The sequence below is a fragment of the Nymphaea colorata genome, chromosome 7, assembly GCF_008831285.2.
Source record: "Nymphaea colorata isolate Beijing-Zhang1983 chromosome 7, ASM883128v2, whole genome shotgun sequence".
Taxonomy (NCBI): domain Eukaryota; kingdom Viridiplantae; phylum Streptophyta; class Magnoliopsida; order Nymphaeales; family Nymphaeaceae; genus Nymphaea; species Nymphaea colorata.
The window spans coordinates 8,646,083-8,718,171 of NC_045144.1; the positions used below are offsets into that span (position 1 = coordinate 8,646,083).

Below are 72,089 nucleotides of genomic sequence, written 5' to 3' on the forward strand. Positions count from 1 at the left end.
CCAAGAAGAAGTTCAACAAAAGTTAGCTTCCTGTTAAAAGGTTACCTATTGCTTAACCAAACTATGGTATTTTCCAGCAAATCAAAGATCAAGCAAAACACAAACTGAAGAACAGAGAGGTAATTGAGGCACATGATTAGTTTGGTAGAACATCGTAAAGAACATCAAATGAAGGACCACAATAGACTATGAGCATTAGAGAAAGGACAGTTTCTTCACATCCACAACTGGAAATATATATCATGCAAACCAAAAAAGGAAAAAGAAAAGGAAAACAAATAGTATGCAAATTATATCCTAGGATACGAATACATACAAGTAATATGCAAAGATCTTATAGCTATTCTCTCCCTTTGGAACATCAATTACAAACACATCAAGAAACGGTAACCACAAACTCATGCAGTTCTAGCTAAAGAAATGAAAAGAACTTACCTGACGGTGGGACTTGGAATTGTTCTTCATGCTAGTAAGCAGCAATAGGAATCTGGGGGCCTAAACTGATCAAATGAACGCCGTTTCTCAAAAAAACAAAAAGAGAAGGAATACAGGTGAAATCAGGAATCACCAACTAAAGGCAGATGGAGAGGTAGAGAATAAGCACAAAAAAAAAGTGAAGAAGAGATGAAGAGGAAGGAATGGTGGTGTTACCTTTTTTCATTGGTGTGCTTTCTTGATATAAGGTTCAACTTAGACTATTATGATATATGTAAGTTATTATAAAATATATTAAAAAAATATGATAACTCACACTTCTTATGTGCTTGTATATATCCCTTGCAGCAAGTTCAATAATTCCCCTCATAGTAAAGGTCTTTCTACTGCTAGTCTGGCCATAAGCAAGATAGTATATAGCTACAAGTGAAATTAAGCATTTGAAAAAAAATAAGACTAGTCAACAATAAGTTGTGTACTTCGAAAGCATATAAACTTGTTCAACTATTTATTTTATCACCAAAAGTCCTTGATGTACGTTGGATGCCTAATCTGTACTAGTGGACCTTACACATAAACTAAGAAAAAGATAAAACATGCAGCATATTAATTGCTTCATTGTCCCAACTAATTACAACATCTCCTCACCAAGAGGCTATCTTGGACTAGTATATATTTGTGTTACACCTTTGTTGAATAGAAAAAGTTGATTTTGTATCTCACTCTGAAGATCCAAAAGATGATATGTGCTACAACCCACAGCAACAAATTCAGAATATAGCAGCAGGCAGTGGGTGCTTTTGCAGTTTGTAGAGACAAAAATAGTGCAAGTACATAAAAATCAGTTTTAAGTTGCTGCTCCTAAAACAAACAAAACATGGCATCCTTTTCTGCAGTTTTCAAGCAGGTGAAACAAAAATGTCCCCCTCTTGAGTGAAACACAATTCAAGAGAACAAAATTATGTTGTCACGTTACTACAAATCAATCAAGAAATTGCAAACAAAAAAAGTCTAATATACTCAATAGATTTGAAAAAATAGTATAAAATAGTAAATTATGAGCTATATTTGAGTGAGAGACAATAATTTCAGCAACAAAAGGAAGACAAGAAAGAAACAAAAGCTTAAGTCAAAACAAGGGGGAAATGGATCTAGGAAACAGTAGATTGGGGCAGAAATGAAACAACTAGGCCTATTACTCAAACACATTAGGCAAAGAATAAGATCTTATGCAGTAGATCATTAACTTCATTATTCACAAATTCAAGAATAATGTTATGATAAATTCCAGTTACATTGAAAAGCTGGCACCTGGTAATGAAATTGGCATATTCCTTCCCCTCCCCACCCCCACCCCCCCCCAAAACCCAGACTAGGCTTGTTTGATGCTTCTTGTCATGGATTAAACTTGGGATTAAAAGCCATAATGAAAGTACAATCCACTACATGCCCTGAAAGTTTTTAAAAAGCCATCCAGAAAGACTATAAAAATCAATTCCTCTGACATCAGCTGGTAGGCAACAGGATCTAAAACGAGCAATGAGAATCAAAACTTTCTGTCAAGAATGAGGGCATGCATTGTGTACTAAGAGCAGTTTGCACTTTTAATGACTGTATATTCATTTACGTTTTCAAGAATGTTTTTAAATTATATTGGACAGCTTTAGAATAACATTCTTATGTTTTTAATTCGTGAAATTGAGTTTACTAAGAAGTTCCTCAAAAGACCTAATTTGTCATAAACTTCCGAAAGCTAATTTTTTCATGAATATTCGAAGACAAATAAGTTACGAAATTTCCGTTTTTAAGTTTCAAGAAAAACATGCTGAAATGCTTTTTGTTGGTACATTTGAAAGGACAAGCTATATGTACGATTAATCAATTAGGTAACTTGATAATACCAAACTACAGTCTGACTTGACATATTCATCTCAATGAATCGATGTCACCAAAGATTTATTTCCTATAGGCATCAAATGAAAAAGTTCAAAAATCGGATCAGTTATATTTTATGTGAAAGATTAGGTGAGCTTTTATAGTTCTCTGCAGTAGATGATGAACTTTACAAAGTCAACTCCAAAGTGGGTTTTTTTCTGTTATAAGATAAAGCTCCTCAATTTTTTCTTTAGATAATTAAATTACATTCTTAATAAGTTTTTTCCTGTAAAATTAATACGGGATAGAACTGTTACCAGCAGGTCTCACCAAAACAAGCCTAGTGACAGAACTTTAATTAGATAGTCACACCGCATGAAAAAAAAAATCCAAGAAAAAGATACATATATGGATAACTTTAGAAATTCAGGTCACTCCCTTGATGAGCAACAATGGTTTGGTCACTCTCTTTCTTTCTCTTTCTCTAGAGAGGGGGCTACATTAGACCAATCAACCAAGACTGAGGAAATCATGGGCTTATGATAAGGATATCGAAGCTAGAAATTTTTGACTGTGGGGTACTATTAAATATTAGTACATCAAAAACTTTTAAAAGGCAGTCTATATGTAAATAATGACATAACTATGAGTATCAATTGTATAAATAAAAATAAGCAAGTTTATGTGGGCTGGTGTGAGAAAACTTCCACTGGATATCGATTCCGTTAATCGTGCCAGAAAAAAGAGCATTTCCTTAAATTTTAGGTAGCCGTCAATATCAGCGTCTTCCTTTTCCACAGAGAAAAAAAAAAGGGGAGGGAGGCAGAAGGTGGTGTTGTGCACCAGTTAACCACCTCGGTGCATTAATGATGAGATCAACATTAATTGCAACCCCCAACCTCTTCACTCTCTATCTCCACGGCCAAAGTTTTTCATTGATTTTGCTTTTTCCTTTTCAAAAGTGACGTATGTTTGAGAGTATCACTAAAAATCATCACTAAAACGCGTTGGTATAGGGACCACCACGGATGTGCCAAACACAGATTATTACCGATGTCCAAAGCTTGTCGGTAATAGAGCGTTTTACCGACAGTTCCCTTGACGTCGATGAATCCTTTTTTTTTTTTTTTTTGTAGTGGCTGTTGTTGACATCTTGTTCTGGGTGATCTTAAGAGAGGTCGAGATGATGACCAAAACCACCTCCCCCTCCCTTTAGTGTTCACGACTGCGTGCGTTGAGACTTGTTGTGAAGTTAGGGTGCTCTCCATTTGATACTATGCTTTACAGACTTGGAGCAAAATGTTCATGAGAATTGAATAATGCTCATGGAAATCAACCTAACAATGTGAAGCCTTCACAACCATCAACCCTACCATATTATATTCTCATGCACGGTAAGTAGCCTTGGCACTGAGAGCATTTATAACCACATTTCTCTGCCGGTCATCGTCGTCCAATCTCATCTAGAACAGTGTTGTGCAACATTGCTAACATTAACACTGGGTGCAGTCTACTGTTTTCCTAGATTTATATACAACATGTTGCAGGTTGAAGCCTTTTCTACATAGGGATGTTCAACAAGTCAAGCCAACTTAGACTCGACTCGAGCTCGCTTGGCTAAGCTCAACTCATTTATTAAATGAGTCGAACTCAAGTTAAGAAATGAACTCCTTTAAACAAAGGAGTAGGCAGGCTCAGCTTGTTTGAACACGTTTAAACTCATAATAAGAGATTATGTAAAAGACTTTTCACACTATCGTCAACAAACGAGAAGTTTCATTGAGCTTCCTTGTGATTAGGAAAAGGTAGGTTCAACAGTCCCCAACCATTGTCTCATTCTAATAAAAAAATAATTATTTTTTTAATAGATGTCTTGGCTAAGCTCAAGATAAAAGGGGTTCGAGCAGGGCCCAGCTTGAACAAGTAAACTTGACTTAACTGGCTCAACTTGGCTCAATCCTACCTCCTGAAGACCCCCATTTCTATTGCTTGTATCATTGGTTACTCTAAATTAGTTTGCATACCGGCAAACTAAAAAAAAAATATTTTTAACATTATTTTATTAATTTGAAAAATAGAAGTGGATTTCACTTGTACATCGCTAGTGAAGGGATTATTTTAAGCCCCCTTAGGTTTCATTTTGCTATTGTTGTCGAGTGATGCATATATATATATAATACCATTTTCATTAAATGAATAGAGTGCGTTCAACCACCGAACGTAACCGGAGAAAATTCAAACAACAAAAGGGCAGATCAGATGAAGACGATGCTTCCATGAGATTCGATTCTTATCACCTGTCAACTGCCTGTGGTAATACTGATACCGTCAAGTTAAACAGCCACCGCCTTTGCCTCCACCGTTTCACAGTGTCATATGCCGTTTTGTCTTGACATTAAGCGCAGTAGTAAGTTTGAGACGCAGATGGCAAGCTTTTAAGTGTCGGGCTCTGCTTAATGAATTGACTTTCCCGTGACGTCCACGAGAGATATGTTTAATGCAATGGGTCCAATTCATGGGGCTTTTAATTTCCACACCAACCAATTGGACACCTAATTATTTTTTTAATGTTTACTTAATGACACCATCTTGGGTGCAACCCCATGGCCATACCCAATGGCGGAGCTAGGGCCCCAAACCCACCTCCAAAAAAAATTTGTTTTAAAAAATTAACACATCAATTTAAAAGAAAAATCATATTATCTTACTGAGAAATTTTGAAAATTTATATTTTGACTCATGTCAAAATTTTGAAACTATAATTTGACACCTCTAATGAAAAATGCATAGCTCTCTGCTCCTAGCCATACCTTCATAGTTTCAAGGTTCTACCATGCTTTAGTGTTTGGATAAACATATGCCTTTTAACTCGAGTATCATGCTTTAGTGTTTGGATAAACATATGCCTTTTAACTCGAGTATCACGTTTGCTACCATTTATAAAACGGAGAAGTAATACACCAGAATGTGACAACAGCTTTAAAAATCTAAACATTGACCCATAATTAAATATGAACGACCTTGCTGTCTGGTTGCACTACACCCTTAATTAAATGCCCAAGTTATTGTGTTGCTGATCTAAAAAAACATTTTCAGTAGTTCAGCTTTACCAATTTCATCGGATGTCATGTCTTCCATGAGACAAGATTTGAATTTAAAACTAGACTCATTTTAGATGTAAAATGATTAAGCTGAATTGATGAATTATACCTTCATTAGTTCAAATTCAATCATTTTAAATTTAAAGGTAGTTGATCGGTTGCCTAATGGCATAGCACAACCGGTTGTGCTGGGGTTATGCTAGTGGTATGTTGTCATTTTCATTCTCTTGGGGCTAATTTAGCAAGAGGAATACTTTGTTAGTATTTCATGTATGTGCTCCAAAAATTAAGCAGATTCATACAACACTTGAGAAAGTATTTAATAAATTTATTTGGATTTTTAGGGCAAATATATGGAACAGTAACTAAATAGGACTTTTGGGCACTACTCTCATGCCTTAAATAGGTGGTATGTTTCACATTTGAGAAATTTCACAAACTTTTCCAAGAGAGAATCCATTTGAATCTAAAATTTCATATTTTTGATCTTGACCAATGGTTGGACAAAAGAAATTTTCAAAGTTGATCAATTAGCTCATTTGCCAATCTAAATTAGCTATTTGAAACTCATCTTTAAATTTACCCAATTTTGATCCAAAATCATTAAATAATTTTAAGTTCACGATAGTGAACTATACTCCCAATTTTCAAATACGATTTTCCAGTCCAATTACTAAGTTTCCAAATTTAAATCCCCAATTACCAAATTAAATTTCCATATTTTTTACCAAAATAATGGTCTTCAATTCAAATCTTCAAATTTTGTCCAAAGAATTCACCCGAATTTCTAAAAACAAGTTAAATTTTCAAATGGCTTGTCAAAACAAGTTAATTTTCCAAACAACTTGTTCAAAAATTTAGCTAAAACAAGCTCAAAAGTTGCTTGTTCAAAATCAAGTTCAAAACGAACTTCCAATTTAAAACCTTTATGCACAAGCATATATGATTGCATCAATCAAATCACTTGTACAAAATTTGAGAAATGCTTAGTCACTGGCCAATTACTTCTCTTAAAGGGGACAAGAACTGTCGGACCTCATCGACAGACATATCCCTTTCTCTTAAAATTTTTTAAAACCCCAATTTCAAATTTTGTTGTTTTGTACAACTCCCCATTCGACAGGAAGGATGCAAACAGATATAAGCAAAACATGGGTTCGACGAGAAGTAAAAAGAAAAAAACACATCATATTTATCCAAATTGATAAAAAAAAAGGAGGGTTTAGCTTCATCTTGTTCATGCTTCTGGTGCACTCAAAGGTAGTTCTTAGCTCCAAATATGTCGGAAAAGAGATCACATCGTCACTTCCACCACCCGGCAATAAGGTCTCCAAATGAGGACTCTAACAAGTTGAGGAGAGTCGTTAAGGGCATTCCACATGTTCCCCTTTGCACTCATTGGTGTTGAAAGTTGAAAAGGAGGAAGAACTCCAAGGTTGAAGATGAAGAAGTGATGAAGAGAGAGAGAGAGAGAGAGAGAGAGAGAGAGAGAGAGAGAGAGAGAGGCCAAGAAGGCTAAAATTCTAGTTTGAGAGTTCAAAGGGTTCTCTAAGAGTGAGCACACACTCAAGGGTATTTATATAGAGAAATGAAGACAAAATTCAACTTTTGATTTTTTTTTTTATTTTTTAAGTTTTATTGCCAATTTCTCAACTTTTAAATTTTTAATTTTTTAGGCTTTGACTCATGGGGATTGGCTCTTAGCCTCATCCAAATTCTTTAGAGAATGTTGTAGGGCTAAATGCCCCCACGATAGACCAAACCCGAGCCCAAAGGCCAAGGCTGTGCGCGGCAACGCCAAGCGCTGTCGGTGGCTGTTGCTGAGGCTGGTGTGGGGGCAAAATGCCCCTCTTCATTGAGGTTGGCCTTTGCCCATGACAACCCTAGATGGGTCCCGCATGGGCCTCATCCTAAAAGAAAATTCAAAAACTAATAAATTTTTTCCAAGAGAAAAATGGTCATTTTACAAAATGGGTTCGGCTTTAGTTCTTTAACAATTTTGGGCTTCGGGTCTGAATCAAATTTCCTTGAACGGGGAAGGGTCGAATACGACGGGGTTCAATTCTGAGATTGGGTTTGTGATTAAGTTTGAAATACAAATTTTAGATCCAGTTTTGGGATTTATACAGTAAAATTGAGTCGAAAAGCAAGGGGGAGCTTGTCTGCATGCCCTAGGACCTGAATCCAAATATGATGATGGAAATTGATTCTCGAGCTCTTGGGTACTTAGATATCAAATTTGGGTTTAGGTCCAAATTTTGGTTTTTAGATCTAATTTGGATCTATGGGCCGTTTGCTAGATCTATTTTGTTTTTATTGGATCTGAACCTCAATTTTGGATCTAGTTATGGATTTTGGACAGGGTTTGTGGAACTAAGGTATAACTTTGGATCTAAAGCTTGGATTTGGACCTACGGTTTAATTTTAGGTTTGAACTGGGTGGACTAAGGTGCAGATTCGGATCTAAGGTCTGGTGTTTGATCTCAAGCTAGGATTTGGATCTAGAGCTCGATTTTGGATCAAGATCGTCATTTATGGATTTGTTTGGATCTAGAGTTGGATTTGGGTCTGATCCAAATCTGAGGCTTAGTTTTAGATTTAGACTGAAATTTGGGCTGGCTCTATGTTTAAATTTAGATCAGAAATATGACACAAGTCTAAATCACAACAAAAATGCCTGGTGTTGCAACGGCTGTCTAGCCAATAGCCATAGTTCCGTTGGCAGTAAACCTATTGGCAATGGCTCTTACCCTAGCAGATAGCTAAGGCTGTCCTTGCCCTTTACAGCCATGGAGAAAAGTTTGTTGCCAATAACGTCTTTGGCAACAACTCCTTTAGTTGTTGGCAATGGCAGAAGTCGTTACCAAAAGTCCTTTTAGCAGTGATTTATATTCACCGCTATAGCCTTTTCCCCCTTAAACCGGTGCTCCTTACGTAGCTAGTAAACCTTTATTTTTTGGCATTTTAAATAGGAATTTGAAATAATAATCATGATCTTGTTTGTGCTTTTCAAAGCAAGCATGAGCTTCAATTGTAGATCTTGAATTATCTAGATTTGATACTTTCTTCAATGTTCACCTATGTCACCATGGTACGTGAGGGAGACCCGTGTACCGGTACTGGTATGCCGGTATGCCGACAGGAGCTTGGGCAGCCATTGGCGACGGATGGCGAGTAGGCAACGGCAGGTTTCTTCATTTGGCGGTTTGTAGGGTTGCTGCAACTGTTGGGGTTTTGACAGCTTGGGCAGCTAGCAAGGGATGTCTGGCGAGAGTCCAAGTTTGGTGAAAACGCAGTACCCATACCAGCACATGAACTCGTACCTATGTAACATAGATGTTCACAGTACACACGAGCTTAAAAAATTGACACAATCAGCATAGAATGAAGATGCATTTAACTTCACAAACTAGCAAGACCACATCAACAATGAAAATAAACAGAGAGAATTCACAGTCAACCCCAAGATCGTCAGATTGGAGTTTAGTGAAACATAAACTGGAGGAGTCCTTTGCATATCCTAGAGAGACATCATCTTGTGCTAGCATTTTCTCAATCACTGTTTCTGCTCTATCCATATAGAAGTTCCGAACACACATGCCAACCAAGATGTTACCACGCACTTGCCTTCCTTGTTCGATGGTAGCCAAAGTAGAAGATAGAGGCAAGAACATAGTGGTTTGCTTGCAATTCACCATAATGCAAGCATAGAATAGGGTGTTGCATTGTGCATAAAAATTGACAGCAGCATTAACAACGACAAGATATGAAGTAAGACCGCTATTGACTATGTATGAATGTGCCTGTTCACCTACCACCATGGGTTTCAAGTCAGCACATGCATAATTATATTAAAATGAGAAGGAAATTCACTCCCATACTATTACTGGTAACACACTGGTATCTTCATTGCACCACCCAAATCGTGGTATGGGTTTTCTTGAACATTGACATGAAATTGGAGAAAAAAAAATTCTGCAAATTAATTCTGCAAATCAAACATAATGTTAAAACAAGAACGACTCTTCTTATACCAATTTTCCCTCCCATTACTAACTTAATCAAGTATCTAAATGAGTAGGTGTAGCTGTTGCGCTGATAGGTAGGAATTCCATAAATTTTCATTAACATCTGAGTTCATTCCCTTAGCCTCCAAAAGAAGAACTAGCCACCGGCACAAAAACAATAATCCAGCATCGTTCTATGCTCATTAAAAGAAAATGCTATCATGTGCCTAGATTGGTCAAAACATTATTGAAATGCATGAATCTAGAGTTGTTACCTTTCTTGTCTTTCATTTCTCTTTTTGTTTTTTCATATTTTGATTTTCAAGGAAACCTATATCACCTGAGTGCAGGGTGCCGGTGCGGCCTATCTCATAAAATTTAGGTGCGGCAGTGCGGCGAGAGTATTTTATTATTATTATTATTATTATTATTATTATTATCATCATCATCATCTTTTATGGTTTTACCTTCAAGGTTCAAAATAAAACATTTTAAATATAACAAATTTAAGAATAGATAGTCTGTATAGTTCACTTTCAGTCATAAACGGACAAATGCACATGCACTTGAATAACACAATTATACAAGTACACGTTAATTTACACAACCTGATTTATATACCAAAATCAAAATTAACTCAGTTAGTCTCCACCTAGTAGTTTTGAAAGTTTGAAGACGAAGAAAATAAGCATTCCAATAAAATCAAGCTGATGTTAATAAGTAGTTGAATTAGTTTCATTATTAGGGAAAACTAAAAGAACATACAAGTTTGCCATTTATTTTAGATTGCATAGCAAATGACAGCTAAAAGTAGCGAGAGACAAGGGGTGAGGTCGATGTGGACGGTTGATTTTGTTAAAAATTAAAAAAAAAAAACCTAAAAATTGGACAAAAATAGACCGACTCACATTTGGCCGCACCCGACTCGGGTCAAACACGAGTTGGGTGCGAGTCAAAAAAGGACAATTTTAGTCGGATGCGGTCAGCCGCACCCGACTCTTGTTTGACTACTTTGGGTGCGCACCGGAGGTGCACCCGCACCCGCATCGCGTCGACGCAGGTGCGAGGCCAACAAGGGCGCACCCTGGTGACTTAGATGCTAACCTCCAAAAACACTAGTCTGGTCAAAAAATTATTGAGCTACGTCTGTATCTCAAATTTTCACAGAATTTCCACCAAATAATTCGCATCCCTAATTACAAAGGTTCCATCACCCTTCAACTACACTACTAATGTCCTGTTTTGCTTCACAAGAAAATGCACTCGAGTAACAATTGATGACCAGGACCTTGTCAGTTTAGAAACACAAAAAGAGCTTATAACATTTCCAATCTAAGTTGCAGGTACTTGCAAGTGGAGATATGCTACAATAACATGGTTATCACCCAAAAACAACTGAAAAAGAACATAGGTTGGTGAATTAGATTAAGAATAATGACAAAGATTATCTGCCTCTGAGGCAACGCCCACCTAGAAAACCGTCAAAAGAAGCAAGGAAACAAATTTTGAGAAGTAATGCAACACATTAAAACTAATCAAATTTAATATGTTCTGCAATTGATCTTCAAAAATCTGGATGAAAGCATCTATAGCTTAACATTAAATCTGTTCTGCAATTGATCTTACTATCGATTAATATAACAAATCACTATCTAATTTTCACACTAAACATCTATAGCTTAACATTAAATCACTTAGAAAATTATTATGTTTGCCTATCACTTGCACAATAGGTAGTTGAGTTTGCCTATTGCTTGCAGAGCGAATGGCTGAAGAACAATTTCTTTTGCACGCAGCTTCCTACTTTACACTCAACTGCTATCTACTTTAGATATTATTAACTTGTACACATAAAAATTGCTGCCTTACATTGTAAACCTCTACTACTTAACATTAAATTTTCTTCTAATTTGTGTACTAGAACACTTGGTTGTCTTATCGTATATGGCTTCCTACTTTACTTTGTATATGGCTTCCTATTTTGCACATTCAATTGTTAACTGGTTGCGCAACATTGAGCTTAACAAAGTAAATCTTTGTTTGCCTATTAAATGGTTATCATCGTCAATTCATAGTAAAAGCTATAGCTTAACAAAAAATTGCTATTTAATTTACAAAAGAAATCACTATAGCTAATAATGAATCAGTATCCAATTTACACAGTAAATGACTAATTATATATAAGTAGCACAACAAGTGAATTTTATAACAATGTATTATAGACTCAACATTATATACACGTTCTGACATTATTGTAAATACGGCAACCATTTCCTTTTTTCATAATCTTCTTCTCTTTTTGTTGCCGAACCTATAAAAATTATGAATACTATATTAAACTAAGAATGAATGAAGTATGAAATATTGCCAAACTAAGAGTAACTTAAATTATCTTTTGACACATTTAAGTTCGACCTTCTCTTTTCCTTATCTTCAATTTCTGTCTAACCTATTACAGATGTAACACAAAAAACATAAAGGTTAAAATTGAGCGATTAAGTAGAGCACGGTTTCTCATAGTCGTTATTAAATTATTGCACATAGCTATAGAGTGATTTACTCTACACTGTCTATCCTACAATCTATTACAGTGATGTGTTATATTCTACCAACCAGAAGCAGTTCAACTTACCTTGGATCCTTCTTGTTTTTCATCCCTTTCCTCATCATTTTTCTTATTCTCTTATCTCCCTCTTCAACAATCCTCTCACCCCTTCCTCTCGTTCAATTTTCACGCCTCTCTTCACAGCTTCCTCTTCTTCAATTCTTTCCCTCTCATAACTTCCTTTTCTAATCTCTACTCAACTTCAAACCCCCTTTTCCTATCTCTGCAACTCTCTTTTCTAATCTCGAGCTTCCTCTTATTCAATCCCTTATTGTTCTCTCCCCATAACTCTCTCTTCTAATCTTCACTCAGTTCTTTTAATTCTCAATTCCCTCTTATTCAATCCTCTCATGTGCCCCCTCTTCTTCGATTCTCTCACTTTCCTCTTTGTTAAGCATTTTAACTGCTTATTCTTCTTATCACTCAGTTTCCCCTTCTCTCCTCTCAACTTATTGTCATTTCTTTCAACAATTATTGTTTTCCTATATTTTGTTGGACATATGACATACTAATATTTTCTACTATTAGATCATCATACATGTAAGGTTCTGGTTGCCTTGCACGAGTTGTAGTATTGGCTAATTAAGGCATGCCAAATGTGCACAAGAGACAAATACGAGTAGTGACTTTAGTATAAACATTATACATACTATCAATTCTGCACCCTTCATGCAACTCAGAAACAATGTCCTAGTCGATCAAAAACTTAATAATTTATTAAACTTTACCAAAATAAGAGAGTTAAGCATTGTAAGGGCACCACCCTGAGATATAAAAAGTAGGGTTTTTACCTTGGGAGATGAGGAAATGTTGGGGGCTAATAACTTAATAATTTTTTAAACTTTACCAAAACAAGAGAGTTGAACATAGCAAAAGCACCACCCTAAGACACTGACTGTTTGCCTTGGGAGATAAGGGAAAGGTTCTCAACTAGGGGTGGGCATCCAACCGGGAGCCCCTCGGGCTCTCGGGATGGGCCTGAATAGGCCTGGGCATCGGGCCGGGCCGGCCCGATCTGGCCCCTTTCCCCGCCCTCCCGTCGCGCTCCGATGGAGGGGGAGGAGACGGAGGGGGAGGGGGAGGAGACTGAGGAGGAGGGAGAGGGAGAAGGGGAGACGGAGGAGGAGGGAGACGGAGAATGAGGGAGAAGGAGAGCGGGAGCGGGAGCAGAGAGAGAGGGGGAGCGGGGAGAGGGAGAGGCCCAGCATAGAGGGAGAGGGAGGGGGAGCGGTCCTGAGCGGAGAGGGAGAGCGGGAGTCGGGCCGGGCCGGCCTATCGGGCCCGGGTCCGGCCTGGGCCAGGTTTTTTCTGGCCTGGACCCGATCCAATCGAGCCGGCCCGACGGCGGCCCAGCCCGTTGCCCAGGCTTAGGCCTGAGCCCTTTTATTTTATTATATTTTTATATAATTCCTATGTAAATATATAATATATTTTTTCCTTTTTTAAAAGTAACACAGGGTGAACTGGCCTGGGCTCAGACCCAATTTGGCCGGGCCTTAGGTGGGATGCGATACTTCTCATCCTCACCCACGTGGGGCTTACTAATAATCTAGTGATTTATTGTGTGTTACCTAGTATTGGCCATCTATTTTTAGTGTTACACATGGTAATCATGATTAATTTCTAACATACAGTGGTAGGTATTTACTTATATTTCATTTAAGAAAAGCAGACTAAGGAAGTTCTTGAGCCATTTAGTTAGAGAGATTTACGAGCTCCCACAACAAAACCAAAGAAATATTTATGCATGAAGGGAAAAAAGGAGAAGTAATTCACAAGAACTTGGCCACTAGATGAATTGGAATTGAAAACAGACAAGGAGACACCCGCAAGGGGATAGCCAACAACTGCATGTGACTTACATGACAGAAGATTATACGCCAGTATTTCTTCCAGGTACAAACAGTGGGGAGTTACTCTGACAATTCTTCTAAAACTCCAAGGAAGTGAGAAGAAGGGTCTTGTGAGAGTTTTGCTGAAGTTCTAATAAGAACTGAGAGGGTGAACGATATTAATATGTTTTTCTCGCCTATCCATAACGGCCATTTACGTCTTTCAACCAAATTATCGAATCGGTTGACTGACAGCGATTCAAGTGACAGCGAGTTTCTGTAAGTAGCGCGCAGTGGGACCCAGGATACACGGGACGCTGCTCATTTCTCTGCTTGTTCCTGCAGTCCGCTCAATTCCGAAGTCCAACCGATCGATCCCACAGGAACACAAGACCGACAGATGCAGGTGTGACTTTGGAATCTGTGCCGCCACTGAGGAAAACCGCCGACTTCTTCCCGCCGCTCCTCTGTTCTTCATTTCTGTTTTTCTCCATTCACCACTACTGCTTCCCCTCTGTTTCTGACTTGACAGCGGTAGGGGATTTCTGGACAATTTTTCCGCCGGGGCGTCTTTACCATCGCATGGTACCTCTCTCTCTCTCTCTCTCTCTCTCTCTTTCTCTCTCGCTGTCATATTAAAACTCTTTTCTGTTTGTTGGTAGACCATCGAAGCGTGTTAATGTCTATGATTTTTCGTTTTAGGATCTGTACTAGGAAGGAAGAGGTGGACGAAAGGTGAGTTTTCCATTTGATGCAGTCGACTGATTTGGTCGTCGTTTCATGTCACCGCTAAAGTTAGGTTGCCATCCGAACTCCAGTAGTATTAAATCGGAAATGGTTAGAGCTATTATTAAGTTTTCCAGTATTCCGTTGTGCATTCTTCTTCTCCTTCACTGGAATTGCCGGGGAAGGTTAACTGATCTTTTGATCATCCTATGTCACCAAGATCCTGAATTTATTGTACACATATCCTTAAATTAGTTGGACTAGTACTGGGGTAAGAATTAGCAGGGGAAACATAGGTAGCAAGTTCAGGCATGAAAAACCGCAAATACCTTTTTCCCTTTACGCCCGTTTGATTTGTGAAAATCTTTTCTTCCATTGTATTTTTCATTAAAGGTTTTTCTGTTTTTCTTGCTTTCACAGAAATTGGAAATTTTCCCCTTGTGTTTGATTGTGCAAAATAATGGGAAAATGAGAACTGATTTCTTAATATGTTATGAAGTGAAAAAGCATGACACTTAAACATAAGCTCTCTTTCTCTCTCTGTGGTTACGCTTTTCTGTAAATGGATGATTTCCTACTGGAAGAGCCACAGGGCATTAACTCGAAAATTGAGATGCACAAACTCCAAAAGTACCACAAAAATCTTCAAATTTCTCACTTTAACAACTTGATTAACAGTCAATCTAGGCTTTGATATCACCTGAAAATCAACAGTCGAAAGCTCCCGAGGCTCAATACAGCAACAACAAAGGTTCAAATGAGCCTATACCCACAATGCTTACAGCCTTATACAGTCTGCTCTAAGGCCCCACACGGGCAGAAAATAATAGTTCTCGCTCAATGGGATATGCTTGGAAAAGCATAAGAAACAAGATGGGTTAACCCCTTAATGTAGACAAGGTGGAATGAGACGGCTGGCTGTTGGACTAGTCTCGACAGCTGTCATTTTGTAATGACTGTAACACCCTTAAGAAACAGAAATATACATATGTATTTACTGTACATGAACACCATCATAATTGATACACCCATGGATATATATAATGTATATATGTAGCATGTACATGGACAAACAATAGATGTATTTATTACTAAAATTCTAACGTAGACCACCTCATGTATGAAAATTTGTGCAAATCTCAACCTTTTGAACCTTAGGAACTTTGCTTTCCATACCTCCTTAAAATAATTGACCATGATTTTTTAGTTCAATCTCTTAGCCTTTTGGGTGCTTGTAAATTCAAATTTTCTACTTCTTGGCCACAGATTATAGTTGCTTTGTTCCCTTTTTCCTCCATAACTACCTCTTAATCCTCCCAACAACACACCCCCCCCAACACCTCCTTCTCTCCCCCCTACAAAACCACCCCCTTCCCCCCACTAAAAGAGAGAGGCTCATCTGCCTAAATGTTAGGCACTTCATGATCTGCTGTAGGCCAAGGCATTTGGTTATAGAACAACATCACCTAGCTTATGGTTGATCCTTGATGGGACAAGTTTTAGGCAGTGAAATAGAGGGGAACTTCCTTTCCAACTGGCAAAGCACTTAGAGCTACTCTGAACATGAGACTCCAAGAAACTTACACTGAACTCTTAAAAGAAATAAATCTTCAAGTAGATTGAGTCTGATCTTCTTAAACTAAAATAAGATCCACAAGAAAAACAATTTCCCTACTGGTTCCTTTATAAATAGATCCAAACTAACAATGGTAACAGACCTGTAAATCAGGCCTGATCTTGAGAATACGAATGCTTCAAGAGATACACTCTTGAAGATCCCAACAACTTCAATAGGTAATACACAACCAAACCTCAAACTTGAGGAGAAGATACCAAATCTATTAATCTCAATAGAAGAATACACAAGAGAGGCCTAAAAGCCTTAACCAAACAAGGGACAACAGTCCCATATATATAGTACAATGAAAGGGAGAGAAGAAGGAGGAGTTGGCTGTTGGGCCAGCTCCAACGGCTAGAAATCTAGCCGTTGGAAGCTGGTCCAACAGCTAGTTCCCTTTTACAAAAAGGAAAAGGTAAAAAAAGAAAAAGAAAAGAAATAAAAAGTACATAAAAAAGAAAAGGAAGCAAATAAAATAAAATACATAACACCTATGCATACATAGATATTCATATATACAAATCATATATGAAACATATGTATACTTACATAATGTCTAATATTTAATTTCTAACACCCCCCCTCAAACTTACGGTGTGATCACCGAAAGTTTGCCAAGAAGAAACTGAAAATGTGCTGAAGCAAGTGCCTTGGTGAAGAAATCTCCAAGTTGATATTCGGAAGGGACAAAGGATATATCGATTGTTCGGTTAAGATATTCTTCTCTCACATAGTGACAATCCATTTCAATATGCTTCGTCCTTTCATGAAAAGTATGATTGCTAGCAATGTAGATGGCACTTTTATTGTCGCAGCAGAGCTTGGTTGCTTCATTTAAGTCAATTCCAATGTCCTTCAATAAGCTTTTTAACCACACAATCTCCATGGTGGTGGTGGCCATGGCACGATATTCTGCTTCAGTTGATGATAGAGAGACTTTATTTTGTTTTTTGCACCTCCACGAAATAAGAGAGTCACCTAGAAAAACACAAAAACCGGTGGTGGAATGCCTGTTATTAGGATCTCCACCCCAATCAGCATCAGTATAGGCAATCATATTCAAGTTTGATGAGGAGGATAGAAAAAGTCCTTTAGTGATTGTGTGTTTGACATATCGAACAATCCTCAATGCGGCTCCCATGTGTACAGAAGTGGGTCTTTGTTGAAACTGACTTATGACATGTACCGCATGTGATATGTCAGGCCTTGTGATGGATAAATATGTGAGAGCTCCAACCAATTGACGAAATGGAGTGGGATTTTCTAGAATTTCTCCATCGTCAATCTTCATCTTTACTCCTAAGGCTTCAGGAGTGTCTACCACCTTGTCATCAGTGATACCTGATCTGCTTATAATGTCATTGGCAAACTTCATTTGTGAGAGTAAGTATCCTCTTCTACTATAAGCTACTTCAATACCAAGAAAATAGGTTAGTTTACCCAAATCAGTCATTTCAAATTCATTCTTTAGAAAGTCCTTTACCTGCATAATTCCGTTGGCATCATTACCTGTAATAATCATATCATCTACATACAAAAGTAACACAATTATACCTATAGCAGTATTTTTAACAAACATAGCAGTGTCAGAATAGCATGATTTAAAACCTTGTTTGAACATAACATTGCTAAACATGTCAAACCAAGCTTTTGGAGTTTGTTTCAAGCCATATAATGCCTTTCTAAGATAAAGAACTTTTCCTTGAGGTAAATCAAGCCCAGGGGGTGAATCCATGTATACCTCTTCATTTAAGTACCCATTCAAAAAAGTATTTTTGACATCAAATTGATATATAGACCATTGTTTAATGGAGGCAATGGCAATAAGAGCTCTAACAGAGGTCATACGAGCAACAGGGGCGAAGGTTTCTTCGTAATCAATCCCATATTCTTGGGCATATCCTTTGGCAACAAGTCTAGCTTTATACCTTTCAAGTGATCCATCACTTCTAGTCTTGACTTTGTAAACCCACCTACATCCTATTGTCCTTTTCCCTATAGGAAGAGACACAATGTCCCAAGTTTTATTGTCTTCAAGGGCTCTAAGTTCATTGCTTCAATCCAATGTGGGTTAGTTTTGGCTTCAAGATAGGATGAAGGTTCAACATGAGAGTGAATAGCTAATAAGCAAGCTCTATGTTTTGGGGAAAAAGACTCATAGGAAACAAATTTTTGAGGTGGATGAGAATCTCTTTGAGATCTCCTAAGAGTAGGTTGAGACTCTTGGATGTTTTGTTGAGACCTTCTCTTATAAACTATAACTTCTCTTGGTGATCCATCACTTCTTGGTGAAGATCTATCAAAAAGAGTATTCTCAACCTCATTTTGAGCATCATTATGTGAAGAAGGCAAAACATCATCATCATTATCAACATCATCATCATTTATCCATAAAAAAGAATAGTCATCTTCATGCTTGGGTTTATTTTCATTAAAGCCATTTTCTTCTTCTAAAAATATCACATTTCTTGAAACATACACCTTATCTTTTTCAATATCATAGCATCTATACCCTTTTTGAGTTTCAGAATAGCCAATAAAGACACATTGAATAGCCCTAGATGAAAGTTTATCATTTTTGTCATTTAAAATGAAACATTTGCAACCAAAGACTTTGAATCTTTTATAAGTTGGCTCCAAGTTAAAAAGTTTTTGAAAAGGTGAAATATTTTCTAAAACTTTAGAGGGCATTCTATTAATCAAGTAAATGGATGTTAAAATTGCTTCAGCCCAAAAATTTTTTGGAACATTTTTTGATATAAGAAGAGCTCTTGTTGTTTCAAGAATATGTCTATGTTTTCTTTCGGCGACTCCATTTTGTTGGGGGGTTTTGGGACAAGACTTTTGGTGTATAACTCCCTTTTCTTTTAGGAATTCTTCAAATTCATTGGAAATGAATTCTCCCCCGGAATCACTTCTAAAAATTTTAAGGTTTGCATCAAATTGAGTTTTGATCATGTTGTAAAAGTTTTTAAAATTCATAAAGACTTCCGATTTGCGTTTAAGAAAGTAAACCCAAGCATATTGAGAGTAATCATCCACAAAAATGACATAATAAAGCAAACCACCTTTAGACATAATAGGAGCGGGACCCCATACATCCGAATGCACTAATTCAAAAGGTGCTTTTGCAACAAAATTTCTATTTCCAAAAGGTAAAGCCTTAATTTTGGCTTTAATACAATCATCACAAGAGATCATTTCTTTACATTTCTCTTCCAAAAAAGGGATACAAGACATTTTTCCTAAACTTGAATGCCCAAGTCTTTGATGCCAAACTTGAATGTCACTCTTCTTGACTATATTGCAAGTAGGGTTGGAAAGATCCAAATAGTCAACATAGTAGAGATCATTTTTCCTAGAACCTTCCCCTATCGTCTTCTTGGAAAGATGGTCCTGTATCAAAAATTTATTTTGTGAGAAGACAATATCACATCCATGATTTGTTATTTGAGAAACCGACAAGAGATTTAAGTTAAGTTTGGGAATAAATCTAACTTTTGGTATTTTAAAAACTTTTGAATTAAAATTTTGATCAATATTCCCAACACATTTGATTTCAAGAGGAGTTCCATCGGCGGTTTTAACAAATGGGCACGATTCTTCCTTAGTGCATTCGTTTAGCAAAGAATTACAAGGGGTCATATGAAATGAAGCTCCGGAATCAAGAATCCAAGAGTACTTACTTGATGATGTAGATGTCACGGTTGCTCCGGAGATTGGAGAAGTCCCTCCTCCTTTGAAAAGCGGTTGAAGAGCATCAATAAGCTTTGGTTGGAGGGCACTTACAAGTTTGTCTAGGTCAAATCGATTGCTTTATTCATACATTATCCCTGCCACACTTGTCTTTTTATCAAATCTCCTCAATTTAGGACATCTAAGTTTGGTATGTCCTTCTTCTTGACAATGGAAACATATAATCTTCTTGTTGCCATTATTGCTATGTTCATAGTTTCGATTAAAGTGAGGAGGCCTATAAGTTCTCATATGAGCACCGGGTCTCGAGGTAGCAAGAACACTTTCACTCTTGTCTTTTGAAAAATTGAGTCTATTCTCCTCCATTTGAAGTTCCGCTATGGCTTCGTTCATAGATGGCACTTTATGCCTATGGAGCAAGGAAGTTTTGACTCCATCATATTCCGATCTAAGACCAAGAATGAATTTATAAAATTTCTCCCTTTGGATTTGTTTTTCTCTAACTCCAATGTCTCTTGGATCATACCATTCGGGTTCAAATAGAGCAAGTTCGTCCCATAATTGCTCCATTTCTCCAACGTATTCTTTAATGGACTTGTCTCCTTGTTGGAGACTTGCAATCTTCATTTGAAGATTGCACATGTAGGCCACATCCTTCATAGTGTGGGTTTTCTTGAGGAATTCCCAAGCTTCATGAGCAAAATTATGTTTTGCTATTTGGCCCATGGTTGTAGTATCAACACAAGCAATAATCCAAGTGATAATCTTGTGGTGTCCTATCTTCCACTCTTCCCATTTTCTCTCATATTCATTCATAGCCTTGTCTTTTTCAATTCCATCTAGTTCTTGAGCTTTACCATCTATGGTCTTGGTGAGGACTAATTGAGGTTCACTTTTTGACCCATCAACGAGTCCCCATAGGCCTTTACTTCTAATAAAATGTTCCATAGTTTTTGCCCAAGAAACATAATTTGATGAAGTTAATTTGGAAAGAGGAGTAGGGGAAGTTCTTTCATCCATAATGTGTACCTTGTAAAGGAGACGTTGAGGTAGTGCTAGGATGAAAAACAGCCACACAAAAATGAAGCTTTCGACGCGTCAAAGACTGCCACAATCTTCACCACCAAGGGAGCTTTATCCCGTCACAAATATCACCAAAAGAGGCCAGCAAAATAACAACACCTTCTTGTGTCAAATTTCAGCTCACAATATATCGAACACTTGGAGTGCTTCACAGCTCCAAGGAAAGAGTAATAACTGGATCTTCAAGCTTGAAAGACAGCAACACAAAGAGCCAAAACGAGGCTCTGATACCATGTAAATCAGGCCTGATCTTGAGAATACAAATGCTTCAAGAGATACACTCTTGAAGATCCCAACAACTTCAATAGGTAATACACAACCAAACCTCAAACTTGAGGAGAAGATACCAAATCTATTAATCTCAATAGAAGAATACACAAGAGAGGCCTAAAAGCCTTAACCAAACAAGGGACAACAGTCCCATATATATAGTACAATGAAAGGGAGAGAAGAAGGAGGAGTTGGCTGTTGGGCCAGCTCCAACGGCTAGAAATCTAGCCGTTGGAAGCTGGTCCAACAGCTAGTTCCCTTTTACAAAAAGGAAAAGGTAAAAAAAGAAAAAGAAAAGAAATAAAAAGTACATAAAAAAGAAAAGGAAGCAAATAAAATAAAATACATAACACCTATGCATACATAGATATTCATATATACAAATCATATATGAAACATATGTATACTTACATAATGTCTAATATTTAAATTCTAACAAGACCGTCCTTACATTGTATGAAGGGAATAAATGCATATATGATATACCAGAGAGAGAGAGAGAGAGGGAAAGAGAGAGGAACGTGTGCATAAATCTTCCCTAGCATTTTCTTTATAAATGGGTAGAACGTAAACAGTAGTGGACCATTCCTAATTGTACTGTACAAAAGGAATCAATTGATATGCCCCCCTCCCACACACACACACACACACACACACAGAGAGAGAGAGAGAGAGAGAGAGTAATCACATCTTCAACACCCAAAAGGTGAATGTTAGTTAAACTTCCGTCCTTATTAGCAAAAGGCCTTTTGCAAGTTATAGCCTATGCCATGGATCCAGATATTAACTCGAGATTCAGGGCCTCATTGTATCTCATTACCAAAGAAATTCCACTCCCAGGTGTCATAGCCTGAAATTTTAGTATAATATGTGTGATGCGTCTGCTATCCATGTTGGCTCATGATCTGAAGGTAAGCCTGTAAAATAATATTGATGTACCATGAGCTTTAAGGCTAACACTTAAATGCAATCACATGTTGTAGAAGGATTATACAAATTCCATTAGTCGTACGGTCGTACCAATATACAAAAGCATTTCCATGATATTTTAAAGTATGTAGAGCCAAAGAAAACTAGGTTTGCTGGTTCCACATGAAAAAAATGACTTAGTTTCACTTGTGCAATTGAGAATTGTTCGCGCTTAATATGTCCACACAGATATGTCCTATGAGGGCATGTGTGAAGTTGCACGTGCATGCAAAATTTTACATGCACAAGTACGACTGTTGGTAAAACTCAGAACGTCTTGTAAATGTGAACACATATGCATGTGTTTGCATAATATGATTAATGCATAAATATTTGCTCTGATGGTATTTAACTACTGAAGTAGAAATAGTTTAGCGCTAGGTGCATCAACAATCTAAGCACATAGTTTTTGTCCAGGATACCTTTTTGGTAAGATTGTCTTGGATCATGTTTTTGTGATGTACTAATATGCTTTCTGGGTAATAAAGTCTTGGTAAATTGTGAATTTCTTGGAAACGTCTCTTGTTGAAGGCTAAAACTCTTGAAAAACCAGTGTGCATGTCATCCTCACATGATCAATGTCCACTTTGTACCAGGCAATGTATGTAGGCTAAATTTGTTTGCAGTTATTTTTCTCTTTTCCAGTTATTAATCTTTGGTTAGGCAGAGTCTTAGTAGATTGGAACAAGGGTTGACCATAGAGAATTTGTAAGCAAGGGAACTTTTTAAGAGGCTTATCCATCCAAAACCTATCCACTAGTGATTTGAAAGGCATCTTGGCACAATCTTACAAATTACAATCCTCCATACCCAATGAATAGAACCTGACAGGATCAAAATCCACATAAGTGTCACTTTGGGAGAATAAATTAGAGCATCATGCATGGAATGCTTGATAAATGCTTGTGATTATCCAACTAGCTGATTCCATAATCACATAAACATATGATGAGTTATGGGGTTGAAGAATTTGTATGGTAATAAGATGCGTACTTTGGGAAGTTTGCTGCAATACTAAGAAATATTAACCTCAGACACATATTCTCATCATTCGTGACAGATATTTTGGATGCCCAAGTAGCAATGTGAAAGTATTCATACTTCTTGCTTCTTCCAATCACAACAATTCAGTGGGAAAAATGAGAACAAGGAAAAATAAAATTATTAACATGAGAGAGAGAGAAATTTTCCATGCTCATTTGCGCTCTACATTGACTTTTGAAGGAAAAATTTGATAAACAATGTTTATACTAGTGGTTCTTATCCACTTCAATCTTACTTGAACAGATAGAAGGCATTTATTGAATAACAAATGATTATCATTCTTTTCTGCAGTGAATGGCATCAGCAAGTACAGCGTCAGAAATTGATTTGTTGGATAGACATTTATTGTCGGACTCTATTTCCCTTGACAATGATGGGGACAGTGATGAAGTTGTATTGTTCAGAGCCTCATTTCAAGAGATGGAAGAGAATTTTGTCAAGTATCAAACATTTTTGTGGGTCCTTTATTCTTTGGCTCTTATCCTAGCTTGTGGAATTGGATTGATTATGTTGCTATATCTTCCTGTAAGAAGACGGGTTGTTCGAAGGGACTTTCAGTCCAGAAAGTTGTATGTCACACCGACTGCAATTGTCTATAAGGTAATTATTTTGTGCAGCTAATGTAGCCTTAGAAACTGTTTTGTTTGTGATTTTTTCCCGCTGCTTGGCCTATTTCATTATATCAGCTAATTGATGCTTAGTCAGAATGACCTCTACATAGTGGTGGTTGGAGCTTTTGTTGGTTTTAGTTCCTTTATGTATTGCTATTTTCAATGTTCCTTGTGAATGATTATTGGGCTTAAAAAAGATGGTTCAAGTTGTTGGCAGATTTGAAAGATGAAAATTGCTGCAAATCTTTCTGTTTTGCGACTTCTAGACTATGTCACATGGGTGCGGGGTGCCAGTGCCGGTGCGGGATGCGGCAAGTTTAAAAAAAAAAGTGGGTGCGGCGACAACATATATATATATATATATATATATATATATATATATATATATATATATATATATATATATATATATATATATATATATATGTGTGTGTGTGTGTGTGTGTGTGTGTGTGTGTGTGTGTTAATTGTTATATAAGTAATTTTAACTGTCTATATTTTTAAACTTTGTTTTTATCAAGGTTTACCTTAATCTCATACAAAATTCAAAGTTTTATTCTAAGTCACATGGGTACTTCAGTAAGGTCCACGTACCCGTACCCAAAATGGGTACTTTGACACTTGGGTACCTATAGATCCAAACTGTTTAATTTTATTTTGATTTAATTTTTTCCACCTTACTTTTTATTCTATTCTTTGGATGTGAAAATTCGATTGATGTTCATATTTAACTAGGGGGCTGCTTGGTTGTCCATATGTTTAAAGTTTTTCATAGGTTTCTTAAACACACTGTTGTAAGAGCCGTTGATATATATTTTCTATGTTATTTATTTGTTTATGTTGATGTATATTTTTTATTTTGATACATATTTTCTAAGTATTTCTTATTGTTTATATATATATACGGCCGTACCCCCGCACCCAAGTTTTTTTAAAATGGTCAGTACTCGTACCCACACCGGTACCCGCACTGGCACCCGTACCTGTACCTATGTGACATAGGTTTTATTAAATAAAATAAAGGGGGAGAGAGGGAAGAGGGAAAAAATAAGAAGGAAAGATAGGAGAAGGAAAAAAAATGAAAAAGAACAAGAGAAAAGAAGAATGGGTGCAGTCAACAGCACCCGATTTGGTTTGACAGAGTCGGGTGTCATGTCGGGCCGCACCCACACCTGCATCGGTGCGGGTGCTCCACCATAGTTGGCGCACCTGTGTGACTTAGCTTATAGACTGTTCTTTTTTTGTAATTTTTTCTGTTAGTATTGATTTTGTATTCTAAAAAATAATAAATTCGGTTTCCTCCCCCTTAGTGGTCTTTTTGTGATGTTTACATAGAACCAAGGCTTTTTTTCTGGCTTCAAGAAATGTTTCCGATTCACTTTTATAATGTATACATCGAACAATTTTTGCCCTCAAGAGAATGTTGTAAGTCCTTTTTCACTGACACACAGGTATGTTATGGACTTCCCTTTTGCCCACTCTTCCTTATATGGTTGCTGGAAAGATGGAAATTGTTGGCTGCAGATGATCTTGCTAAAGAAGTAAACTTAAATTGAATCTGATTATTTCGTTAAGGCACATTTGATGAGGCCGGAATTGTGGAATTCTACAATTAAAATTCTCATTTTTTTATGAAATGGGAACTAAGTTATCAAACAATGAACTTTGATTCCAGAATTATAGGCTTATTCTTGAATCAAAATTCCAGATTTATGATTCTATCCTGGGGGTGGAATTATGATTCTAGAATTTTAGAAATTTGGAATTTCTCTTTTAGGACACATCTGATGAGGGTTTTAATTCATCAATTCTATAATTTTCATTCATATTTTATCAAAAACGTAATTATCAATGCTGGAATCAAAATATGAACTTTTTTTTGGTAGGGTTGGACTATCAAACACAAAGGGAAACTAGAACAGGAATTTTCGTTCCAATTACAGTTTGAGGTAGAATTTTGTTTCCAGATTTTTTAATTGTAGAATCAAAATGCAAGGCCATCAAACACCCTCTTAAGGAATCCTACCTGGAGAAACATCTGAAAAGGCTCTTCAAAATGTAAATGTAACTTGAGTGAATTTGCTTTTTATTTTATTTCCTGGCAGCGGGTTGTTCTCTCTAATAAAAGGAAAAGTGAAATTTGCGTTAATGTGGCATTCATAAGAAACATGGAAAAACATGTTTACAAACTGGTGCTTTTTCCTTTCCTTGGACTTTGTTTTGATTGAACATTTTATGCTGTCATTTATTAATGATGAACTGCTTATGTTGTGTAGGTTACAAAACCGATGTTTTTTCCTTTTCTTGGTGCTTTGAAGAGAGAGAAACATATCCTCCTGCCATCAGTTGCAAATGTTGTAGTTGAACAAGGTAAATTGTGCATCACAAATATGCTAGATTGCAGGCATGGGGTTGCAAGGAAAATGGACTTCTCTCTTTGGGTCTATTATGGAAGGATGGTAGTTTTGTTGGTTAAATTTTTTTAACTGTGCTCACTTGATGCCTGGCAGAAAGTCATGCTAATGGATGATTTTCTGTATTCCTTTTTTCCCCTCCATTCTTTGGGTTGACTTTTTCACTTTTTCCTCTAACAAGGATTCTACATGTGGATTCAACTACCCATTCAACTTCTTGGTACAAAACTGAATATTACTCAGATACAAACTTTATGAGGCCGCTCAAAACTGACTTTGAGTATTGGATCTGGCGGATCTTAGCCTGCCTGGTAGCCAGCTTGGATTTTGACCTCAGAAATGTATTGTGAACCAGGGCAAAAAGTAGTAAGAAGTTGAAGACATATATAGTCATCAAAGTTTCACAAAAGTCATAGATATGAGACTGTTTTCAAGTTACTCCCTTGCTGTTGATGTTACAGGTACAAGGGCACAAAGTAATAGGAATTTAAGAGGCATATGGTCTCAAGAGCCATAGATATGAGACTGTTCTCAAGTTACTCCTATGCTTGCGATGTCACAAACTTACAACATTGGTTTCTTCTCTTTTGTGCTTTGGTAATCTTGATCAAGTAATTGAATAACTGGTTCTCACAGTGGTTTGGTAATTGAATAACTGGTTTTCACTGTGGGTTGGTACTGACAGGGATGTGACTTTTATGTTGTCTTGGGTGATTCCCATCATCATTTATTTCTCATTCTATATAGGAATCAAAACACATGTTTTTATGTTTTGCAGGATATTTGCAGTCCTTTTTTGGTATCTATTACATCAGAATTGAGAATTTAGGTGTCAGAAGGCCTGCCAGTGATGATGTTCATATCCAAGGAATCATGAACCCAAAAGGTTTCAAAAAGGTAAAACTGCATAGCCACAAATATCATTCTCGGGTATTTATCGGCAAAGTTGTTTTCCCGGAAAAATCTCAGATTTTTTTTTAAAAATAGAAAATCAAAATGTTAGGTAAAAATACAAGAAATGAAAAACTAATAAGTATTCTATTACGTTTAGGAGGTTACGTTGAATACCCAAAATAAGAGGAAATAAAAGAATGAAGCAAAATTAAAAAATAAAAATAAAAAACAAAAAATGAAACAAAAATTAAATGAAAAATCGAGATAAAATCGCAAAAAATCGCATTAAAATCCTGATGAATTCATTTTAATGATTTTTCAATATATCGCTATATTTTTCCGTTTTTATCAATTTCCTTGTTTTTTTGTTAATATTGCGATATTTGTGGCTATTGGTAGAAGTACCCTTGTCTTTGTTTGCTTAAGGAAGCACTATAATTATTGAAGTGATACTTTTCAGGGAATTATGACGCTGCTTTCAAGTATTAGAGATGAGAGCTTCCGTAGACAACTCTCTGTCAATGATGACTGCCCGGGTTCTATGCCAGGTTATTCTCCACGAGCTTCAATTGCCCGGAGATTAACTTTTCAGCCTGTAAGTTTCACTTATTTGATGGGGTCAGGTGCTATTTCTTCTGCTTCTTTGTTTGTTGTATGATTGTTCTCATAAATACAATTGCACACCCTAAAATTAATGTTTGCCCAAGTCTCATCTTTACAGATGAAAACTAGTCACAAACTTTTGGGTACTGATACGGGGAACGCAGTTGGCATTAGAAAAAATGGGTGCCAGTGTGTTTCTGTATATGTACATTTTCTTACTTACTAAAATGAGGTTAAAACAAGTTTAATAGTGAAAAAGGGAACACAGAATCTTTGTCACTGACTACCCAATATACAAGCCTTTGATCATTTCTCAACATTTGAGACCATGCTTCTCATTGTCAATCTGTCTAATGGATAAAGGGTGCCTTAGGGTCCTTTTGTCTTCCAGCAGTATTAGAAGTTCTTCTCTATCAAGGAAGATTTGGTAGTTTCTGTTTTTTCTTCTTATTCTCTTCTCTTGAGCAAAATTGAGGGAGGGGCGTTCTTTGGGTTTCACTACTGCTCCTTTGTCAACAAGGCTATTTGCCTTGGCTGGAGATATTCTAGATCTTTTGGGATGATGGTTACTAGTATTGTTTTCTACAATTTCTCAAAAAGGTTTTTCTTGGAAATTTATTCTTCTGAAATTCTTTTTTTCTCAATAAAATCTTTCAAATCCAAAAAAATTAAATATATTGGTTATGAATCTGTTACAGATTTTCTTACGAAAATATTTGCATGCATAAACTGTTATTTGTCAAAGAAGCAGAGGTTGGAAATATATACCAAAATACAAGTGAAAAATCTTTTCTTGAAAACTAGAAATTGTCATGATACCTTTTGTGCTAACATCACAATTTTGGATTATTTGTTTTATTTCAGAGATATCACAATATTTTTTGTATATTATCTTTTAAAGAAAATTTTGGAAATAAAATCTTGATATTTTCAAACGTTGTTGCTAATATTGGTTACTATAGTTGGATTAGACATGCATTGCTCCTGGAAGGCATTCCTTGGGCAGTAACCATCTTTTTAATTTAATGCTACGTGCTCCTGGAAATGGCTAGATATGATATGGACAGGAATCAGCTAGAAGTTCATGTAATGTGTCCATGTATTCCATCTTTGAATTTTAATACTGAAGAGATGTTATATGGATCTGGGGTCCAGATCCCATATGTTAATGTACAGGGGTGTGCAGCTTTAGGACTGGATGGTGGCATACTTGTAAAATTTGCTTATGCATTGTTGTATGCTTATCATGTAAAAGTCTGTTAAAGGGCTAATAGAGATTAGGGCAAACCTAATCAGTTTCCAGTCTGCCATATTTCTGCTGGAAGATCTTCTCTCTCACAACTCTGATCTCGAACCTCATGTTGAATGATTCTAGCCATTATTCACTCTAACAAATATACATGTTAAATCCATCTTCCAGCCTGATCAGTCTTGTGAACGGCTGGTGGATGCTTGCACCATTTCAATTGATGTCTTGCAGGTTTGTGCAAAAAATTCTGAGATGAATTTGACCTTTATTCTCTCGGAAGGCCTTCCACTCTTTTTTCTTTATCAACTAACAGTTGTTTGGTCTGAAGGATAGGACTTGGGAGGAAAGGAAACAGCACTATATGTTGTGTGAAGGGAATCTCACCTAAAGTGAAAGGGCCCTTACTGGAGAAGAGTGGAGTTGTAAGATCTGATTGATCATCCTCTATCTCATGGATATAGTTGACAAACCCATGAATCTGACTCAGATCAGCTGATTATTGGGTCAAGGGTCAGTGACTGGACTCCATGGGTTGTCTAGATCAGGTCATAAATTCTTATAGTGCACTTTTACTGCAAAATGATGAAGAACTTGAGCTATAAAATAACAAGTAACTCATCAAGTAAATACAATCAAATGACTATAGTTTCTGAATGCAACTACAAAATAATAACAATGAATAAACAACATGCATCAGATTAATTTATTTCTAATAAGTGACTATGGTTTGTTTCTTAGTGGCATTTGGTAATAGTTAGCATTAGTGCCTAACGAAATAGTCCATAATCAGGTTATCCTGAGCCAATTCAGATCCTAATTGCATTTGGGTCAATAGAACTTGTGACCTAGTCTGTCAGCGATCCAGGTTGAATCAGGCGATTCCCCAGTCAATTCACTGGGTTGGCCAACTATGGTTGTGGGAATGTACTAGGCCATTAGGATAGCTCTTAAAAGATAATTAAGTAGGCTACTAAAATGTGGTAGCCACTATCCCTGGGTCAATTTGGTGAATGGGAGTGGTTTTTTGGAACTCTGCTACCAAAATTTGATATACTGTGCGAAAGTGCCAAGCTTCTTCTGTCAGAATAGGTGAGCCATGGTCCATACAGGCGTGCGCGCACACACACACATACATACATATATATATGAGAGAGAGAGAGAGAGAAGTGGATTAGATTTTTTTTCCAAACGTAAAATAAGGGAAAAAGTTATCCATAAATTAAGTTTTGAAAACATTTCAAAAGAGTAAGGCAATAACTAAAACTTAAAGTAACCAAATGCAAGGTCGATGACCAAAGTACTGACTGGCCGCTGAACAACTTGCTTAAGCTGACTGAGTCCCTAACCTAAGCGTTGGTGATTGGGAGGCCAGGGTTTAGTCGGCGAAGAGTAGCAGGAGGTAATTAGCAACTAGACAGACTAGTAGCTAGTTTAACAATAGAGAGTGAAGATGGCACCTGGTCGATGAAATTTTTTTGTAACACTGGTGCAAAAACTCAAAATAAGTAGGGGTAATTGACTAAGCACTCCACTTGGAGAGCTAGTAATGTTCAATAAGAACTACTATCCTAAGAATGGTGGAAGAAAGAAAATATGTGAGGAACATTCTTGTGCCAATGAAGTTGGTAACCTTGGTATTTCTGGTACAAAATGTTAGTAATATACATGGTTAATGAATGAGTCATTTATTAGTAGATGCTCTGTTTTCAGGAAAGGTCTACTTAACTGGGTCCTTTCATCTCTTGCATACTGGGTGCAAAGTGATGTGCTGGAGCCAGTATACCTCCTTAGAGTGTCCAGCTATCAAATTTGTGATGTTATGACCTCTGTTGGATGAGGGAAACTAGACACATTTTATGCTCCTTTCATGTGAAATGTGTATATTTCAAGTGAAGATGGCAACCTTTGGTTGTGGGACATCTTCTTTTTCTATTTATGTGGAAACCATCTTTTCATGGTTCATTTGACAGTTTAATGACTTGAAGGGTCCATTCTTGCATTCATGAGCATGAAAGTTCCTGTCCTAAGTTAGTGCATCTACAATGTCTTGTCATCTTAATTTAAGAAGGAAGAAGGAGAAAAAGAAGGCATGAAAGAAAATGTTATCCTCTAATCCCCGCTTCAGCATTTAAGGCTTTTCATTATCCAGTTCCATGTTTCAAGTATAATGACAGAAGATTGTTGGATTATATTGAAAGCTATAATTGACCTTTTGTTACCTGTCCATGTAACAAAAGTGAAGATGTATGTCGACGTAGTTTTTCTCCAAATATAAAAGCTTTAAACACCAACAGCCACTACAGCTGGTAAATGTAAGGAAGTGGAACAGACAAAAATATCACGAATAGAATTGTTGTGTCTATAAACTTGAGTTGAAAAGTGTTCTTGTTTTTTGTTGTTTCTGTTCTTTTCTGAAGTTTGGTTCTTGTATTGATCCAAATAACTGAAATTAATGAAAGGTAAGAACTATTATCTTTAATAGATTGGTAAATTACTACTCTGCAAACACTTGCAATGTGTCGCATTAGTTAAAATATGTTGGCTGACTGTGTGGCTGTGTCTATTTTACTGCATTCCTGGATGTTGCTATTTTCTTTGTGGCCCTAAACCATGATAACTAGTCCACTTGGCAGGTGAGGCAGTAAAATCTACTTGCACCTCATTTTGTTGCTGTAATCAACGATAATGGCATCAACCTCATTTTTTTCTTGATTTTTGCATTTAAATCTGCAAGATCTAACTCGTATTCACTGATAATTTCAGGTATCACCTTCAAGGTCTCTATTTCATAAGTCTCATAGACCATATGGGGAGCAATTGCTTCATAAACTTGACGAAATTGGCAGTAGTGTAAAGGTGTGAGGAAAGATGACAGTTTGTACTCTCCTTGTAGGTTTCTTTTAGATGTGGGGCATTGATATCTGTTGTCTTGTCGTGCAGAAAGTTCAAAGTCTAGTTGAGGAGCGGTTTCAGGAGATAGAAGTACAGACCTGATATACATGGTGAAATTTGGTTAAGATGCTTGAGGTATATGATCCACCTTCAATCACGAGTTCTTTTTCAAGTCATCTTCCTAAGGGTATCCAGAGCTCTAGATCATTCTGGACATACTATAGTTTGAGCTTTTACCCTCACTCTTAAAGTAGCTTTTGTTTGCTATGGTACTTAAACAATTGGAAGCTTTTTCTGAAAATATTTTTTGTCAAACATGTTTCTCTCAATGGTTTCACCTGAGTTAGTTCATTTTAACAGGCTATGGTACTTTTCCTGCCTACAGTCAGTCATAGTTTTAAGTCACAGTTTTAAGTCATTTGTTGATATTAGCTCCCAACATGCATATTGTTTCGACAGCTTGTAACATCAAAGGTTTACCAATTGGTGATCCTCCCATGATTAAATGTAACAATGTTACTCTTTTTTTAGTGCAGATATGTCTTGAATTTGACATTCAAATTTCCGTCACTCCTGCCTCCCAGTTGTGGTGCAGACGTCAGCTTTTGGCACATTATGCTATTTTTTCCCTATCAAGACCATTGTCACAAATTCTCCGTACTGTGGGAATTTTACAATCTGATTGCCAAAAAGGTGAAGAATGATATTATTGGGAAAATGTCACGTTGTTTTCAATAATACTGTAATATTTTCCTCTTGTATCAAGTAATATTCCTTTGTTATATGTACTTTAGTATTTTGATTCCTCCTAATCTGAGGATTTTTGTTGTATTGTTATCCTGATCTTGGTTTCCCTATGGAATGCTATTTTTGATATTCGAAGTATTTTTTTGTCATGCTGACTCAGTACTTCATGTTGCACTTTGCTTTCGTGAATATGGTTCAAATACCATGTATTGTGGAAGTCCACTTTAATCATCAATTCCTATGCCTACACGAGTCACACCTTGCATAAATGAACTCCCAACACTGAAGATACAATTTCATACAATGCGCACAAAGGCACCAATAAATGGTAAAAATTAAGCTTGTATATTACTGAAAATGCTTAGTAAAGCCGTGAACTTACAAGGGAGTCATCTCCTCAATATACACAGCCAGGGGAGTCTGAGCCAGACAATCACTAGCTCAATTCCAGTCTAAGACTATTTTTGACTAAGCGGAGCTGGATAGAAGACAAAAGGTTACAACAAACAAGGATGATAAAATGCGTAAATAAAAAACAATACATCCATTGCGCACATACATGAAAGAAACTATGTTAATACGCATAAGTCACACCCTCCCCTTCCCTTCCATATTTTAACGCCCCTATTCCTCAAAATTTATGGTCCCATGATAAGTACGTCAAAGAAAAGGTGAAGTATAGGTGGACTCACTTCTTTGGTAAATAAGTTTGCCAGTTAATGCCGTGGAAAATCAATTACTTCTCTCAACGGAGTCTTTTTGACGTCATGACAGCCTAGTTTTATGTATTTCATGTGTTCATAAAACTTGTGATTGTAACAATATAGATGGCATCTCATTGTAGCAGCACAACTTGGTAGCTTCCTTTAGATGTATTTTCATTACCTTAGTTAAACTATCTCCATCTAGTTGCTGGCATGCTGCCATTATTCTGTTTAGCTTTAATAGATGAAAGTGATATCTTTTTGTTGCTTATTGTACTTTACAAGTAGATTTTTAGAAACACAGAAAAATAATAGAGTGATGATTATTTGGGTCACTTTTCAAATCGGAAATAGTATATGTAATTAAATTTGAACACAAATGGGAAGAAACAAATATTCTTATATTAATTGATCCTTTGGTGTATGATGATTCAAAAGGCTACCGTCATGAGCACCCAAGAAGTTGGCATTAAAATTAACTTGCTACGTGTACTGAATGAGCAATATCTAGTAAAGAAATACTCAAGTACATCAATAATTCACCAAGTCATTTGTGGAGAGTGAGATCGTTAAGAACTACTCTATCTATTTTAAACTTGGCTTTTACAAGTTTCATGGGTCTCTGACACATTATCATATATTATCTTAGTCTTGCTGACGATCTCTACAGCATATTTAGTTTGAGACAAGAAATATTCTTGATGAAAACAGATAACTTCTGTACCCCAAAATATTTTAGAAAACAAGGTTTATTTAAACTTACTTTCTGAAGGTGTATTTTATACTCTTAATTTCTTTTATCATCACGTTTGGTAATTAACATATCGTTGATATGTAAAATAAGATAACAGTAGTTGCATTTGAATTCTTAACAAATAAGACTATGTTAGCAAAACAAGATTTACAATCATATTCTATCATGGCATGTTGAATTTAAACTTTTTAGTGGTTGTTTCAGGTCACAGAAAGCCTTACACAAGTGAAACATTTGACCTTGGAAATATTCATACAAGAAGGAACATTTATGGAAATATTCATACAAGAAGGAACATTTATATAAACTTTTTCCGTTAAGTATCATTGATGCAACACTTTAAACATCCTCAAAATATTCCGTTCAATTCTAGCTACAATTTCAACTATTTCATCATAATTAATGCTATATCTGTGAGCTTTTGACCTTTTGCAATTAATTAGGCATATATATATTTCAAGAGAATTATGACTTTTTTCATTTTGAATTTGTTCAATCACTAATATCCAATGGCTTTCTTTCTGGTAAGTAGTCTGATAATTTTCATATTTTAGTCCTATTGAAGATTTCAAGTTCTTCTCCGCAATTTCTCTCTGTTAAATGATACTTTTGGCTTAGTTCTTAGCTCAAAATAAGAGTATGACACTTAGGCAAGTTACATAAATAGATGAAAATAATTCATACAAGACAAACCTGCCAAGTGCCAAGGGTCTTCCTAAGTCTTACTGAACTTTGAAAATTAAATTGTCAATAATTTGAAAATTTTGGCTTGGTTCAATTTTTTGGAACACCTAAGATCCTATGAGTGTTGGTAATAGGTTCTTTCTTTGGTAGGTGGCTATGTTTTATATAAGGGAAATGTGGAAGGGAAGTGAAATGCTTGGTATGTGGAAGAGAAGGGAAATGCTTGGTAATGGAAGGGAAGGGAAATGCTTGGTATATGAAATGATGGGGATGAAGCCAAAAGGGAAGTAAATGGGTGCTGCTACAGTGGCGATCGGTGTTACAGTACGTTACGAAGAGCTACTTTGGATTCATAGGGATGAGGGACTGTGGTTGCACAATTCTATTGAAGGCTTGCCACTGGATAATAAAACGCGATGCTTTCAAAGGCAAATTAGACTCAGACTTCGCATCGCTCTTCGCTCAAAGCAAAGGAAGGGTTGAGAAGTTTTTGGCACAAGACACAAGGTTGATGGCAAAAGACCAATGCCTTGTAATGGGCTCGGCAACATCTATTTATGCCGAGTTGCTAAAATATGGTGTCAATACAATAATTGAGTGAATATATTCACATGTCAAAAGTAAAACTGACTGACACATGTCCAATACAAACAAAAGCATAAAGTGACCTTGTTCGCATCGAACAATACTTTACAAGATTTACAAGATTCGCAGGATTTACAAGAGAACAAATGACTCATACATGTGGACAAATGACTTGTCATTCCACTTATGGTGTCAAATATATTCTTGTTAGAGTTTTTGATTTATTCTTTTGTCTCACTACTTTCTGCTTCAGATTCCAATATTTTTCATACAACAAATTCATGGTGGGACATAAGCCTTTTGTTTGGATTTGACATTCTGACACTTGCAAATTTCTTTAGTGGTTTACTCCAATTATGTGCAACTTTCTTCAAATTCTTGTGTACTTGAAATATTTTTGTAGATAAAATGTTCATCTTGAAAAATTGTTACTTCCGGTAGTTGACGAAGTTGATCATCTTAAATTTCCGGCATAGTGTTTATTCTCATCTGGGTCCTGCAATAAAATTAAAAAAAAAAAAATCTCTAAAAACAGGGTTAGCATACAATTGATGTCGATGGAGTATTAGGTTGTATGGAGTATTAAGTTGTCCAAAATGTTTTTCTCAATGACCCATGATAATATCTCAACTTCAAATAAAGTCCACTTGAGATTGTTTACAATGCAAATAATTCTTCCTATTGTGGTGTAGTAGAAATCCAGATTTGGGTATCTGCCTTCTACTACATCTGCAAATTCCGGATATAGCTTTCTAATTTTTTTGGCAAGTCTTCCATCTTTGTTCAAGCGTATGTACACGTCAATTTTCCGATTGCCGCCATGTTAATCACATCCTTTTGCATTCTCTGGTGAGTGCATCTAGTAAGGAATGATTCCTTTGACTAGAGCAATGGTGAAATCATAGTGAGATAACAAAAATTGTCATCCTGCGAATCTTTGCAGTTTTGGACAGTTAGTGATTTTTCTTTTAAAAATGACTAATAGATTTTATGAATATGTTCTCAAAATAAACTTTTCTCCGATCAGATGAGGATGAAAATTCCAATCCTCTTATTGCCGCAAGGATTTTTTTTTCGACAGGCCAGTCGGTGATTTCATTGGACTTGAACTGTCTGCTTGTATAAAAGCACACATTTTTTTATTGTCTTCTTTTTTTAAGAGAACAACCACCCATGTATCATTAAATGCATTTGTTGACAAGGCTAAGGGCCCGAAGAATGTTGTCTCTAATTCTGGCAGTTTTTGACATTCTTCTTTCAAAGAGATTATTGCTCATGTGGCTGCATTATTTCATTCATACGGCTCATGGTTCATCACTTTTCGTATTGCCTGTGTTTTTTGTGAGAGATTTTGAATACAATTTCCAACATAATTTGGACACCCGATAAACATCTTATCTTCCAGCGGATTCGGGAATTGTTCAACATTCTTTAAAATGTGATCCCGCATGGTAATTTTTCATTCTTTGAGTTTGATGCCGAGAAATTTTATTTCTTGTTTTGTAGTTCAGAATTTATCTTTTGATTTTGATAGTCTAATGTCATGTTTGATACATATCTCAGTGAAGATCTTATGATATTGCAGATGTTCTTCCACTGTTTGTGAGACTATTAGAAAATCATCAATATAATTTATTATGAAATCATAGCTTCTAAAACTTTCATTCATTCTCCGTTGAAATTGTGATGGTGCATTCTTAAGATTGAATGGCACGACCAACCATTCATACAAATCAAGTGGAGTGTAGAATGTTGTTTTATGTATGCCTTGGTCTACAATCTTAATTTGCAACCAAACTTTGAAAATATTTTTCCTTGGCCAGTCCTTTGTATTAATACTTTTTTATTGGGCGAAGGTCACTTTATATCAACTGTCACGCTATTTAGAGGAATGTAGTTGATTATATTATCGTCTTTCTTCTTTTTATCTCTGCTTGATTTCTTACCATGAAACTTATGTTTGCATAGTTTGATTCTGATTTTCTGATCAGGCTTTTATCCTTTAATTTCTTGATCTGAAAAGTAATTCTTTTGTTGTCTAGTTCAGAGCCTACAATTGGTTTGCTACTGTACAAAAATGTTGTGCAGAATAAGTATGTGTGTTGTTGGTGAATCTTTATCCCAAAACTATAATGGATGTTCTACACAACATGATTTCAGTAAATCCACTATCTCGGTGAATTCTGAAAGACAATCTATTTTTTATCATGGTAGTATATTTATAGCTTTAGTAGCCTTGATTTTCTCTACTTCCTCTTTCAAATTCTAGTTCATGTTTCATGGTTTAAAGTAGAGACATTTCATATGTCTTTCCTATTTTCACCGATGCATTTGAGGCAAAATTGTGTAGCCTTCTTTCTCCATTCATTGTTTCTACTTTGGTACCTTCAAGATAATATGGCTAGTCACTAATTATCTTCTTTTGCAAAAATTTATGTTCCTCTATCAATGAAGGCTTGTCCTTTTTTTCATTTTTCCTTTTATTCGCAGCAATTTGGGTTGGGATAATAACGAAAATGTTGGATGAGAACATCTTTTTTATTTGTCTTATCTCTGAATTTTTAATATTATTTCTTAGTGTGAAATTTCAAAAGGTAATAGGTTGCTTCTACTATGAATGATTTCGTGCGTGTTAGTTGAAGTGAAATTATTGCAAAATTCACTTATACACATATTCGTCTGGTTCATACTCTAATTCTGTTTGAATTGTTGTCTTCTTCTTTCTCTTTTGACACCATGCAGATTTGCCCTATTTTTTGAAATGCTAAAGATACTCTTTCATCGTCTTCTTCAATTTCTAGTTGGAACAGATTTTTGTCTAAAGAGATCATGCAAGAAGACCTAGCAGTATTGAGAAACCAGATAATTTTGGAGTTTCTGTCGAACCTACTAGCACACCAGTCATCAATCTGGCTTCTGTTCACAAAAAGAAAGTTGAAGGATCTGAGCCAGTTTGAACAGTACACCGAAGATTATCTCAATGAAGCATAACGCCTAAGAGCACATGTACTACCAACAATTAGTATGTCATTTCTTGCTTTTTTACCAGAATCACTCAGCAATATAGTACTGGATGAATTATCCCATAAAAATGTACTGGTAGAAAGTTTAACTCTCGTAAATCTGCAACAAATAGTCCGATCGAAAATAAAAAATTATGTTATAAAATTTAGACAAAAAATGAAGTCGGAAAAAATATTTGTAACATATCGATGGCACGAAAGAACATAATCTGCCAAGAAGATTCCAGCCAAGGTTCAGAAGAACCAAAACGAAAAGCAGTTCAAGCCCTATAAATTCTTCATGAGACGAAGAAACAATGACAAAAAAAGGGTGACAGGTGTTGCCAAAAGAACGGCCATTATGCCAACAAATGCCTTAGTAGAGCTCCTAGACAAATCAAGATGATGATTGAAGTCCCAAAGATTGAACAAGATTGGGATTTTAATAGAAAATGATGAAGAATTCGAAAAATGTCCCTCAAACAAAAATGTGTTCCAACTAGAAATTGAAAAAGACGATGAACATTGAGTATCCTCAGCATTTCATAAATATCTTCGGTAGCAGCAGGGCGAATCTGCATGGTGTCAAAAAAGAAGACATAACGGTTCAAACAAAATCAAATTCTGAATCAGACGAGTCTGTGTGTAAAAGTGAATTTTGCAATAATTTCACTTCAACTATCACGTACAAAATTATTTATAGTAGAAGCAGCGAAAAGGCCACATACTCAAAAGAATCACAATCAGATGAATCAGATTTTGAAATAAAGAAAATTTATTCAGATAATGAAGGCATGATAGCTCCAAAACACCAAGAAAAGTGGGCAGCCTTAGAGAAAGTAGCAAAGGCTATACAAACATGAATGTCCCTATCCAACATTTCTATAATTATTACCTTTTGAAATTTCACACCAAAAAATAGTTTTAAAAATTCAAATAAAAAAGATATCCCTATCCATTTCTGTAATTATCTCAATCCAAATTGTTACGGATAAAAGGAGCAAATAGAAAAAAAGGACAAGCCTTCATTGATACAGGTGTAAACATGAATTTTTACAAAAATGAGATAATTAACAACTAACTATATTATCTTGAAGGCACCAAAATGAAAACAATGAATGGATAATGAAGGCTACACAATTTTGCATTAAAGGTACTGATAAAAATAGGAGAAAAAATGATCAGTGCAAACTTTGTATAGATCGATGATGTCGGACATGACATCGGGTTTGGATTAGTTATATTAGATGAAATTGCTTTATATACTATCTGTAGATACTGTCTTCAAAATAGAAAAAGAACAACGTGTAGTTCCACATCTATCTGCCTCTTTTAAAAGTATGCAAAACAAAAGAAGCAAAAAGAGGTCAAGACAAAGAAAATGACTCTACTTCAAATCATGAAATAGGAAGAATTTGAAGAGGAAGTAGAGAGAATCAAGGCTATTAAAATCTACTGTCAAGACAGACAATAAATTGTCTTTCAGAATTCACCCATGTAGTGGATTTGCTGAAATCATGTTGTGTAGAACATCCATTACAGTTTTGGACAAAGATTAACTAACAATGCTCATAACTATTGTGCACAATATTCTTCTACAGGAACTATATAGAAAAGTAATTACTTCTTAGATCTAGGAATTATAGAATAAATGCATGATCAAAAAATCATAATCACACTATGCAAGCACAAGTTTTATAATAAAAAGACACACTGGGATAAAAAGCGGAAAGACAAGAATGGTAATCAATTACATTCCTATAAATAGCGTGACAGTTGACATAAAGTGGTTTTTGCTCAACAAAGATATATTAATACAAAGGGCTGCCTAAGGGAAAATATTTTTTAAGTTTCATTGCAAATTTGGATATCACCAGATTAAGATTGTAGGCCAAGATAGACATAAATTGTAGGTCAAGATAGACATAAATCAACATTCTACACTCCACTTGGTTTGTATGAATGACTAGTCATGTCATTCGGTCTTAAGAATGTGCCATCACAATTTCAATGAACAATGGATAAAATTTTTAGAGGCTATGATTTCATAATAAATTATATTGATGATTTTCTAATAGTCTCACAAATAGTTGAAAAACATTTGTAGCATCTTAAGATGTTCGTTGAGATATGTGTCAAACATGGCATTGGACTGTCAAAATCGGAAGATAAATTCCAAACTGCAAAACGAGAAATAAAATTTCTCAGCATCAAACTCAAAGAAGGAAAAATTACCATGCAGGATCACGTTTTAAAGAAGATTGAATAATTCTCATATCAGCTGGAAGATAAGTTACAGTGCCAGAGGTTCATTGGGTGCCTAAATTATGTTGAAAGTTATATTCAAAATTTCTCGCAGAAAACACAAGCAATAGGAAAAGTGATGAACTATGAGTCGTATAAATGGAATAAAGTAACCACAAGGGCAGTAATATCTTTGAAAGAAGAATGCAAGAAACTGCCAGAATTAGAAACGGCATTCTCTGAGCCCTTTGTCCTGTCAACAGATGCATCCAATGATACATGGGCAACTGTTCTCCTCAAAATGAAGGCAATAAAGAAAATGTGTGTTTTATACAGGTGGACAGTTCAAGTCCAATGAAATCACCCTATGTCCTGTCGTTAAGAAATCCTTGCGGCAATCAGAGGATTAAAAAAAATCTATCCTTGTCTTATCGAGAAAAAGTATATTTTAAGAACAGATTCACAAAATTTGTCAGTCCTTCTTAAAAGAAAAGTCACTAGCAGTCCAAAACTGCAAAGATTTTCATGATGACAATTTTTGTTATCTCAGTATGATTTCACGATTGATCTGGTCAAAGGTATACATCATTCCTTACCAGACGCACTCACCAGAGCATGCAAAATGATGAGATCAACTGGGCAGCAATGAGAATTTTGGCAAATGAGAATTTTGGCAAGTAGATACTCCTGAACGAAGGTGGAAGGCTTGCCAAAAAATTAAAAATCTAAATGATAGATACCCAACTCTGAATTTCTACACAAGAATTACCTACATCGTAAACAATCTCAAGTGGACATTATTCGAAGTTGAGATATTATCATAGGCCATTGAGAAAAACATTCTAGACAACTTAAGGATGTCAATTGTATGCTAACTTTGTTTCTAAAGATTTTTTTTTTAATTTTATTGTAGGACCCAAATGGAAAGAAGCACTATGCCGAAAATTTTGGAAGATCAATTTCGTTGACTGTCCGAAAGTAACAATTTTTCAAGATGAATATCTCATGTACAGAAATATTCCAAGGACAAAAGAATTTGAAGAAAGTTGCACGTCATTGGAGCAAATCACTAAAGAAATTCTCAAGTGTTGGAATTGTCAAATCCTAACAAAAGGTTTCTGCCCTCACCATGAAATGGTTGTATGATTGGAATCCGAGGCAAAAAGCAATGAGACAAAAGAATAAATTCAAAACTCCGACAAGAATATATTCGACACCATAAGTGGAATGACGAGTCATTTGTCCACATGTATGAGTCATTTCTCCTCTTTTAAATCTTGTGAATCTTGTAAATCTTGTAAAGTAGTGTTCACTACGAACAAGGTCACTTGATGTTTTTGTCAGTCAGTGTGCGCCAGTCAGTTTTGCTTTTGACAGACGAATGTTTTTGCTCAATTATTGTATTGACACCATATGTTAGCAACTCGATATAAATAAATGTTGTCGAGTGCATTACAAGACATCGCTCTTTTGCCATCAACCTTGTGTCTTGTGCCAAAAATTTCTCAACTCTTCCTTTGCTTTGAGCAAAGAGAGAGATGAAGAGTGTGATTTGCCTTCCTGAACATTGGGTTTTATTATCTATAGTGGCAAGCCTTCAGTAGTATTGTGGTCCCTCATCCCAGTGAATCCAAAATAGCCCTTTGTAACGTACTGTAGCACCGGCCGTTATTGTAGCGTTATATATATATATATATATATATATATATATATATATATATATATATATATATATATAAAGAGAGGGAGAGAGAGATTTACAATCTTTAAAATCCAAAGGTTACAATCCTAGAAATATGGGGTTTTTATCATTGATGTCGCAACATCTAAACTCTTTTTGACTTTCAAATAACCGATTAGATTCACAGAACAATATTGACATGGCACAAATGAAAAAAAAATTCATATACATCAACAGTTGTTAGTATGCTCTATGCACAAACTTATATGCAATCTGATATTTTCTATAGTGACAGAATGCTTGTAAGCTTCATTCTTATATTGTCCCAATGTTTGACAAGTTTTGATCTAATCTAGGCATATGACAAACTGGAAAGCTATGAAGGATCATGTGATACAAGAGACGAAAGATTACACATTAACATATTAGCGGAGGGGATCACCTTAAGATAGATTTCATATGCTGATTTAGGAGGATGTCTTAATATTAAAAACTCTGCGACATAGATTTTTTTCCACTAGTAGGCACCAAAATGTCATTGAGGGGTTGATAGCCCACGACAATGGGCGTAAATTTAATAATTTATTGCATTATATGAGAATGCATCACGTCATTTATTCGAAAACTACATATCACAATTGGACATGGTCAGCTTTAGGTAGCCTCTCAAAAAATATTGTAATAATGAAGCTGCAGTATTCTCTAGCAATAACAGGAGCATACTTCATGTTGACATATGAAATCAAAGTATCTTGTTAAGAGAGGACTGAAAATCATCTCATGTAAATTGACGATATTGGGCCAAGAGAAATGGTTGCAGAGCATCTTCTAAAGCATTGGCACCAAGATTATATTCCAAATATATAATGGTTGATGGATTTGGTTGAACATTCTTGGTTGAATCCACTGTTTATGTGATTGTGTCCGATTCTCATCATTTCCATTGTGAATTTTGCGCAAAGCTTCTCTTTTTGAGAGAGAATGTAGTGAAATGTCAAATTGTTGGACCAATATGATAGATTTAGATGCCAATCTACCCATATTTAGTTTCACGTAGGTACATAAATTTCCATAAGCGCATATCATTAGGCCAAGTGAGAGAGCCATGAGATGGCCCTAGTGAAATGCATTAATGACTAAGAGGAGATTAATCAATTGATTCATCTACTGCATTTGTCAAGGGCATTTACACCCTACATGAAACTCAAAAAAATTATCCTATTTAGACCTTGTGTGACGATGAAAACGATATAGGAACACATCGTAAATGCAGATTAGTGAAAGGAACCAGTCCCTACTCAATTTCTCTGTGCTCATCTTGGGCGGTGACCAGAGAAGAACATCCGGTGATTTCAACCTCAGCTACCATGGTTGCCTCAGGTAAGCATCTCCTTTTTATTTTATTTTTTATTTTTTATTTTTCTTTTAGGGTTGGGGGGTAGGGTGCCCCCAACAAGCAGGTCACTGCCTGACTATCCATTCTTGATCTGCTAAAGATAAGAGCATAAAGCTGGCCAACAGACGTCTTTTGTGTGACGGAAGAAACGATGGTTCAGCATATTTTGTTTGAGTACTCAACCTTGGCTAGTGTTTGGCAAAGCATTAATAACTGATTTGCTAAAGCAAAAAGGGAATCACCTACCACAAAGGTTTGCCACATCGCCATTCAAAGAAAATCAGATGGCCACTAGAATTTCAGATGCAAATGGAAATCACTTTTGCATGGGACCAGTCTAAAAGAGGCTGGATTCCTACCTAAACGGCATATATATAGCTGGTAAGGCAGGAAGTGCATTGTCATTCCAATTTCTATGGATGCTACTCCATTGGGGCCATAAATGGTAGGATTGCAACACTCTTTGAAAGGATATCCCACTTAGGTCCCTAATACAGTTCAAGACCTCAATGGTAAGAGGAACGAGGCCACCTTCAAGCCTCTTTTCTGGAAAGTGGGTTGTTAACATCCTACTGAAAAAAAAGGTCGGATTCCTAACTCGTCCACCCCACAATTTCTTGTTGAGAGCCTCAATATATTTGGCATAGATATTCAATTTTTTGCAAGGACAAGGTAGGGCCAGCATCCAGCAGGATTTCATTGGAAATTAACGTCAAAACTAACAAAATCATGCTACACCATAGCCGAATTTCCGGGTTGTAATACAACACTAACAGCCACGGCCAGAGTTGAGACCGAACACTCCTTTAGTACGATCGACATATTTACTTTCCTATTTATACTGGCTAATGAACTGATTGCTTTGTTCTCAAGCCCAAACTCGAATAACGGAGGGAACAAAGGATGGCAGCAGCACTAACAGCATTTTGTAATTGAGTTCATTATTCAGTGGAAAAAAAAAAAACAGAAAAACAACTCGAAGAAGGTGACGAATCCGCAATGGGGTTGACTTGGAGATGACATCAAGGATGGGAGCCAGATCGAATCTCATGAATATGCACACGGTGTGGTTGTATTTTTTTATTGTCTGAATAAATAAAGATACATACATCAAACTGGAATCTAAGCATAGCAAATGACCCACAAGAAGGGATTGAATGGTGGAGAGAACGACATGTTGAACCTTTTAAAAGAATGGATAAAACAATAATACATAAGCAATAATCCCACTTGCCTTGGGGAAAGGATACAGGACGGATAAACCCCAGACTAAATATTTCCTGGAAGATTTGGGTCCCAATTAAGAAAAGCAATTACAGTCATGCATATCTAGTGCTTCAAACATCATCAAACTTCTTTGGTTGGCGCCACTGTGCAAAATTTCTAGCCAGCGAGTTTAGGAATGACGCACTGGCAACCCTTCTACTATACAGATGCTTTCCACTTAAATCAGAGCACAGCATCCTGGGGTCTCTCATCCGATCAATCTGAGTTCCAACAGCATAAGTTCGAGTAAGAGTGGTATGAAACAAGTTTATAAGCACATGTATGTGTGTATAATTGTATTAGGAGAGCCATAACAAACGTAATTAACAATTTCATGTTTCACCAAAACTGTTAGGGGTGCTTGAATGGTGAAAAACGTCGAAGACAGTTCTGCCTTCATCGTGAGACGGCTATTAAAGTTCTCCACCAAACCATGTTAGAAAGCCCCTTTTATCAAAATTTCTAAGACGTGGGTGTGAGAAATTACAGAAGAAAGCCCTCTCAAACGTTCTGTCTGAGACATTCTCTCTCATGCTCTCAAACACACCCTTAATGTATCTGATAGAAACAAAAGAAACATTTGCAAGTAGTTCACACACCTTATCAACCTTTCCATTTTTCAGGTGGTATCGAACACCTGACCAGTTTATGGACTGTGAAAAGTGAGACCGGAAAGCAGAAACTGGATACAGGAAATTATCAACCAGCATAGCAATAAAGACCTGCACCAAGGACGCAAACAAATTAAGAAAAAAAGAACAAGCTTTTTTACAGTAACCAGTAAATACATGCACACAAATCAGTATAGTAATGAGATGCTTACAAGTCCCCAATTGTAGGAACCTAAAGACACTGATGGCTCTTCTGGTGACAACATATTGCACAACTGTATCTCAACTTTAGTGAGGTTCCACATTGAAAGTAGCTCTATAATCGTTGATACAGCCAAGCAGCCAACAAGCAGTAACCCTGAACAAAATTATGTTCCTCGGTTATCACATAACTTCTTCCATAAACACATAACGGGTAACAAAATAGCATATTCTGAACCTCAGAGAGAGAGGCATGCTTCCTGCTCTTTTAGACTATGTTTGTTGCATGCTTGTCAAGAGAAAATTTGTGGTTCTTTATCCAATTTGTGAATGGTATCCCTTAAGTTATTTTAATGATGTTCCAAAAGTGGAAGAAAACAGCTGACAAAAAGTTTACTCTATGGTGGAAACGAATGGAAAAGCATCACTTTGTCTCTTCTTTAGAAAAATGGAAAGACCCACCAAGTTCATGAAATTTGTTGGCATGACACTCCAGGTTCCCTTTACCCACTAGAAATACATCTGGATTGGTGCTCATTCCAGGTGACAAGCACCCGTGGGCTTTCTCAGGGCCCTGTCAACTTGGCAACAAATCCCAAGTTGTGCCCATCAGATGAAGAGGTAACATACCAGCCCTACTGTATCAAACAGGTTGAACTTCCATAAAAAACTAGGTGTCCATTTTGGGAACAGTAGTCAAATGCATACAATTTACCATTATTCCTTGAAGAGAATTTCAACAAAAGATGGATCTTTACACATGCAATAGAAAATAGATAATATGAAGTACTTTTCAAATATTTAAATTGCTTCAAAATTAGAGTTTAATGAAAAAAACATCACCTTTATTTTCAGTTGATCTGCATACTTAATGTAAAAGAAGTTCTAGCCAGCAACACAAATACAGTCCTCATTCCTCAAGATTTTATTGGTAGAGACTAAAGAAAGTCCTTCACTACAAGTTCTACAGTAAAATCATGCACTCGAAAAAAGAAGAGGAAAAAATTGTTAAACTCTGAGTGTTCTATATTACCGCATTTTGGGAATTTACCATAAGCACGATCATGCTAGATCTATAAACTGCTAAAACTTGTGTCACAGTGGTGAAAGTAGTAGAGCAGACTCCAGCTGTTCTAATGCAAATTAGTAGTAGTGTCAAGTTACAACTGCCTCCAGAGTCCTTTGGCAAGTTGGCAGACACAATGACAGGATAAATGTGTTCTTTTCTCAAATTGTGATCTTCAACTAAACAAAAAGATTAAGCAACATACTTACCACAGTTGCCATGAGCTTCCTTTCCTGCGTAAGGTCCAGATCTTAGAGCTGCCACTATGTGAAACAAGGCCATAAAATATGGCATAACAAACCCCAGGACAGGTAACAGTGTGAAGTAAACAGAGCTTTGTTCATCAACCAATTCATCCCTGTTACATATGACTCTAGGACAAACGTTTGCTTCCTCAAATAGTTCCAGTACCTGCACAGGAAATAAAAGTGTGAAATGCATGTAACCACATAACACATTTGACAATTTGCTGTCTTACAACATGAAGCTGATCCTTTTGTACCTCGAAAAATTTAGATCACTTGCAAGTGGGTGTGGAAAAATGGCCACTGGAGGAGAAGTAATCAGCCTCTTATGTGCACCTATGATAACAGAGAACAAGGAACTCTTAGAAAAATTGCAACTATTTGTTCCAGGAGTTAGAAAATTGATGACATTTTTCTTCACTTGAGTACTCCACATGACGAAAAGCTTCACACAAATGACAAATATATATTAAATTGTTGGAACTATAATAATTGTGAAATTGACACCCTTCATAAAAAACCAGCCATCAAAAAGAGCCAAAAGAAAAACACTGCAGTACACAACCTGCATTTCCAACAAATATGTCAAAAAAAGGACTGCTCTCACCACTAGGACATTTGTTAAAAAACCCATTATCAAATACAGCACCAGTTCGAAGAAGCATATTATCACAAACAGAAACATATGAAGAAAAATCCCTAAATTTTCCCCTCAAAATGAAGCACTTTGTTGCTATCATTCTTCCAGCATATCTAGTGTGAGTGCTATGTCATCTTTAAAATATCAAGCATGAGAATGCTTGCAAAACTAGTGGAGTTGTTCATCAATTATTTACAGATCTAAGAGGTACTGGCTTGCAGCCAAAACATTAAAAGTTCCCAGATTTGTGATGCATAGTTTATAAGATACACCTCATAGGTTTCTTCCTTATATAGCACATCAGCAGCACCTAATCGAGCAACATTAACCGCATATCCTAACAGGGACAGCATCACCTAATTAATGCAATGTTCAATACGGTAATACAGCCTAAAAGAGAAGTAAGTACTCCAACTTCCATCCAAAAGTGAAACCAAGGAACAGGTCACTAACTCACTAGCAAGTGAACTTTCCTCATAATATGATAGTTTATCCCTTCTAAAAGCTCGATAACTTAACTGGTAAACCAACTAGTAGGGATACAGTGCTGCAAGGACAACGTAAGTTCAGAACATGTATACATTCAGTTGAGCAATATTTTGTGTAACCTTTTAAGTTAATGGAAAAGAGTCAAAAGACAATGGTTCCAACATTAACCCTATTCTATTGTACACAGAAATGGCCAGCTGTTTAGCTACTACTTGTCCAACCAAACTGGGACTAAGTGTTCTGCTTTTTCCCCTTTTCTTTTCAGGAACAGCCTTTAAGGCTTCAGAGCTGAAACTTCTTGGTCCAGGTATTGAAAATTTACAATCCACATAACAACTAACTCAATGCTGCCATCAGAATTTTTTCTAACATAATGTGCAATGATGCCACTGCAAATACTAATTCCATGCTCGATAAGTTATTGATCTACAGTATAAAGTATAAACCAACTAACAAAAACTGGACTGCAATAAGAAAATAAAACAATGAATAGAAATGCAGACAGAACAAATCCTCCAACAATCTACTAAACAGCAGAACCCAGAAACACAAAACTACCTGCTACAGCAGCAAGGGTCATGTCGTCAGAGTATCCACCATCTCGAAGAGAAGTAACCAAGCCATGTCGGTCATTCCTGAAATCATCTGCATGCATCTGAGCAGGGTATGTTCCAGTTAAATTTGGCGCTCATTGAAATGTATCATCAGCCTTCCTATTTCCTATAGCATCAGAAAGCAGTAATAAAAATTACCATCATGCACCCTCCCCATAAGAAGAATGTTTTTCCACCAGTAGCAAATCCCATTGAACAAGGCTGCAAGAGTCATATTTCAATATTAACCATGACTGTTATTTACGGCGTTTGTGGAAATAAGCACACGAGTCCAAGAACTTTCATTTGAAGATGCTCCACTGAACCCAAATTTAAGCACTATTAGTTATATGGGAATAGTCATATGCACCCACAAAATAATTTATTTAAAATGTTATAATTATAAATAAGTTTGTGCAATGTGAGAGTCACCCAAGAGTGAAATGACAGAGCCTAAGATGAAGAAAATGGGATCGAACATGTGTCACCCACAGACAATTGAAGATCATGGCCTGAAGGCTTGGAACTTGAACTGATCCTACAATTAAGAGCCATTGCAACTCCCACCATCAGTCTTCAGCAAAAATATCTAGAGTTTTTCACTTCATCCCATTGCCTATTACACAGAAGAAGGGATGTGGAAGGGCATCTAAGAGTTTCGACTTTCGAGTGTTGGCCAGATGGAGGGTTCCGTATGACAAGCAGGGAAAGTGAGAGATTCTTGCTAAAAGCAAGCAACGTTATTTTAGCAGATTGAGTACAAACAACAACTGTGCTTCTATGGGACAGGGAATATCCATTCTTAAGAGGAAAGGAATATTAAGGAACATATGCACAAAACCAATATAAGTATATCTGATTTCTGGGATGCACATTGTAATACAAGGTTCCCTCATATGCATACAACATATATTTGTATGCACACAGAAAAATGTCATTTCTTCATCCATCAATATTGAAGGTCTGACCATAAATCTGTTGTCAAAGTGTAATGAGGGCCAAGATAATTTGTTTCATATTAGTCCTTCTCTGGTAGGAAATTGAAGATGTGTGTGTCTATAAATTTTTTACTCAAAAAAGCAACAAATTTCCTTCCATTACAAATAACTACTAAATAAGGATAATAATTTTACAGAATAGAAAACCAGAACCATGTGACATCAAATTTACAGGACATTAAAGGAACTGATGAAATACATACCATATGATACTCATAAATACAGTAACTTCCTAGGCTCCCTGAAGGCAAATCCAGAGGATATCCAGTTTGAATAAATATCTGCAATAAAAGTATTTGTGACGAAACCTTGTACCCAGGAAACTCTTTGGCATACTTACAACATAAAATTATGACAAACCTTGGGGTTCTTCTCCATTTCTGCAGTAAGGGCACCAATAGTCCCAGGATGCAGCCTAACATCATCATCTAGGAACAGGACATACTTGCTGTCTTTGTGCATCCTCTCCACACCAATCTGCATAACAAATCGAACGATGTAATGTCACTTTGACATACTCCAAGAATGCCAAGTATGAACCTACTGGATAGAAAAAAGCAGCTTCAACGAAGGTAGCCATTGAGAAGATGGGGAAAAAAGAGAAAGAAAAATACGAACTGGGGTACCAAAAAAACCAGAAAATTGGTAAAATGTACTTTTAATGGCAAGGAAATATGTTCTAGGTTTTTAACTGTTAAGTGCATTTTACTAATTCTACAAAGCTGTACATCCCCAAAAACCAGAAAATTGACCAAAAAAATATTTTTTAATAGCAAGGAAATATGTGTTAACTGCTAATCCATTTTACTAAATCTACCAAGCTGCATGTCAGTGTTGAAGAAAGAAATTTGAGTAAATTAGCAACATTAAAACACTGGGAAACCAGAAAAAAGCAAGCCTGGATCTCAAGCATATGAAACATTTAGCAGAAGACAGGACATGATGATGATAGAGGATTGAAAATTTGAATCCAAGAAAATGAAGCCAGACAAGCATCAATATGTGCCAGTTCTCTTAAATGTACAGAAACAAGCATGTCAGCAGCGTGAATTGTAGAGGGGGAGCTTTTGACACAGAAACAAAAGCATAGTCACATATACTATGTTTTTGTTGCCAAAACAACATAAATTGTCTTTAAGGTGAAATTTTCTAAACCCTAAAACTAAAAGTGAACTAACATAAAGTCATAAACACATAAGTTTGAAATGAAGAGAAGAAAGAACGAAATGAAAAGTGAAGAAGCAGATGAAACAACTCAAATTAGTCATCTTACAAAAGCGGAAGAACCATTTTGGATTTCTAAATGAATAATCAGAAATTTTACAATTATTTTGTGATTAGATTAAGCATTTTAATAAAAGATTACAGGTAAAGACTTTTGAAGTAGAAAGTGTATCTTTCCAACTTCAGAACAGAATCTCAAGGGAATCAATATATAGTTGTTCATTATCATGTTAATCGTCATCTATTAATGGTAACAAAAAACTGTACCCTTATATGAAAATAGTGACATTTTAGTATCTTACAGTGTAGAATTACCAACTCACAAATGCTACACTTATCATACAAAAAAGGGCCACCAAGAACAACAAAAAGAAACCGAAAGGAAAACTGTGTTTTTCAATCATTGGCTAGCACAAGATGTGAAATCAAAGCCTATATGATCATTCGTAGACTCTCCTTCAGCAGGATAAAAAGTACATGTAATCTAAAAGATTAGGAATATTTTCGAAGTTATTGCAAGAAACAAGACTTTCTGAATAATACGTGTTCAAATTAAGTTATTATATATATATATATATATATATATATATATATATATATATATAGAGAGAGAGAGAGAGAGAGAGAGGAAGCACGGAGAATGTGGCCTTTCACACACATCCCCCATGCATTGCTCAGGGGACGTGTTTGATCACGCCTGCCTGATGCAACGCATCAGGCGGACATGTTCAGATGGAATACTCATTGTCCATAGCAACTGGGATTCAGTCCCTCTATATATATGTATGTGTGTGTGAGAAACCCTTCAATTTTCAGCCTGGTAGATGATATGTCAATCATGACCAAAAAGAGATAAAAAAAAATGGTAAATAACAACAAAGCCTTGGGGGCAGATTTATGCAATGTTTTCAAAAATAGAGTCCAAAAATAGCAAAAGGAGAACTTTTTTAACATTCATACTAGCATTTGAAGGACCAAACTGAGGAATAGTAGAACACTGACCAATTGTTGACTAGATGCTCAACTCAAAGTGGGTATAACGACTTAAAGGACTAGGACGAGTCGCCTGACTAGCACCTAGCCCATTTGGACAATCAGTCAGATTTACTAGTGCCTATTTCGACAACTAAGTATTCAAATGATCAAAACAAACCATTAACAGAAAAAATGAGTCCACAATCCACATACCAACTGATTATGAATCTTCTGACTGCAGGTTGTAGATAATCCAGCAACAACAATCTTTGCATCAATAGAATCCTGGCAAAGAATATAAAAAGAAGTAAGAAAGTGGCTAGAAGCACATAGAGATAATATAACATTAGTTCTCATAGAAGTTGCAACAGATTATTTTGAGAATGGAGGAACATATGTTAGATTTCTAAGACTGTTAACAGATTTGATAGAAGTGTCTAATTGACAAGATTCTTTTCCATATTTAAACTCTTATGCCTGTGTCTACATGGGAAGAAAGGAAAAGGCAGGAGGGAAAACAAAAGGTATCTTACATGGCTATTAATACTGGCCTCAGCAGAACTATCATAAGCAATGAAACACGACCATCTGACTAACAACTACCCATTAAACAGCACAAATGCCTCTCCAGCCCATCATATTATTTGTCTTCCATTATCTGCATTACATGGTCTGTGGTTGTAACTTATAGGATTGCCATGAGGATTCAGGACTACAAGTACATCACTCTAACACAAAGCCCAGCTGGTACAAAAGCAACAGCTGAGCAAATTGCAAATAATCATCTTAATGTCATCAACCACTTCTTCTGGGTTACAAATTTAATTTCCATTTTATCCATGTTTTGTTGGAAGGTATGATTGGTTCTGCCACATGAAAATCATTCAGTTGACCTTGTTTATAGAGGACGAGGGAAGAGGGAACAAAAGGTCAGGTATTGCCCTTGATGTTCATTTCCCTGACAAAAGAACATGATACTTTCTTAACAAAGAAAATGAATTGGTTTTGTATCTTGTATGTGTGAGTGTGAATTAAATTAAGAAAGGCAGTTGATTTGATCCGATAACTGGCTTTAGAGAGCTGTAAATTTTTATCGCCAAGAAAGGAATATAGTTCAGAGCAGACATAGAAAAAGCACAAAATTCATTGCTAAAGTTCCACAACTTGTGATGAACATAAAAGCTACTAAGGCTTTTTTTTTACCAATTTGATATGAAGCTAGCTCATGAAGCATTTAATTGAGATATTAGGATTAATCTCTTTGCATTCTACTGGCATAATCACCTCAAACAATAAACAAACACTACACAAAATTTCTCATACTACACATTGCACCATTAAAATTAAATGGTTCAGATTTTTTAGAGATGTTTACCATCATCCTCATTCTAGCAGCTTGAAACTATATTGAGGTAGGATTTAATCTTTGCAACATACTGGCATAATCACTTTGAACAATGAACTATCAGAATAACACTTCTCACACTATATATTGTGACATATACGACATCCAATATTCACCTTAAATTCTGAAATCAATAATGACACAGCATGATAAGCTGGATCCTCAATACTCTCGACCACAAACAGAAATTCCACGGGGCCACCATAGAGAGAAGTCATCTGTATTCCAATATTTAATCCAACAATATTAGTCATCAAAGCTAACAGAAACAAAAGAAAGAACAAAGTCAACACTAGGTCCTAAACATGAAAAACCATGTAAAATAACTCATCTTAGTGAATTGGAGAAAGGAAGACAGCCCCTCTGCTAAAGACGTTCTAAAAACTAAAGTAAACCCAACACAAACAATGACAATAAAAGAGCAAAAAAGAACTGCACTTAAACCTTGGCCAATTTAGGGTTCAAGGTCACCAGCTGCAAAAAATTGCTTTTGCAACTGGAGTCCAAGAACTTTTCTGGGGTACATCAAGATAAGAAATTACGTGTTAGTTGTTACTATTAATTCCTGTCAGGCCAAGTCACACAGGTGCAGGGCGTAGATGTGGGACTTTAAAGAAACACCGGTGTGAATATATATATATATATATATATATATATATATAAAATAAATAAATTATCGGTTGCTGCACTGGAGCCACCCCCACACCTGCACCCACATTTGGTGAGAGCAAGTGACTTACCAATTAGATATATGATGCAGCACTACATTGAACAGAATACAGCTAGGTAATGGAAATCCAACCTGACTTCTCCAGTTTTGCAGATTGTGCTCTCCAAAACCTTTTAAAGGCATGACAACTGATACTCTTGGCAAGTTTATCTGGTTGTAGTGATCAAGATCATTTACATCATCACATAGAAATGCGAAGCTGTTTCCTCTCTTAATCTGAACCTTCATTTTTCTAATCTCTCTATTCCTGTAAAAGGATAAACATCAAGCACTGGAAAAGGTCATCTTTTTATTGTACTCGAGGCAATAAAAAATTAGTGTTTGAGCAATGGACCATAATACCATGGCAATATGTATGAATTATTGTCAGAAATGTCCTTATCACTTATCAGGATTTGACCAGGTAAGTTTACTCCTGGTATTAGACCGAAAGTTTGCTTTTCACGGAAAAACCTCAGGAATTCAAAAATCAAACATATAAAAAATAACAGAAAAAAAATATGAAAAATTGAGTTTTCCACTAATTTTCTTAAAAAACATTCATCAATGCCCAAATAGTTATTAATTTATTAAAATAAACATCAAAAGACTAAAACACCACAAAAATAAAAAGCATGAAAACAAGATATTTTCATTTTTCTGAATTTTTTCATAATATCACAAATTTTCCTTTCTTCTTTGTTTTTTTTTTAACTTTCCCATATTTTTGAGCTTTTCTTGAAAATCCAGCCATGTTTATGACAATGACATGAGATATTATGCACTAAAAGTTTCCAAAGAATTTGATTGTATTTATAATTTTGAAAAGATAATAAAACAAAGACTCTCTAGTTTAAAATGACAAGAGATCTTCAATAAGCAACTAGCCACAAAAAGCACTCAAAAAAGAAGAAACATAGATGTGGACCAATGGATTTATTTATGTACCATATTTTAATAGTCAAATCATCATAAAAGTGCTTATTAATGTTATCATAATCTCCCTAGACAGAAAATAACTCATCCATGTGCCCAGTCCAGAGAATTACAAGCATTGAATGGCAAAAGTCATGATAAAAGGTGAAAAGGTGTATATCAAGGTGACCCAATGTATATCATGGACATGACTAAGTCTGGAATCAGGTATGATTCTGCTCCTACATGGCACACAACTCAGTAATTCTATAAGAAAATGCACCTTATGTCAAATAAAATCCCAAATTGTGCAGAAAATCATACTCCAAGTACTCAATTAGAACTGTTTCTCAGGCCCAACCAATCCCCTTGAAAAATATAAAAGAAGGATTGACAGTGCAATATGACATTTCATTATAGACGTACTAAGGAAAGAACCATGCAAAAGGTCCTAATATTCTGCATTTTTCATGTGAAATCACAGATGCTAAATTCCTAATCTTCTGCATTGATCACGAAGTCACAGCCACAAAGACCCGAACCTGCATTTCTATGTACCATGATGTCCCAAGCACCTTAGAAGCTAATAAATGGCCCCTACAACAATATCTACCACATATGCTTATGTAAGAATAATTCTGTCCTCATTATTCAAAATAATAAGAAAGTCCCTCGAGTTCTTATGATAGGAAACTGTAAGCCATTAAACAAAAAAAAAAAATCTCTCCTTTGCATAGTATTTGCCCATTTGGAAGGGAAAAAGAACAGCAACAAGAAGATCAACAAAGAGTATCATAGGAACCGTTTATCTTTTCAGAGATTAACAAGATGATGTAAACAAAATGATACCCCAAACAATATATGTCACGTTTTCATGAAAACAATAGAGATGTCAATGCATGTAACCATAACCACAAATATGGTTCTCGGTTTCATATCGGCAAGGTTTTTCTAGGATATTAATTGAGCAAAGTTGTTTTTTTAGGGAAAAAACTTGGAGTTTTTTTGAAAAATAAAAAAATCAAAATGTTAGGTAAAAATACAAGAAATGAAAAACTAATAAGTATTTGTATATTGAATTTAGGAGGTCATCTTAAATACCTAAAACAAGAGGAAATAAAACAATGAAACAAAAGTTGAAAGAATAAAAACAGAAAATGAAATAAAAAAAATGAAAAAATCGATAAAATCACGTTAAAATCATGATAAATTCATTTTAGCATTTTTAATATATCGTGATATTTTCCCATCTTTATTTTCCTCTTTTTTTAACATTTTCTTTATTTTTTGTTAACATACTCAACAGCTAAAATACCTGACATGAGCAGCAAAGGCCCAGCCTAGAGCAAGCGTTAGGCAAATTATACACCCCTGCAGACACAAAGACATCATAAGAAAAACTATCGAAAGAGAAAACAAAGAAAGAAAAGGCAAGCAGAAAAATGTAATAATGTATACGCACTTTGAAGGGACAAAGCAGACAGCGCGGTCTTATGAAAATATGGCAGTGGCCATGCTCTAAATGAATAGGAATTGACACTATTGAATAGAAGGTGAAAGGAAATTTGGCTGTTACCGATGGATGCATATAACATGAGATGAAACTCTTGCTGTTATAGCATATCCAGAACTCAATAAACACCAACACAGGGAATGAAATGGATCATAATGCCTCATTAGAGTTCAACTTTGACATGATCAATGATGCTCAGCAATTAAAATGATGAAAAGATGATAATAAGCAAGTAAACAAGTTAAACAGACCATAATGCAATGTCATCACAGAAGCTAATCTGTTAGTATTCTTGAACAACCTTGTCCAACTGCCAAACCATGAAGAGACACAAGAAACCACTGGTTTGATCTCCAAATAAAATGACGTGATATTCAACAGAACCACTAGCAATTGAATCTAAAACCCATTCTATGATGCATAAGTCTCTTCAAGAGAGTCTAGTAAAATAATGCCTGCTCCAAGGTACAAGGGATCAAACGTAGACTTCAGGTGAATGGCAAGCAGTAGGTCGAACACTGCATAATCACAAGGAACTGTATATTGGATTGATCCAAGGACGTCTACTTCCCATCAGAATAATCTCTTTCAGCTCACAATGTGCCATGTGGCTGTGTAGAACCCGATCTTCAACATGAGCATGAAAAACCAGACCGGATATTGCAGTATCATGTGTCTCACCTGCTGTTTGAGGCTCATAACATTGGAAACTCTTATCACATCCAGTGAACCACACAGAGTTCAGTTTCTCTCCTGTACGGGGTCCTCCAACAACAGATCTTGAAATTTTTTCCCTCAGTGGCATTTCTTTGTGTAAGAAAATATAATGTTTTTTTTCTGTTTACCAATGACCACGTATTTGAATTCCGATTCCATGACATCACTATTACGGCCATTAGCAATGCCATTCATTTTATCAATTTTCCTAGCATCATCCTCACCAGCTGAGCAGGTACCAAATGGACATTGTCAGGAGCGATACTGGTCGCTCAATACCATTTTCATTCACAAGAATAAAGGTATAACTTAATCCTATACTGCTCCCTGGTTTATGAACGCTTTCAGATAAAATAGGACTTTTGTTATTCAAGAAAGTAATATCGTTTTCAACCAAGCACATTGCTGGGTCAAACCGGTGAACTTGTTGCAATCAGCACCTCTCGTCTATACCACGAGGAACAAAAATGGTCCGGCAAGCTTTCTCACAAAGACAGACTTCACTTCCGCTGTCATCGACCTCAGAGAAGTGGTCAACAAGGTCCATAGCCTCCTCTATTTTCTCAACGTTGAGAGTGACGTTTGAGGAAATCAATCTATCAAAGGCGTAGAGAAAAATCTCAACATAGGCGACTTTCAGACGAAAAAAACGAAATACCAATGAAATAATTCGACAAGTTCGAAATGAATTTAGACCCGAGCTTTTGAAAATTTCAACAACAAAGAGAACGCAAAAACAAAAGAACGGTATACGAAGAAGGCAAGCGAGTTCCTTTTCTGCACCCTGCGACAAAATTCAGTAACCAATCACACCAGACAACCAATACGAAGCATCCGAACCGAAATCGACAGTGAGGCAGGAGTGAAAATAGGAAACAAGAAATGCCCAACCTGAATCTGCACGAAGACCGCGAGAGGGCTGCACAGTGCATTGCTGGCCGCGATGAGGAACAAGTCGACCCGCCCCATCGTGACCATCCTGAAGCCCCGGCCGGAGATCCAAAACGGTAAGTACAAGAACTAGGCAGCGACTGCACAGGAACCAGGACAGCTCGAGACCTGGGCAGCACCTGTCACATCTCCATCCCTCACAACATGAGCAGAAGAGCCGGAAGACGAAATGCTAGATCTCGAGAAAGCACCCTAGTCAGCAAGATGACGACCCAGATAGCGAGAGCGCTGAACTGGAGTAAATCTAGGGACTCCAGAAAGAAGAAGAAAAAGAAGGGAAGAAGAGGAGAGAAAGGGGAGTTTTATTGGGTCCAGGCGGGGATTAGGGAAAGCAGAGCTGGAACAGGCTTGCAGCCACAAGCTGGGGGGGCCTGCAATGGGAGGGGCTTTCTCTGCTGAAAAATGCCAAAACAGGAAGGAGGAAAGTGAAGGAGAAGCAGGCGGAGGCGAGAGAGCGCAGTTGCTTGTCGTCCAACTGCTGGTCGTACGAAATTACGGTTCTGTCCCTTTCTGGATTTCGACTCTTTCGGATCTCCACGGGTCCGATACTGAACAGGAAGCACCTACGAAGATGTCTTTCTCCCAATGAGATTGGATACAACTGGCTTGAGTCTCCAACCAACTGGACAAGATGAGCAAGATTCATCACTCGGACGAGGTTTCAAGCCTTTTATTCTTTTTGCTTTTGAGGTCCTGAATTACATTAGAGTAGAACACAGCCGTTTACACGACCCCTGCCCCAGATATGGGAATTTCTATTCACATATACAATTGTGTATTTTCAAACTTGAGATAAAAATATATTACAAGAACAATTCTAATGATCTGATTTCAAACTTTAAACTGAAGATTAATTCAGCATTACTCAAAATCTGCATTTACTGAAAAATAAATGAGCAGAGTCCGCCGCTGGGAAAAGAAGAGATCAAAAAAATTGCTATTTAAGTAAACTAAATCTAACAAGACACACTGGATTACCATCTCCCGGGGTGATCTGGGAAGGATTTGGGACTCAGAAATATGGATTAGTGTTTTGTACTCGTACTGATAAAACTGAAAAGAAATGGCATGGACTTTTCTTTTTAAGGCAAGACTGGTTGTCAAGATTTTTATCTGTTTAAGGAGGAAGAATCCAAAAAAAAAAAAAAAATGGAGAGTCCATGAAGTGAATCCAATAAAGAAGGAAATCTAGGAAATTGGGAGAGAGACAGAGAAAGTTAGTTCCTTTGCAGAATGCTCGTTTCTTCTGCATCAATGCTGCAGACGATGGCTGCTCATCCAGTGCATATCTCCCCCTTTCGATGGTTACTGAAACTGATTGATTGGGCAGGATGGCATGCTACACCCATGTCTCAGTTTGATTTTTGAATGCTGCTTTCTTGATGGTATTGAATGGTGCTTTCTTTCTTTCTTGATGGTATTGAAAAGTATTGATTTTAGGCCCAGTGGTTCAAATTTTGAATGGTGCTTGGTGAGTGCCGCAGTTCTTTAGTCCTCTCTCTCTCTCTCTCTCTCTCTCTCTCTCTCTCTCTCTCCCTCTCTCTCTCCACATATAATATATATATATATATATATATATATAACATGGTCTCTCTTCGGTGCTGATGTGACTCCTTTTCTTTGCCATGCCTTTTTCTAATGAACATCTCTATTTTGCTTATCTCACTCTAGTTTAATCCCAAACAGCTCCTCATCGGGCCATCAATTCATGTGAAAAAGAACATAACTTGGTTACATATTCATAGCATTGAAAAAATAATATCTTAAATACAATCCCATTTGACATTTCACGTTATAAGTTTCTGATGATCATTTTGTAAAGAGAGCCGCCATTATCTCATGGGCAGACGCACATTTTCAAAAATAGTTTCCTTTTACTAACATATGTATACATTTAGTACTAATGCATTTGGATTTATCATGAAAGTTAGGATTCTTATGTAACCAAAAATGAATATAAAGCCAACGCTATGGCATGAGACTATAAATATCATATATAGTTTGCCAGTTGTTTGTTTGATATAACAATGTTCACATATGAACATTTCAATTTTCACAAAAGATCTCCAAAAATTCTTGGCAGTGAGTTTTTTTTTTTTTTCAGCCAATACATCTTAATCAACATGCCAGTTACTCACAACCACTTTCATACTATCAGCAAGAATAAGAAGAGAGCTGCAATCATTATCAAAGTTGATAGAGTCAACATTTAGAACAAATTGAGAAAGCATTCATTGAAAAACTCAAATTACAGATTAGAAACTTTATCATAAAAGATGTTCATGCATGTCTATAACTAATGTCACAAGTCTGGTGGTGACTTTTTTATGGAAATTCTAGGTTTCAACCTCCTAATGTGCCCTCAACATTTAAAACTACCATTAAGAGTAGTTAAATGCTCCCTTTACACTCCCTCTCTCTCTCTCTCTCTCTATAGGGTAGGCTACTCAATCCTTATAAATGGGGCACATGTTGTATCCTCCCATCATGTGCAACGCCAACTCCATAATTTGACATTTTCCCAATTTTGTCATTAATCATTTGTTGTTAATGGAGAAAGCGATTTCCATTTGACTGATTCTCTATTCATGTTAGGCATCTACACCTTTAAAATGAACCTTTTCATTTTATTCTTTCAACACTGCTGGTCAACTTAGAATAGATACATTGTCAACAAAAAAGTTGTTATGCTATGCTATGTCAGAGAGTCATTTCTTTTATGTTATATTATTTAAGTGAGTTATCTCTTTCCAAAGTGAATGTCATCTTCATCATATCAAAAAATGAAAATTGTCAACAAAATCTACCTCTAATTTGAAACTCTAATAGGTGAACTGTGGCTTACCTAGTGAAGAAGAGATACAGCTTGCTTGCTATCAACCACCATAGAATAAGAAAAATGCACGTATTTGACAGCCATATTATTATGGTGCAAAGGGAATGCAGGTGGGGGCGGCATGTGGGCAATTGCCCACATGGATCCCCAAAAATTGCTTACTTTTATATTAATATTTATTAGTATTTTTTTATTTACACATTGATATTCCTTAAAAATTTTAAATTTTATGCGTAGTGCCCTTAGCTTGAATTTTCTAGCTCTTCCCCTACTATGGTGAGAATCGTAACGGATGATTTTGGTAACCTTTCACACTACCAAGTTGAAGCGTAGGGGTTCAAATCTCTATTATTTTTTGAGAGAGTGAATGTTCAGTTTTCATTCTTATAATGCTAGAAACAAGTATGCATCATTTAACAAAAATATTGCATGCCAAAAAATCTATGTATGTCTATGTATCATGAAGTGGAACAAATAACTCATTTACAATGGCTAGCAAAATTTTTGGAATGCCCAACCCATTGGAGTTGAGACTTGACGTCATGCACCTAATATTTGTCTAAGCATGGCAGCATAGGTCTCATATGCCACATGAGGTTTGTACACAATCAAACATATATAGAATTCGGTCTTTGTTCCTCTGTCTTCCCTTTCACCTTTCTCCTTTTCCCCAACTTATATCTCTCTTATTCTCCTTCTTAATATCATAATTGGCAATCCCCGTGATTCGAACTCAGATCAACCAAAAGTTGGGTTATTGGTTAGCAAGTTGACTCAATTACTCAACTTGGGGGTTGAGGAAGATAAATTTTATAGTGCATTTTTGTTTCAGATAGATGAAGAAAGTAAGTCTGTCAAGACTTTATGATGTAAAGTGATTCTATGTTTATATATTTAGTAAAATTGATGGTTAGATGTCCAAACAAGACAATGACTTATTGCTTTCTTTTCATTAGCAAGCTGTACAGAGTGAATACGAATATAAGTTTACAACATGACAAAAAAACAGTTTAAAGCCATTACTTATTGGTATATCTTTTTGTTCACAAAATAATAAACTTTGCTTTTGTACCAACTCAAGACAAAAAAAAAGAACCTAATATGTGCGTGTGTGGCAGCTAGAGTTTCATGTCAGGGCTAGCATTCATATGTAAAATCAATCTAATAGGAGGCAAAAAAAAAACCATTTACATTGCATATATACCAAGGTTTTGCCAAGTTTGACATCCTTAACTCATATGTCACTCTACCACTAGCGTGAGTGATGTTCTAGTGCACAAGCATTGAAAATCCTCATCATGGTATAGGAAAAGTAGGACCTTGATGGTGATTTAAGAGTTTTTTTTCATTTTCTAATAATCGAAAAATGATTATGTGTGTGTGTGTGTTATTTTTTATTTTTACAACTTTAGTAGAAGATTAGTTGTTTGTAAAGTATCACAAAAAAGTAGATGATCCTTTATCTTCTGTAAGGTCCTTGAATAGTGGAACAAGGTACATTTGTATGATGATCTTTTACATTTTTATAGTTAGTATGCTTATAAAAATGAAGATTTTTTATCTTTATATGACACATGCTAAATAATTCCTTATATATATAATATATAAACAATATTGTCATGTGTTGGATAGTTGCTAGATGGCTTCGTTAAAAAGGACCATGGGTCATCATTGAAGCTACCATAGCTATTACCAATTTAATAATTATTTTTTAGCAACAATTTTTTAAATTTTAACCATCTGACAACATCCACACATGGCAACATTGAACTTATATATGTAGTTAAATTATAGTTGTTTGAAAATAAATCTATGATGTGCCTCCCATTGGAACTAATTATGTCCAATTAAACAATACGAGACCGAAGTGAAGTGTCATATATATAGTTAAGTTAAGAGTTGTTTGAAAATGAACCTCTGATGCATCTCCAAATTATAACTAATTATGTCATAATTAAACAATACTCATGGTAGGGCAGGGAAACTTTAATATTGTATTACACATGGGTATGCATTAATAACAAGATGTGTTTCAGAAAGAAATGAATATCATTCATTTACATCTGAGGTTAATGGCCAACTACATATAATGTTGAACATACTTATCTTGAATAATTCACAAAACGATTGTTGTATGTATATACAGACATTGTCCTTATGTGAATGCATGTTCCGTGAATGTGATTATCATTGTTATAACCTGATATGTTTTGTAAATGTTTGGGAATGATACTTGTTATTCAACCATATGTATTTTTATTTAATCTCCCACAAATCATTGAGTGTAATGTGACTTCTGTGGGCTTCAATAATATTTCTATTGGAGTCATATGAAGAATTTAAGGTATGCAGTGTCTATGCTATGAACTTATCATTCATATTTTGGCCAATTGTATTACTTTCACGGGAAAAACCATAACACTGACTTTGAGACTGCAACATTGGTAGAATTTTGGATAGGGCTGCACAACGAGTGGAGCAACTCGAGTTCAACTTGTTAAAGCTCGGCTCGAGCTCGAGTTTGAGTTTGAGATCAAGTTTGCTTTTTTTTTTTTTTGTTAGATGAGCCAAGCTTGAGTTGATGGTTCAGCTCGACTATTTCCTTTAGTCGAGTTCAAGTTCCTCTAAGTTTGGCTGGTTTAACTCACCTCAACTTGATAAAAAAAGAATGGGTGTTTACGATTGACTGGCAACAAGATACCAATCTTCTCTCTCTCACTCAAGGGTTTCACGAGCTAGTAAAGTTTGCATGCATTGTTATCGAGCATATAACCATTTCTTTGTCATTAACCATATTGGCACATGAAATTTTGTGCACCAATATAGCGCATATAACCAGCTTTACTCAGGAGTAGCTTTACTCAGGAGTGAGGGTCTCTCCCTTGCCTGTAAGCGAGGGTTTTCAAACCCTCATTTTAACCCTTGCTTGTAATCCTTGCTCGAGGGTTTAAGAAAGGGTTCTAATTCTTCTGGAACCCTCACTCCTTCACCCAAGGTTTCAATTCTCTATCCGTTATTGTTTTTTAGATTTTAGAAAAACAGATTGATTCATCTGCAACATGTGCCTTGCACTGCCTGCCTCCGCTGAAATTTCCTTTATAGAAATGTGGCCGCTACTACTTCGGCTGCCATTGACCCAAAGGAGTCAAGTTCGAGCTTCATCACTGTCGATCAAGTCAAGCTCATATGTGGCTCAAGCTTAGTAAAACAAGAGTTGAGTCGGGCCGAACTTGAGCTGGACTCGGCTCATGTACAGCCCTAGTTTTGGAGATGCTGAAGCCATGTAAGGCCAACGTAGTGCTAAGTCCAATAGTGGTGATTAAGAAAATTCTGGAGGCTGGTGATTAATCTATGAACTTGTAAATTTGCACATTTTTTTTATGTGAAACCTAAATGTGATGTACATTTGAGCTGTTTGTTATACTGTGAAAGATGAAATGACAAGACGAAAGCATCATTCACATTTCAGAGAAACGCCATCTTGACCAATATCAAGAGTTTCATGGCTTTCATTTAAATTCAGTGTCCTTTACATAATTGCTTTATTTGTTTATACAACTATATTTAGTTTTCGAATGAAATTGGCGCACAGAGAGTTTGAGAGAATCAGCTGCATCGAATCAGTAATGAAATAATCGGTAAATTATATCAATAGTATTAATGGTTCTTGAATGAAATCGTATAACATAAAGATTGAGAGAAGTTGAATCAGAATTTGAAACCATTTATAAAATCATATCAGAATTGAAAATATGCATATTTTATATAAAAAATATGGGGAGCAAAAGAAACCAAAAAATTTTAAAAATATGAAAAATAATCTTAATGTTTCAAAATTATGCCAAGTGTCATTTTGGACTCAATTAGCTGTTGTATTAAATCGAAAAGGGCCTGCTTGATTTTGAATTGGCCGCTTTTAACGATGTCACTGTTCAAACGCTCAACGTCATTCCACTCTCCCGAGTAATCCAACTAACAAAAGAATCCAATGTAAAATTTTTCAAAATCAAATATGAGAGTCGATAAATAGGAATATCAATATATGCGATTTGAATCTGGCTAAAATGTTTTGAAAAAAACAATTATAAAAAAAAAAATTAACATTCGACTAAGGAATCAAATCGGATTTGAATCTAAGAAATAACATCTGGTCAGATTTGGTATGTATAAATATTTGATTGGCTTCGGAGCCAGATCAAATTTAGTTTAATACTTTTACATTTTGAGAATCAGGCAGAATCAGTTAAAAATTCAAATTCAAATTCAAATCCAAATATGTATGTAAAAATCAGATTTGGATTTGCATATAACTTTTACTTATTGATATTCAAATCCGAATATATGAATATTAAAAAAAAAGATTAAGAGTATATTTAATTTTAATCCGATTTTTTAACATTTCTATTGATAAAATCTAAAACTCCCACGGATTTGCTTGAACTTAAAGCTTCAAGTATAAACTAGACCGAGGCGAGTATCAGACATTTTGCACGCCTTGCTGCTTTTCGAATCCACCCTTTAAATGGAATTCGTCGTTCACGTTTTCATGGTGAACTTTGTTCTTAATTTGTTCCACTCCATGGTAAAAAATTGAAAGAATTTTTGGGTCAATAAAATGGAATATATTTTGCTATAAATTCAATATTCTTGGAAATTTTCAAAAATTAAAGTAAAATTAAATATTTCTGATTTACTTTCGAATTCATATCCACGTTGAACTAACTAAAATTAGTATCGACTCAGGTTGCACATGGACCAGTGTCGTCAGATCCATGGACTTGCGCCGTTGTGGATTTGGATCCGAAAGAGGTGGAGGGGCGATTTCGACCTTTCGTTAGAAACAACGGTCGTCGAAAGGGTAATTACGTCTTTCTGGAGATGTATCCTAACGGGAGCACGCCTGTCGCCAACTGGCCATTTCGCCTGCACATGTCTGATGTTGAGAGATTCGAATATTCTTTAATGGCCGCTCTGCCTTCTAATAATTCACGAACGAGGCTTCGGCCTTCCTTTAAAAAAAATGAAAGAACGATGGAGGAAGAAAGAGCGAGAGGGGTAGGAAAGGACTGTTAGTTGGTATGATCTGAACTACCATCATACATTAGAATAAGAAAAACATGATATCTTAGCAAGTTTTATCATTATTTGAGTCGGATAGATTGAACTGTTTTGAGAAAATTAGATGTGTATCCGACTAAGAAATTGGATTGGGACCAGATTTAATCAAAATTTAGATTCCGTCATAAATGCTTTATAGGTTGAAAATCGGCTGGATTGGGTTTAAAATTTGGATTTGAATTCATACATAAGTGTAAAAATCGGATTTTAATAGTGAAATTGGATTTTGGATACAAATTCATATATGATTTTTTTTTATTTGTATTCCAACCTGAACATGTGAATATCCGAAAACTTGATATGATTAACAATATATCTAATTTGAATTTTGATCTACTAGCATCTTGAAAAATAGATACAGAATATGTGAAAATATAAAATTAAAAAAAAAATCTTCAAAATTTGATGTCTAAATTGAATTTCATAAGCCAAGAAAGTTACAACTGTTAACGTTTAAAAACCTTGTAAAGTCTAATTTACATATCGAATTCGCATGATCCAATATTTTTTAGTCTTACAAGTTTTTATATTCTGCATCCATTTATATAGCTGGATTTACAAAATATAGCACTCATAGTGGCAAGATCATACATGTATCGATACCTTTCAAACTTAGTATGTAACTACCAAAAGTTTGTTAAAGACAGAGAGAGATCAAGAGTTGTTGGCAAGGATTTGATAGAGAAACATGCTTATCTTATACTTTGATGCAACAAACTAAAGTGCGGATTATTTGGCTGTGCAAGTAGCTTTCTCGTTTCCTTGGACCAAAAAATATGAACCTTCACGTTTTCATGTAGATTCTTTGATGTAGTAGTTGGAGATACTTTGAAGAGGCCGAAGCCTTTCATCCTTTCTTTTACTTTCAAGGTATAAAGTTGTTTCAGAACCTAGGTGAAAAACATGACACTGATCAATTAAAGTGTCATGCATTCACTGTTTTGGGTGCTTTTTGGGGTGCTATCTCCATTGTGCTTTACTTTGCACATCAGTGGCCCCCATTTTGCAGAGAGTTCTGTTCCGAAAATTCAAAACGAAGAACTGATTGTTTAATTGTTCTCACCTCATCCATTGATTGAGGACAAGAAAACAATGAGTCGCGGGGGACACAAAAATGGTAGTCATTCCTCTAACCAAAGTTAGTAAATTATATCAAAACAAGTCTACAAAATAATATCAAAGATGTAAGAACCACATGGTTCGTTGGTTAGAGTACTTGAAGATATCCAATGATTTCCATTACTGCAGTATGCATGTGCAGAGTCGTAGGAGCTTAATTGTTGGAACTGATTTATTGAATGAAACTGTATGAGAAATGTTAAGCCATGTGACAGTCAAACATGTCTAATTAATGCAATTTGCTGACATAAAGGGAGATGTACTAAAGATTCTCTTTCATATGCTATATTCACATTCATTTGCGTCCTTTTCATTGAAAAACATCTTCTCAATGTATCTCTCTAAGGAAGATTGTTCTATTTCATCTTTCAACTTCTCTAGCCTTTCCTTTGGATATTTTTTCCCACTTTGCACTAGTTATCCACTATATCAGCATTTTGTTTTCATGGTCACGTTTTATCAATCCGGAACTTAATAGCCCAGGGACCGAACCAAGGGGGCGGTAGGGGCCTTGGGCCCCCATCCAAAAATTTTAAAATAAAAATAAAAATTTACGTGCAAATTTTTTAAATTTCATTTATCATATATAAGAATTTTGAAAAGTTATATTCAGCTCCTGTTAAAATTTTGTTGTTATTATTTGGTCTTCCTCATGAAAAAATCACAGGTATTCCTTAATGGTGGAAAGTGATGTCCCTCCAAAAAAGCTTTAGATGGTGACGAGGCGGGGTAAAAATAGTACTCATGAAGAAGGGGAAGGCAAAAGGAGAAGGAGATCAACCAAGAAGGCCTAAAAAAGGAGAAAAAATAAAAGACAGAATGAAAAAGTTAAAATAAAAAGAGAAAAATATTTAAAAGGTTTTATTTACTTTGTCTTGCCTGGGTAGCCCAACATAATTGCAAAGATGAATGCCTATAACCCAAGAATGCTTGAGGAGAAATATTTATATTTCCATGACCTGGGTACTCCTTTGTATCACTTAGAGGGCGTTTATTAGATAGTTTTAATTATTAAAAGAACTATTTAGTTTTAATTATCAAAAGAGCTATTAGGAGATCCAAGGTTCTAACAAATAGTGGATTTGAGATATAATACGTAAGTAAGGAAGCCATAACATGTGGATCTCAAATCGGATCGATAGAGGTCACGTTAAGACTTCGTGCCTTGATTGTAGATCTGCATTAGAAGTCATGGCAAGAAGCCAGACCCTTGCCATGGGGTGTATGTGTGTGTGTGTGTGAGAGAGAGAGAGAGAGAGAGAGACGCAACCTCTCTCTCTCTCTCTCACACACACACACATATATATATAGATATATATTAACTGTGTCAACTTTATAAGTGGCTGTTAATTCCTTTGAGGCTAGAGATTTTTAATAATGAGTTTTAAATATTTATTCATTTGAGTGACTAAAAACGAAATATTTGTTGTTAACAAGGCAGTCACCACAAAAGCATAGCTATGGTTTATGGTGCAACAACAATTCGTGGTACATTTAGTAATTATAATGCTTTCAGTTAATTTTTAACCATCTCACAACATTTATATATATATATATATATATATATATATATATATATATATATATATATATATATATATATATATATATATATAATTGATAGAAACTAAACCGTTAGGTCATGACCACCGAATGATGGTGGCAACCTCCCTCCCTCTTAAAAAATAATTTGCCCTAGCTGGCGTCCCCTCCCCTCCCAGCCAAAAAGAAAATTTTGGTGGGGAGGCAGTTGCCTTCCCCGATGCTGCCAGAGACGGCTTAATGGGGGCATCACTGATAAACACAATTTTAATGTTGATAAATTTGATGTTGATGAGGGTCCGTCAAATGAGACTACATCTTCTCTACCTTTCATAGGTGAATATATGAAATTCCAATGGAAACAACTCAACGAGGAAGAAATAATGAGTCGCACACATCATGGCAATTCAAGTGTTTGCTGATATCAAAACAGAAAGTGTGTTCCATGTAACTACTTCATATATCGTTATATGTAGGTTGCATTGTATTGTTTGAGTCAATTTTGCAAAATTGTTTTTCATTAGCATTAAATGACCTAATTAATTCTTTTTTGCAGGGTGTCATAGTTAAAACCCTTAACAAATATTATGTTGTGTTTGAAGATAGATCACAAGGCGTTTACGATATAGTTGGGAGCATCGTAGCTGCAAGTATATTGTTATAAATGTTCAGCCTATAAGGCTTTTCCTACTTTTGAATAAGTTGGGTATTGGGTGGGGTATCCGATATTTGACCCAACTCGGACCCGAAAAAAAGGCACCGGTCATGTACCCGATATTTGACCCAACCCGAACCCCCAAAAAAGGCACCGGCCCGACCTGATAACTTATCGGGCCAGCCCAAGTGAGCCCAACTAAGCACTGTTCGGCCGATAAGATTTTTTAAATATTAATTTTTATATATAATTATAATATTTTATTACGATTAATTATATATATATATATATATATATATATATATATATATATATTAATTGCCTGGGCTCATGTTTCATGTTTCGGGTGTCCGACAGCCCGATGCACAGGCCTACTTTTGAAGCAACATACACACTTTCAAGGAGAAGAACAATAAAAAGTTTCCGACCAAAAATTGTCCAAACCGTGCAACTAATCCAGCGTAAAACAAAGTCTGACTTTGATGATCAGTCACATTGAGCTTTAAGAACCAGAAATTCACTTCTGAATTTACAGAAAATCTGTATGGCACTTGACGAGATTCAAGCATGACCAGAAAGAAAGAAATATTGGGCACAACCATTATATATGCAAAACAGATTGACATATCAACATAATGTTAAAAAAAAAAGGAAAGATAGAAAACATGCATGAAAGGCAAGGCATGGAGAATAGAATCCAAAGTCAAACAGAGATAATAACAAGAAATATAAAATCAAATGATATATATGGTTTATAGGTAACCAAATGCACCATATATAAGTCACCATAGTTACAGAGTTCCAGTCCAAAAAAAATCAGACTGTAACCCAATTCTCACAAAAAGAAGTCTAGTGAGTAAGTTGTGCATATAGACCGAGTATAAGATGACAAAAATAGCAGGCATACAACCACATAACCATAAACACAGTTTGGACAATTTTGCTTCGGAAACTTTTTATTGTTCTTCCTCTCATTTTTCTTCTTGTTCAAGATTTTAATGTGCGTCTGTTGCTTCAAAAGTAGGTCTGGGCATCGGACTGGCGTGACAGACACCCGAAACACAAGGCCCGGCCGATTAAAATTATATATATATATATATATATATATATTAATATAAAATAATATATAAATATAATTAAACATGATAAAATATTATGATTATATACAAAAATCAATAAAATTTAATATTTAAAAAAATCTGAAACCGAAATCCCTGACATTAAAATCCAGCTGAATCACACACAACCGCTTTTTGGAATAGGGATGCAAATTCATGTTCACCTGATTCCAGGGTTAAAAACTTAATCACGATATCAAAATCCTAGGACATTAATCTTGGTGCCGTCAAACACTAAGTAGGAATAGCTAATGCTAAACTTTTTTTTTTTTTCTGCCCATTGCATTTTCATATATCTAGAATCATGAAATTTTAAAATCATAATGGTCAATTTTAAGAAATTGGAATTATTAAACAAACAAGGTATTTTGTTCCGGGAATTAGGAAACTGGAACTTGAAATTTTGATTTCATTCCAGTTTAAAAAGGAATTATGATTCAGGAGTTTTCATCGTTGAATAAAAATTCCAAACCATCAAATGCCCTCATGAGCTCGTAATGTGTTTCCTTACTTCCGTTCGAATTCAAATGTGAAATTAACATGCCTAGAATAAAAGTTGTCGGTCATCATACACGATGCAGTATTTAGAATTCAGACATTTTGTTCCCCCAACAATAGCTTGGCATTAAATACCAGACATTCAAACGTGGCTAAGTAGCATGCAAACATGGATAATAAAAAATATTGGAGGTTACATGAATTAAATACATTTAAAAATGACAAAACTATCATACAACAAATCTAGCTCATTTGCAAAACCTGCTCGCAGATTACTGCCAATCTTCTTTGGAAAGGGAAGCCAATGCTCTTAGTCAGGAGCTGAAGATAAAGTCTCAAGAAAATGTGAATTAACAAAAAAGTCTGTAACTCTAAACATCCATTTCGCCTTGGAAAAATTATGCTGCATGAAAAAGACTTGCCAATTATTTGATTTATGAAGCATCCACGCCTCCTTCTGTTCCTTGTTCGATTTGGGTGAGTTGTATTTAGGCGAGACAAAGACATATAGTAAAAGCGAACCAAAAAAATTATTGTAAAAAACTGAGCAGAGGTTGCTTTCTAGAAAATCATGTAGGTAAACTTCTCTTTCTAAACTTCAATCTCTTTCATGCTCTAAACAAAAGAATGAAATCCCTAGTGCTTATATGAATAGAAAACCTCATTGTGAACATGGTCAAATACACACAATATTTGCATTTATTAAGTAGCATTTGATAGCTCAGGATCATACATTCAGAACTGGCTTAAGATCCCCGGATAGACGACTTCTCAATGGTGTGTGTGTGTGTCTCTCTCTCTTTTGGGCCTCTACCACCATGGTAGTCAATGCTCTGTTCTGCTTTTCTTCTTCTTCTGTTTTTTTTTTATTTCTCTCTCCCTCTCTCTCTCTTTTGCATTCTACGGGTTGAGGGTTTCAGGTTTGAAACCTCGATGGTCTAAAACTAGGGATGTAGAACGAGCG

General features: G+C 35.9%; 1 protein-coding gene and 1 pseudogene across 3 annotated transcripts; one reads left to right on the forward strand and one right to left on the reverse strand.

Annotated features, from left to right (window-relative positions):
- Positions 1 to 14,100: 14,100 nt before the first annotated feature.
- LOC116257018 (uncharacterized) lies at positions 14,101 to 32,809 on the forward strand. Of its 3 annotated transcripts, none has more exons than XM_031633606.2 (9): positions 14,103 to 14,440; positions 14,558 to 14,590; positions 23,553 to 23,861; positions 26,149 to 26,242; positions 27,065 to 27,183; positions 27,641 to 27,775; positions 31,796 to 31,888; positions 31,973 to 32,059; positions 32,456 to 32,809. In XM_031633606.2, exons 3-8 carry the CDS (start codon positions 23,556 to 23,558, stop codon positions 32,024 to 32,026), a joined length of 801 nt encoding a protein of 266 aa, XP_031489466.1. In that variant the 5' UTR covers positions 14,103 to 14,440; positions 14,558 to 14,590; positions 23,553 to 23,555; the 3' UTR covers positions 32,027 to 32,059; positions 32,456 to 32,809. The 3 variants fall into 3 exon arrangements, with proteins under 3 accessions (XP_031489467.1, XP_031489466.1, XP_031489464.1); XM_031633604.2 differs by having other exon boundaries at positions 14,109 to 14,440; positions 32,461 to 32,809; XM_031633607.2 differs by lacking the exon at positions 14,558 to 14,590 and having other exon boundaries at positions 14,101 to 14,440; positions 32,461 to 32,809.
- Positions 32,810 to 44,788: 11,979 nt separating this feature from the next.
- On the reverse strand, positions 44,789 to 58,670 carry LOC116257797 (uncharacterized; annotated as a pseudogene).
- Positions 58,671 to 72,089: the final 13,419 nt, after the last annotated feature.

Coding starts and splice junctions, on each gene's coding strand:
- LOC116257018 (XM_031633607.2), top strand. CDS start 23,556: ATGGCATCAGCAAGTACAGCGTCAGAAATTGATTTGTTGGATAGACAT. Junction 27,184..27,640: donor ACCCAAAAGGTTTCAAAAAG/GTAAAACTGCAT, acceptor GATACTTTTCAG/GGAATTATGACGCTGCTTTC. Junction 31,889..31,972: donor AAATTGGCAGTAGTGTAAAG/GTGTGAGGAAAG, acceptor CTTGTCGTGCAG/AAAGTTCAAAGTCTAGTTGA.